This window comes from Salmo salar, chromosome 05 (genome assembly GCF_965601325.2).
Source record: "Salmo salar chromosome 05, fSalSal1, whole genome shotgun sequence".
In the NCBI taxonomy this organism is placed as follows: domain Eukaryota; kingdom Metazoa; phylum Chordata; class Actinopteri; order Salmoniformes; family Salmonidae; genus Salmo; species Salmo salar.
Window position 1 is genome coordinate 78,377,440 of NC_138295.1, and position 72,089 is coordinate 78,449,528.

General features: G+C 43.8%; 2 protein-coding genes across 4 annotated transcripts; one reads left to right on the forward strand and one right to left on the reverse strand.

Moving 5' to 3' along the window:
- The first annotated feature begins 225 nt into the window (after positions 1-225).
- LOC106605995 (nibrin) lies at positions 226-19,020 on the forward strand. Of its 3 annotated transcripts, XM_014202041.3 has the most exons (17): positions 226-420; positions 835-956; positions 1,356-1,483; positions 1,571-1,730; positions 1,836-1,939; positions 2,158-2,275; positions 13,419-13,609; positions 13,860-13,960; positions 14,089-14,227; positions 14,310-14,518; positions 14,645-14,822; positions 14,929-15,556; positions 15,846-15,926; positions 16,246-16,389; positions 16,485-16,598; positions 17,319-17,368; positions 18,701-19,020. In XM_014202041.3, exons 1-17 carry the CDS (start codon positions 390-392, stop codon positions 18,729-18,731), a joined length of 2,529 nt encoding a protein of 842 aa, XP_014057516.3. In that variant the 5' UTR covers positions 226-389; the 3' UTR covers positions 18,732-19,020. The 3 variants fall into 3 exon arrangements, with proteins under 3 accessions (XP_014057516.3, XP_014057517.3, XP_014057518.3); XM_014202042.3 differs by lacking the exon at positions 15,846-15,926; XM_014202043.3 differs by lacking the exons at positions 15,846-15,926; positions 16,246-16,389.
- Positions 19,021-19,065: 45 nt separating this feature from the next.
- Positions 19,066-29,616, reverse strand: LOC106575309 (oxidative stress-induced growth inhibitor 2). The gene is made up of 6 exons (XM_045718981.2): positions 29,187-29,616; positions 23,792-23,886; positions 23,491-23,627; positions 23,187-23,378; positions 22,872-22,966; positions 19,066-22,682 (listed from the first exon to the last, which is right to left on the reverse strand). Exons 2-6 carry the CDS (start codon positions 23,856-23,858, stop codon positions 21,503-21,505), a joined length of 1,671 nt encoding a protein of 556 aa, XP_045574937.1. The 5' UTR covers positions 23,859-23,886; positions 29,187-29,616; the 3' UTR covers positions 19,066-21,502.
- Between the last annotated feature and the right edge of the window lie 42,473 nt (positions 29,617-72,089).

The following is a 72,089-nucleotide window of genomic DNA, read 5'->3' on the forward strand; positions in this document are numbered from 1 at the left end:
ATTTTTGGGGGAAGCCTGGCTTCCCTTGGCATCCATGAATACATCCCACTGATATTGTCACTACATAAAGCACATTTGAAGCACAGTCAGGCATTGGCCTTTCTGTTTTGTCCACATATTCTCACGAACCATTGGCAGGCATCACTCTATGGGGGACTACATAGTACAAATTATACTAGATTCAGTAGCGGCATCAGGTCAATGCCCACAGTTGGGACTCTTATTTTGAAAGGAAGTTGATGTGGACTTTCGCGCTGACTGTACGTAACTCGGACTCGCGTGGCGCATTAGATATTCTGCTATTTGTAGATGTATACCTAGCTAGCTAGTTATTGACAGAGAAGAGCACACGTTCGGGGTTTGTTCCATAGCTCGTAGTGTATTATAGCATGTGGACACTGAACCCTTTAGAATCCGGAGGTAACTTTTGTTTTGCCCAGCTCTAGTTAGCTACAGTAACGTTAGCTATCTTAGCCATAGCGGATGACCAACCCACCAGCTAACAACATTAGCTAGCTAGATTTGACAGCTCGTTCTAGATGTTAGCTAGCTATGTTTCTCAGTGTATTTTGGAGTATCAGAATACGCGCTTAGAAGATGAGAATCAAACATGTTACAGTAACTATTAAAAATTGTTTGGATAGCTAGCCATCTAATTAGCTAGCTAGTATTATTCCCATGACACAATTCACTAGCAAGCTAACGTGCACTGTTGCAGTTCGTAATATTCTAACACATAACATATGATGATTAAGCCCTTAATCATCTTCCAGTTGTTTTGAATAAGAACATTACTTTTGTCATTATTCCATCTCATGACATATCCTGTCCCAGGTGTCACCCACTACCTCCTGCCAGGTAAGGAGTATGTGGTGGGGCGTAAGAACTGTGAGGTCATCCTGCCCAATGACCAGTCCATCAGCCGTGCTCATGCTCACCTCACTGCTACAGATCAGGTGAGAGAGAGGGAGGCAGGGATATTCTTTCTTAGTAATAACTGTATTTTTACTCACACACACAAACCCTACACACCCGCTTAACCAGAGTACTACCCTACAACTCCTAAATACTTCACTGAAAAATATATAGTCTGAATGTGAGCAGGCCTACATTCTGTCCCAAGTCCATCAAATGCTGTCATTTCTCCATTGCAGTAGAAGGTGCTCTTGCATTGTTCACCATCCTTACTAGCCAGCAATCTTGTCTTGTAGACAGAGCTGGGTTTTTTGCCTAATGTTGTGCATGTGTTACATAAGGAGACACTTGTTTTTAGGGATATCAAAATCCACGTCTTGTTTGGTTAAGAGAGTTTTTCATAAAGTAGATGTAACCAACAGACTGTTGTTGTGTGCCAGGCCCTGACCCTGAAGGACAGTTCTAAGTATGGCACGTTTGTTAACGAGGAGCGTCTGTCAGGAGACACCCCTCGCAGCCTGACGGCAGGGGACAGAGTGACATTTGGAGTCTTTCACAGCAAATTCAGGTGTGCACCCACATTTACGCAATGATAAGAATTTTGATGGAAACAAATTAGAAATCTATATTTTGAAATGTCTCTCTCTGTCTCCAGTGTGCAACAGGTAACTGTGGTGGTGTGCTCGTCCTGTGTTGATAATGAAGGGAAGGTCTCTCTGTCTCAGACCCTGCAGCTTCTGGGTGGCCGGCTGACCAACACCTGGACACAGGACTGCACTCACCTGGTCATGCCCACTGTTAAAGTCACCATCAAGGTCAGCACATGACCACAAAGTGTGTGTGTGTGTGTGTGTGTGTGTGTGTGTGTGTGTGTGTGTGTGTTCATCTGTACATACAGAATGTACTCTCTCCCCATGCAGACTATCTGTGCGTTGCTGTGCTGTCGGCCCATAGTCAAGCAGGAGTTTTTCACTGAGCTCACCAAAGCCCTGCAACAGAAACAACCACCTCCAAAAGCTGAGAGGTACTAAGAGACACCACACACAAGGCTGCTGCTCACCTCCACAAACCACACAATAATAGCTGCCACTTCATCCAGGCCTCATTTTATATACCTACAGTGCATTTCCACATTTTGTTATGTTACAGCCTTATTCTAAAATGTATGAAATTGTTTTTTTTTAATTGCCCAAATCTCTCACTATCCCTTCAACGTTAAGGACTGTTTGTGGGTGTTAATAGTTTCTTCCCAGAGATAGATGAGCCCAGTCTGAATAAGGATGAGGTGGACCTGACAGAGAGGCCAGAACGTAAAGAACTTTTCACTGGCAAGACCTTCCTCTTCCTCAATGCCAAACAGGTACTGGCCTGCCTCTCGCTCACACTGCAAACAGGTACTGGCCTGCCTCTCTCGCTCACACTGCAAACAAATCAACATTTCAAAGTCCATGCGCTGAATACAACATGTGTAGACCTTACCGTGAAATGCTTACTTACAAGCCCTTAACCAACAATTCAGTTCAAGAAATAGAGTTAAGAAAATATTTACTCAATAAACTAATGTGAGAGAAAAAGTTTTGAAAAAAAAAAAAATAACAGAAGAAAATTACATAACAATAACGAGGTGCCGAATCAATGTGCGGGGGTACAGATTAGTCGAAGTAATTTGTAAAGTGACTATGCATAGATAATAAACAGCGAGTTGCAGCAGTGTAAAAACAAAGGGGTGGGGGTCAATGTAAATAGTCTGGGTGGCCATTTGATGAATTGTTCAGCCGTCTTATTGCTTGGGGGTAGAAGCGGTTAAAGAGCCTTTTGGTCCTAGACTTGGTGCTCCGGTACCGCATGCTGTGCGGTAGCAGAGAGTGTTGTTGCCTGCATAGCAGATGTGTTGTTGCCTACCCTTACAACCTGGGGGCGGCCTGTCAGGAAGTCCAGGATCCGGTTGCAGAGGTGTTTAGTCCCAGGGTCCTTAGCTTAGTGATGAGCTTTGTGGGCACTATGGTGTTGAACGTGACTACAGCTCCAATGAACAGCATTCTCACATAGGTGTTCCTTTTGTCCAAGTTGGAAAGGGCAGTGTGGAGGGCGATTGAGATTGCGTCGTCTGTGGATCTATTATGGTGAAATGCGAATTGGAGTGGGTCTAGGGTTTCCGGCATGATGGTGTTGATGTGAGCCATGACCAGCCTTTCAAAGCACTTCATGGCTACCAACGTGCTACGGGGCGGTAATCATTTAGACAGGTTACCTTCGCTTTCTTGGGCACAGGGACTATGGTGTTCTGCTTGAAACATGTAGGTATTACAGACTCCTTCAGTGAGAGGTTGAAAATGTCAGTGAAGTCACTTGCCAGTTGGTCCGCGCATGCTTTGAGTACAAGTCCTGGTAATCCGTCTGGCCCCGCGGCTTTGTGAATGTTGACCTGTTTAAAGGTCTTGCTCACATCGGCTACGGTGAGCGTGAGCACACAGTCGTCCGGAACAGCTGGTGGCCTCATGCATGCTTCAGTGTTGCTGGCCTCGAAGCGAGCATAAAAGGCATTTAGCTCGTCTGGTAGGCTCGCGTCACTTGGCAGCTCGCGGCTGGATTTCCCTTTGTAGTCCGTAATATTTTTCAAGGCCTGCCACATCCGATGAGCATCTGAGCCGGTGTAGTAGACTTCAATCTTAGTCCTGTAGTTACCCTTTGCCTGTTTGATGGTTTGTCTGAGGGCATAGCGGGATTTCTTATTAGTGTCCCACTCCTCGAAAGTGGCAGCTCTAGCCTTTAGCTCGGTGCGGATGTTGCCTGTAATCCATGGCTTCTGGTTGGGAAATGTACGTACGGTCACTGTGGGGACGATGGCGTCAATGTACTTATTGATGAAGCCGATGACTGAGGTGGTATACTCTTCAATGCCATTGAATGAATCCCGGAACATATTCCAGTCAGTGCTTGTAAAACAGTCCTGTAACGTAGCATCCGCGTCATCTGACCACTTCCGTATTGAGTGAGTCACTGGTACTTCTTGCTTTAGTTTTTGCTTGTAAGCAGGAATCAGGAGGATAGAATTATGGTTAGATTTGCCAAATGGAGGGCGAGGGAGAGCTTTGTATGCGTCTCTGTGTGTGGAGTAAAGATGGTAGAGTTTTTTTCCCCCCCCCCCTGGTTGCACATGTGACATGCTGGTAGAAATTAGGTAAAACGGATTTAAGTTTGCCTACATTGAAGTCCCCGGCCACTAGGAGCACCGCTTCTGAAGGAGCATGTTCTTGTTTGCTTATGGCCTTATACAGCTCGTTGAGTGCGGTCTTAGTGCCAGCATCGGTTTGGGGTGGTAAATAGACGGCTACGAATAATATAGATGAGAACTGTCTTGGTAGATAGTGTGATCTAGAGCTTATCATGAGGTATTCTACCTCAGGCGAGAAATACCTTGAGGCTTCTTTAATATTAGACATTGTGCACCAGCAGTTATTGACCAATAGACACACACCCCCGCCTCTTGTCTTACCAGACGTAGCTGCTCTGTCCTGCCGATGCACGGAGAAGTCAGCCAGCTCTATATTATCCGTGTTGTCGTTCAGCTATGTCTCGGTGAAACATAGGATATTACAGTTTTTAATGTCCCGTTGGTAGGATAATCTTAATCGTAGATTGTCCAGTTTGTTTTCCAATGATTTCACCTTGGCCAATAATATGGAGGGTAGTGGTGGTTTACCACCTCGTTAACAAATTCTTAGAAGGCACCCCGCAGCCCTCCCTTTTCCTCCGTCTTTTCTTCACGCTGATGACAGGGATTTGGGCCTTGTCTTGACAAAGCAGTATATTCTTAGCGTCAGACTCATTAAAGAAAAAATCTTCATCCAGTTTGAGGTGAGTAATCGCTGTTCTGATGTCCAGAAGCTCTTTTCGGTCATAAGAGATGGTAGCAGCAACATTATGTACAAAATTAGTTACAAACAATGCAAAGAATAAATAAAAAATAGCACAGTTGGTTAGGAGCCCGTAAAAAAACAGGTACTGGCCTGTTTTGTTTTGGCCCCAAACAAACAATGGCAGACGGAAGGGAGGGTGGTGCGGCAGGTGCTGCTTCTCCTACAGATGCTGTTATTTTATCTAAAACATCAGGTGTACGCCGACCCCAGTTAAGTAACTCGTGAAAAGATTTAAAGCGCAATTATGTGTTTTATCTCCAGTACATTGCCATGATTGTCAGTTATGTAGCTGCTCTACTGAAATCTCAGTGCGTCCTTGCTGGGATGACACAATCAATCTACTGCTTGAGAATATCAACACCAAACACATTGGTTCACCGTTCCACGGGAGTGGACAGCTCACAGCATACCATAATGTTCTGAATAATGGCCAAGTCTACCTCGCTCCCTATTCTACTGAACCGCTTAGGCGTAACAAACACAAGTCCAACATTTATCGGAAACTACTTGTTCACTACCCTCCTGCTCTTCGGGGATGTGCAACTCAATCCTGGGCCTAACATCACCGAGCCGGCAATACTCACCGGAGTGGAAAGCAGTGGATGGCCTCGTCCACTGATCGTCGCCGCTGCAGAAGTGGGTGAGTGCTATGGTCCCATGGTTTCTCTCGACTCACCCGGCTCCAAGATGGAATTTGACTCTTCAAACATATCCAAGTCGCAATATGTGATCCCTGACTCTGCTTCTGGTACGCAAGCTGTTTTAATTAGTTCCCCGCATCCAGTGCAGGCGGGAGGGATAGTTAATTGCACTACCGAACTGCCCCTAATCAAAACTAAACAAAACGGCCTAAACCCAGCCGTCAGACAACACATGAAAATGTTACTTTTTTCAATGTGTCAATCACTCTCGAGTCATCTGGGACCCACGAGCTAAGCCCAAGGGACTACTAGGGGGCACTTGAACATTCATAGTGTCATTACAAAAAGTGATCAAATTCAACATCTTTTCACAGACTCCAACCTTGACTACCTCTGCTTTTCAGAGACATGGCTCCATAAAAACTCTCCATATGCTGCTTTGATTGTGCCTGGCTACAATGTTTTCAGGAGAGACAGGATTGAAGGAAGAGGAGAGGGTCTGGTGATTTACATTAAAGAACATATCCGATGTAAACAAATTGAGTGGTCATGTGATAATAAGCTAGAATGTATTGGCCTGAATGTTACACTGTCTCCCCAAATGTCTTTTACCCTTATTGGAATGTATAGACCACCTTCCACCAAAAGTGTGTTTTTTAATCAGTTTAATAACATGCTTAGGGAATGTGATTTTGGGAAAGAGGTCATCTTAATGGGGGGATTTTAACATTAATTATGAAGACATGTCTTGTTGGAAAACCCTGAAATGGATCACTAATACCTTTGACCTTACACAGCTAGTTAACGGGCCAACCAGGGTGACTTGTTGCTCTAAAACACAGATTGATTTGGTGTTCAATAATAAACCAGAGAGGGTGACTAAATCATTCAGTATGGTTACTGGGCTATCTGATCATAATCTGACACTTACAGCCAGAAAGCTTTCTAAGAGCAGGTTTAACCCCTCTACTGTTAGGTATTCTTAGTTGTTCCGGCTTTCTAAGAGTGAATAAAATTATTTTCAAAATGCAATTAAGGGAATTAACTGGAATGCTCTCTTGTCCTATACAGATGTGGAAGCTGATAGTCAGGTTTTCTATCCACAATCCAGACTACAATAAATGGTTTCCTAATGAAAATCAAACCCAAACCTGGCCAGAAAAGCATTCTTCCTTGGCTAAATGGAGAAATCTGGAAATTGATGAAAGAACGAGATTATGCTCTAACAGCACTGAAGTCCAAATTAGAGCATGACAGATGTAGGTTTACCATGTTGAGAAATAAGGTGATGAAAGAAATCGGACAGGCCAAGGCAAACCTTTTTATTAACATAACTGGTGAAGCAAAGGGAAATTCAACATTTATCTGGGAGAATCAAAAAAAGTTAACAGGGAAAGATCATAGTAACACCGCAAAAAGACTAGAAATCATGGTGAATAACAATCTAACACAGGATGCAGTCAAAATAGCAATAGCCTTCAATTCCTACTTTATTGACTCTGTCAGGGTACTGACACAGAACCCCTCCACTGGGTTTCTTGGGCTCAGTGTTGGTGAATGACGCTCAACCTGACTTCGTCATAAGGGAGGTTTCTGAGTCAGAGGGGAACAAGGTGATTAGCTCGCTAAAGAACTCTAAAGTCAAAGATGTGTTTTGGCTGGACTCTTACCTTTCTTAACTACAAAGAGTCACTCATTGGCCCCATTACTAAGGTCACCAACACATCTATTGGTCAGGGGATGTTTCCAAGGGTATGGAAGTCGGCCATAATAACGGCCATCTTTAAATCAGGTGACCCTGCTGACATGAGTAACTACAGGCCCATTAGTATACTACCTGTGGTGTCGAAGGTTGTTGAAAAGTGTGTAGCAGAGCAACTGATTGCCCACCTCAACAACAGGCCCTTAACATTACACTCCATGCAGTTTGGCTTCAGAGCAAAACACTCCACAGAAACGGCCAACTGCTTTCTTCTGGAAAATGTGAAGTCCAAGATGGACAAAGGGGGCGTTGTTTGGGCTGTGATTCTGGACTTAAGGAAGGCTTTTGATACTGTTAACCATGAGGTTCTCATCACAAAATTGCCCAAGTTCAACTTTTCCCCCGATGCCTTGAGATGGATGAAATCATACCTTGAACTCAGTGTGGCATCATTCCAACCTCTCTTTTTAAAAAGCAGGTGAAAAAGGTAATTCAAATAACCAAATTCAACCTAGCTAATTTCCGATTTATACGAAATTGTTTGACTACAGAGGTAGCAAAACTGTACTTCAAATCTATGATACTCCCCCACTTAACATACTGCTTGACTAGTTGGGCCCAAGCTTGCTGTACAACATTAAAACCCATTCAGTCTGTCTACAAACAGGCTCTCAAAGTGCTTGATAGGAAGCCCAATAGCCATCATCACTGTTACAGCCTCAGAAAGCATGAGATCCTGAGTTAGGAAAATCTTGTGCAATACACTGACGCATGTCTTGTATTCAAGATCCTAAATGGCCTGGCTCCCCCTCCACTCAGTACTTATGTTACACAGAAAACCCAAACATATGGCAGCAGATCCACAAGGTCTGCCATGAGAGGTGACTGTATAGTTCCCTTAAGGAAAAGCACCTTTAGTCAGTCTGCTTTCTCTGTGAGGGCTTCCCATGTCTGGAATACACTGCCATCAGACACACACAACTGCACCAACTGATCACACTTTCACAAAAAACATGAAGACATGGCTAAAGGTCAATCAGATTTGTGAACATAATCCCTAGCTGTGTATTGCCGCTTTCCATATAGTCTGTTGTCTTTAGCTTGTGAGGTGTGGAAACACTGTTGCTTTTATGGATTTTGTCTTGTTGTTTTTTGTGCTATGTCTTGCTTGTCCTATGTTGCTCAGTGTGTGCTCACTGTTCAATGATTGTCTGTATTGTAATTGTTTTTAATAACCTGCCCAGGGACTGCGGTTGAAAATTAGCCGGCTGGCTAAAATCGGCACTTTTACTGAAACGTTGATTAATGTGCACTGTCCCTGTAAAAATAAAATAATCTCAAACTCAAGCCTCTCTCTCACACTTCAAACAGGTACTGGCCTGTCTCTCTCACTCCAAACAGGTACTGGCCTGCCTCTCTCACTCCAAACAGGTACTGGCCTGCCTCTCTCACTCCAAACAGGTACTGGCCTGCCTCTCTCACTCCAAACAGGTACTGGCCTGCCTCTCTTACTCCAAACAGGTACTGGCCTGTCCCTCTCTCACTCCAAACAGGTACTGGCCTGTCCCTCTCTCACTCCAAACAGGTACTGGCCTGTCCCTCTCTCACTCCAAACAGGTACTGGCCTGTCCCTCTCTCACTCCAAACAGGTACTGGCCTGTCCCTCTCTCACTCCAAACAGGTACTGGCCTGTCCCTCTCTCACTCCAAACAGGTACTGGCCTGTCCCTCTCTCACTCCAAACAGGTACTGGCCTGCCCCTCTCTCACTCCAAACAGGTACTGGCCTGCCCCTCTCTCACTCCAAACAGGTACTGGCCTGCCCCTCTCTCACTCCAAACAGGTACTGGCCTGCCCCTCTCTCACTCCAAACAGGTACTGGCCTGCCTCTCTCACACTTCAAACAGGTACTGGCCTGTCTCACTCTCTCGCGCTCTCTCTCTCACTCCAAACAGGTACTGGCCTGCCTCTCTCACGCCCGGTCTGGCCTGCCTCTCACTCCAAACAGATACTGGCCTGCCCTCTCTCACTCCAAACAGGTACTGGCCTGCCCTCTCTTACTCCAAACAGGTACTGGCCTGTCCCTCTCTCACTCCAAACAGGTACTGGCCTGTCCCTCTCTCACTCCAAACAGGTACTGGCCTGTCCCTCTCTCACTCCAAACAGGTACTGGCCTGTCCCTCTCTCACTCCAAACAGGTACTGGCCTGCCCCTCTCTCACTCCAAACAGGTACTGGCCTGCCCCTCTCTCACTCCAAACAGGTACTGGCCTGCCCCTCTCTCACTCCAAACAGGTACTGGCCTGCCCCTCTCTCACTCCAAACAGGTACTGGCCTGCCCCTCTCTCACTCCAAACAGGTACTGGCCTGCCCCTCTCTCACTCCAAACAGGTACTGGCCTGCCTCTCTCACACTTTAAACAGGTACTGGCCTGTCTCACTCTCTCACGCTCTCTCTCTCACTCCAAACAGATACTGGCCTGCCTCTCTCACTCCAAACAGGTACTGGCCTGCTTCTCTCTCTATGCATAGCCGTTATACAATCCAACGTTCGCAGCGCATCTCGCATGGCTCCCCAATGTGAGAGTCTGAATAAATCAATTAAGGGCCTCCATTAGTCTTTATGGCCTGTTTATTGTCTCCTCTTCTCATCAGCTAGGAGACCAGGTAATGATGTTAGGTGGTTGGTTATGTGTGGTCACTCAGTTATGTATTCGGGGAAAGGGTTGTTAAAATCTGTGTGTTTATTTTATCTCTCAATACAGTCTCTCTTTTTCTGTCTCGCACTCTCTCCCTTTTTCTGGCTCTTTCTGTCGCTCTATCGCTCACCCGCTCTGTCGCCCTCCCGCTCTGTCGCCCTCCCCCTCCCGTTCGGTCGCGCTCTCTCCCCTTCCCGCTCTCTCTCTCTCTCCCCTTCCCGCTCTCTCTCTCTCTCCCCTTCCCGCTCTCTCTCTCCCCTTCCCGCTCTCTCTCTCTCCCCTTCCCGCTCTCTCTCTCTCCCCTTCCCGCTCTCTCTCTCTCCCCTTCCCGCTCTCTCTCTCCCCCCTTCCCGCTCTCTCTCTCTCTCTCTCTCTCTCTCCCCATCCCTCCCGCTCTCTCGCTCCCGCTCTGTCTCTGTCTTTAGAATCCAGGTGAAAGCTATGATCCCTTATTGATGTCACCTGTTAATTCCACTTCAATCAGTGTAGATGAAGGGGAGGAGACAGGTTAAAGAAGGATTTTTAAGCCTTGATATAATTGAGACATGGATTTTGTATGTGTGCCATTGAGTGTGCTTGGGCAAGACAAAATATAAGTGCCTTTAAACGGGGTATGGTAGTCAGTGCCAGGTGCACCGGTTTGAGTGTGTCAAGAACTGCAGCGCTGCTAGGTTTTTCATGCTCTACAGTTTCCTGTGTATCAAGAATGGTCCACCACCCAAAGGAAATCTAGCCAACTTGACACAACTGTGGGAAGCATTGGAGTCAACATGGGCCAGCATCCCTGTGGAATGCTTTCGACACCTTGTAGAGACCATGCCCTGATGAATTGAGGCTGTTCTGAGGGTGAAAGGAGGTGCAACTCAATATTAGGAAGGTGTTCATAATGTTTGGTATACTTGGTGTATATTATAATAAAATAATGAAGAATAATATAAAATGGTAGTAAATAATACAAATAAATAATAGAAATAACATCAATAAAATGGTAAGTCAATAGTAGAAAAATATAATAATATTAGGGACAATAAAAGTTTAAACATGGAAAAAAAATATGGATTTTTATTTAACCTTTTATTTAACTAGGCAAGTCAGTTAAGAGCAAATTCTTATTTACAATGACGGCCAAACCCGGACGATGCTGGGACTCGCCGCCCTATGGGACTCCCAATCAGGCCGGATGTGCCTCTGGCTCGAACCAGGGACTGTAGTGATGCCTCTTGCACTGAGATGCTGTGCCTTAGAACACTGCGCCACTCAGGAGGCCAAAATGAACACGCTACTATTATTACTACTAAAATGAATGCCGCCACCACCACTATTACAGTGCCTTGCGAAAGTATTCGGCCCCCTTGAACTTTTCGACCTTTTGCCACATTTCAGGCTTCAAACATAAAGATATAAAACTGTAATTTTTTGTGAAGAATCAACAACAAGTGGGACACAATCATGAAGTGGAACGAAATTTATTGGATATTTCAAACTTTTTTTAACAAATAAAAAACTGAAAAATTGGGCGTGCAAAATTATTCAGCCCCCTTAAGTTAATACTTTGTAGCGCCACCTTTTGCTGCGATTACAGCTGTAAGTCGCTTGGGGTATGTCTCTATCAGTTTTGCACATCGAGAGACTGAACTTTTTGCCCATTCCTCCTTGCAAAACAGCTCGAGCTCAGTGAGGTTGGATGGAGAGCGTTTGTGAACAGCAGTTTTCAGTTCTTTCCACAGATTCTCGATTGGATTCAGGTCTGGACTTTGACTTGGCCATTCTAACACCTGGATATGTTTATTTGTGAACCATTCCATTGTAGATTTTGCTTTATGTTTTGGATCATTGTCTTGTTGGAAGACAAATCTCCGTCCCAGTCTCAGGTCTTTTGCAGACTCCATCAGGTTTTCTTCCAGAATGGTCCTGTATTTGGCTCCATCCATCTTCCCGTCAATTTTAACCATCTTCCCTGCCCCTGCTGAAGAAAAGCAGGCCCAAACCATGATGCTGCCACCACCATGTTTGACAGTGGGGATGTTGTGTTCAGGGTGATGAGCTGTGTTGCTTTTACGCCAAACATAACGTTTTGCATTGTTGCCAAAAAGTTCGATTTTGGTTTCATCTGACCAGAGCACCTTCTTCCACATGTTTGGTGTGTCTCCCAGGTGGCTAGTGGCAAACTTTAAACAACACTTTTTATGGATATCTTTAAGAAATGGCTTTCTTCTTGCCACTCTTCCATAAAGGCCAGATTTGTGCAGTATATGACTGATTGTTGTCCTATGGACAGAGTCTCCCACCTCAGCTGTAGATCTTTGCAGTTCATCCAGAGTGATCATGGGCCTCTTGGCTGCATCTCTGATCAGTCTTCTCCTTGTATGAGCTGAAAGTTTAGAGGGACGGCCGGGTCTTCGTAGATTTGCAGTGGTCTGATACTCCTTCCATTTCAATATTATCGCTTGCACAGTGCTCCTTGGGATGTTTAAAGCTTGGGAAATCTTTTTGTATCCAAATCCGGCTTTAAACTTCTCCACAACAGTATCTCGGACCTGCCTGGTGTGTTCCTTGTTCTTCATGATGCTCTCTGCGCTTTAAACGGACCTCTGAGACTATCACAGAGCAGGTGCATTTATACGGAGACTTGATTACACACAGGTGGATTCTATTTATCATCATTAGTCATTTAGGTCAACATTGGATCATTCAGAGATCCTCACTGAACTTCTGGAGAGAGTTTGCTGCACTGAAAGTAAAGGGGCTGAATAATTTTTTTATTTGTTAAAAAAGTTTGAAATATCCAATAAATTTCGTTCCACTTCATGATTGTGTCCCACTTGTTGTTGATTCTTCACAAAAAATTACAGTTTTATATCTTTATGTTTGAAGCCTGAAATGTGGCAAAAGGTCGAATACTTTCGCAAGGCACTGTATTAACACTAATACAACAACTATCCCTACTACTACCACCATTACCACTAGTAGCACTTTTACCTCTAATATCTCTACTACTACCACCATTACCACTAGTAGCACTTTTACCTCTAATATCTCTACTACTACCATTACCACTAGTAGCACTTCTACCTCTAATATCTCTACTACTACCATTACCACTAGTAGCACTTCTACCTCTATCTCTACTACTACCATTACCACTAGTAGCACTTCTACCTCTCTCTACTACCACCATTACCACTAGTAGAACTTCTACCTCTCTCTACTACCACCATTACCACTAGTAGCACTTCTACCTCTCTCTACTACCACCATTACCACTAGTAGCACTTCTACCTCTATCTCTACCGACTACCTACTATAACTAACTTATCACTGTCATCACCATTACATCACAACTACCATCATCATTACTACTACCACCACCACTATCCCTACCATCATTAAACTACTATCGTTACCGTCACCCCTACTACCCGTACCGCTACTATTTGGAATAATAATCACAATAATACATTTACATTTACGTCATTTAGCAGACGCTCTTATCTAGAGCGACTTACAATAATAATAATAAATCTCTCTCACTCACTTCTCTCCAGCAAAAGCGTCTGAGTTTGGCAGTGAGTTGTGGAGGTGGGAGGAGCCAGCTCTTGGAGGAGGGGTCTGTCCCTGTGTCACTCCTGGAATCACCATTGAGCTGTGTGATCGGCATGACAACGGGAAACTCCCAAGCACTACTGCCCCCCTCCACTAAGAAGTGGGCAGACTCTGTGGGGAGGATTCTACAGAGGTATAAACATTGCAGTATCATAAAGACAGAGTGCAGTTTTTTAGGTATGGAACACACTCAAAGGGAGATTATTTTTTTGGGGGGGGTTGAACTACACAAACAATTGAGACATTCCCAAAGCTTTTGAGACTTGAGGCTTTCCCTATGTCAATTCACTGTTATGGTGGTACGCTTCTTCTCTGCAGCTCTGAAATGAGACTAACTGATTGTGTCAGCACAGTCTATATTTACCATCTCTCACGCTCTCCAGGAAAGGTCTTCGATTCATCACAGAGTCTGAGATCGGATTGGCTGCCATCTATGTCAGCTGTGACAAGTACTGCAATCCCTCCAATCAGATGGCTGACTCAGGTGGGTGGGGCTCTCATACGGTGAATCATAGTCTCAGTTTATTTGGAGTTCCTGATTTTATAATGATATGGACTTATATAGTGGAGTCAACACTTGTATCGTTGTTAATGTGTTTTTCCCCTGGTCAGAATCCATGAGAATGAAACCCACCATCCCTGGCGCCACGCTATCCCAGAATGCACCAGTGGACGAGACTGTAATGCCAGCGGCGTCTCAGAACATCACAGCCTATGCTGTAAACACAGAGCCGTCACAGGGCATCAGTGGGTAAGACACACAACCTGAACTCTAAACTCACAGTTCTATTTGAGTGCATCAGGCTGATCTGTGTTGTCTTATCCCCGAGTAGGGTTGATGTGGCTGGGGTGAGCGCAGTTGGAGAGACCCCTGAGAGGAACCAGAGCCGGACCACCTCTCATATTAACCGACCCAAACCCTCAGGCCGAGAGCTGGCCGGGACCTGCACAGTGGCAGAGACTATGATGTCATCATTCAGCGCCTCAGACAGCGCTGGTGGTGGCGGCTCGGACAGAAAAAAGGGAGAGCTACAACATCCAGGTAGAATAGTTTCTAATGACTTAGGCAGAGTGGGTGGGTGTCAGTTACAGTAGGAAAGTTCTGGCGTGGGCCATATAAACTGAAAACACGGGTCTGCTAAATGACATTGTATTATCATGATATTAGGTGGAGGGAAAGGTGATGCTATCACCAGATTCCTGGCCACAGCCCCTCGGACCAACGGAGGAGTGCAGACGATGTCCCCACAGAAGCGCTCCTCCCAGAAACAACAGGTCTCGCAGAAAGGTTCCCCCCAGAAACAGTCTGCCCTCACTAATTTCTTCCAGCCTGTCGGCAAGAAAAGGCAAGTGCAGCTCTCTGGAGATATCCATACAATACCACACAGTGGCTTATCAATCTTGAGTTAATGGTGATATTATATACAGACACCAATGTTTTCTCTCTCTCAGACCTCGGGAAGGCGAGGAGTCCCCTACTGTCCCATCAGAGGCCAAGCTATCCAGGAGGGAAGAAGACAAGGAGAAGACGAAGAGGACAGTACCACAGCACTCAGAGACCTCCAACCCCCCACACACCCCCACAGGCAGGTCCCAGGGCCAACACAGCTCAGGTGCACATCTGTTTCCAGGTCAGACTGAGGCTCTGTCAGAGGGGTTCTCCAACCCTACCCAGCAGGGGCTCCAATCCAGGAAGAGGAAGGAGATGGAGGAGGAGACTAAAGGGGGTGGGGCTTCAGAGATAGAGATGGACGAACTGGAGTCCATCATGTCTGAGGACATGGACGAATCGGATGAGCCCATGTCAGCCAGTCAAGGCCAGCGGTTGAAGCTGACGGAACAGAGTTCAACCAATCAAGGCCAGAGGTCTCAACTGACAGACAAGAGCTCAACCAATAAACAGCTCCTAGAGACAGTGGAACTTACCTCTGCCAGTAAGAAACAGCGGGTTTATCCAGTGGAACCAATTGCAGCCAATCATAGGTCAGGCTTGGAGTCAGAAGAGCGATCGTCAGCCAGCAGACGACAGCGAGCGGAGCCTGTAGCTGAGGTCAAAGGCGAAGAGGTGTCTTTTATTGAGGTGAGAGGAGCTGTCATTGTGTGTTTGTTATCATGTGTTTCTATCAGGGCTGGGGTCAATTCCAATAGAAGCCACTTGATTCAGGAAGTGATTTTAATTTAAAATATAAAAATTGATAGCTTCTACTTCTCAGTTTCATTGAAAATATCTGCCATTTTTAAAATCACTGAATTGTAATTTCTTTACTTCCTGAATTGACTGCCTTCCCCAGCCCTGGTTTCTATGAGGTGACTATTATTATGAACTATCCTCCATCTTCTGTTTCCCCCCCCCCCCCCCCCCCACCAAGTCAAAACCAGTTAATGGTGTGACCCCTGGTCATCTGGAAGAGCCAGAGCCCGATGCCAAACCTGTCAAACAGGAAGACTCAGTAAGTCCTGTCAGTAACTGGTCTGGAGTAGGGGCCAGTGGGGAAGAGTTAGGTCTGTCAGTAGCTGGTCTGGAGTAGGGAAGAGTTAGGTCTGTCAGTAGCTGGTCTGGAGTAGGGAAGAGTTAGGTCTGTCAGTAGCTGGTCTGGAGTAGGGGCCAGTGGGGAAGAGTTAGGTCTGTCAGTAACTGGTCTGGAGTAGGGAAGAGTTAGGTCTGTCAGTAGCTGGTCTGGAGTAGGGAAGAGTTAGGTCTGTCAGTAACTGGTCTGGAGTAGGGAAGAGTTAGGTCTGTCAGTAACTGGTCTGTGTGTTGTGATGTAGGGTTTAGGGGGTGAGAATCTCCCCAGCAGACTTATAGTGGTGGAGTTCAAATCCCTCACCGTGGCAACACCGGCAAGACCTAAACCACGCCCCACGGAGACGCACGGCAATGTCAACAGGAAAGACTTTAAACGTTTCTGCAAGGTAGACCCCAGAATGCACCTCACCACAATACAGGGTCATGGGACTCTGTTAACTTAGTGTCTCTGTTTCTGTGTAGTAATGTGTGTGTGTTTCAGGTCCCAGTTCCCGGTGCCCAGGGTTTGCCCAACATCATCGGAGGGTCAGACCTGTTGGCCCACAACCGAGGCAAGAACTCTGAGCTGGAGGAGTGGCTGAGAGACGCAGCAGAGGTACACAGTCCTACTTCAGCTGCTGTTTACTACAATACTTACTGTCTGTTTAGCAACCCCTGAGACACACAAACACTCCTAGAAGAGAAGTACATGGTATTTACCATGAAATGGTAGTAACAGGGGATGGAGGGGGCTGAGGCTGGGTAGAGAGGAGATGGAGGGGGCTGAGGCTGGGTAGAGAGGAGATGGAGGGGGCTGAGGCTGGCTAGAGAGGAGATGGAGGGGGCTGAGGCTGGGTAGAGAGGAGATGGAGGGGGCTGAGGCTGGGTAGAGAGGAGATGGAGGGGGCTGAGGCTGGGTAGAGAGGAGATGGAGGGGGCTGAGGCTGGGTAGAGAGGAGATGGAGGGGGTTGAGGCTGGGTAGAGAGGAGATGGAGGGGGTTGAGGCTGGGTAGAGAGGAGATGGAGGGGGCTGAGGCTGGGTAGAGAGGAGATGGAGGGGGCTGAGGCTGGGTGGAGAGGAGATGGAGGGGGTTGAGGCTGGGTGGAGAGGAGATGGAGGGGGTTGAGGCTGGGTGGAGAGGAGATGGAGGGGGTTGAGGCTGGGTGGAGAGGAGATGGAGGGGGCTGAGGCTGGGTGGAGAGGAGATGGAGGGGGCTGAGGCTGGGTGGAGAGGAGATGGAGGGGGCTGGGTGGAGAGGAGATGGAGGGGGCTGGGTGGAGAGGAGATGGAGGTTTGTGTGTCTGAGTCAAAGCCCTGTGTCTGTGTGTTTCAGGATGAGCGTCAGAACAAGAAAGAGGAGACTTTGGGAGATGACCTTTTCAGGTACAAGGACGAGGCTTGTCAGGCTGCAAACACCAAAACAATCAACCCAAACCAATTTGGGTCACATTATTTCAGGTGGAGGGCACCACAGTCTACAGTACAATGTAAACCAAGCTGTGGCCCGGCCTATGGTTTGGAAGAGGTTTGGAGCCAGGCTGGGAATGAATGGATGAATGTGGAGTGATGTTGATTATGTTGAACCCTCCAGCCCCCAAGGTAGAAAAAGTCAGCCACTCCGTCTGCAGTCTGCAGTGGAGCAGAAGGGTTGGAGCACCCAGCTTACACAAACATCACATTCCCAGGGGGCATTGCTCTGTGTTCAAGGACGTCACTACCAGACACAAGACAACAGTGCCCTACAGGCTGACGCACACACAGCTTCCTGCACACAGGATGACTGGGACTAGAGGCTGTCTGCTAAGCTCTTCACTACTCCACACTCATTCATTCATCTATTCATTCCCTTAACCCCAATTCAGAAACACAAGACAACATTAACTGCCCAGCAACTTAGCCTTGGTTGTAGCTGTAATCCAACCAGCATGGCTGATCTCAGGTTTTGATTCCAGCTAAACTATGATTCACATTCAATAGAGAAGTATTCTCACTCAAGGAGAAATTAGCTGGTCCCCTGCATACATACAATACACATCAACACCATTTTTGTAATCGCCTGTCAAATAGTCATCTGAAAAGGACCGTTTAGACTAAGACCCACAGAACAGAGAGAAACATTCCTGATGTGAGTGGGCGGATCTTCGTTTGGGACGGTTTTGGCTTGTTGCCACTGACCAATCAGCGCCCAGTGATTCCTGCGTCACACCTGGTTGTCTGGGTTATGCTGGTGATGTATGCACACGCTAAGGCTGCTGCATTTTCCCTGGCTAAGCAGAAAAGGGTGTGCGTGCCTGCCTGGAGCGAGACTGCTGTTTGATCATTGAGTCATGATGCCCACTCAGTCATGCATGGCCAGAGGACAGTGCCGGCTACTAAGAAAACAAGCCGCGGTTTTATGTTTTTGGGTCTGGCCCGAACCCGTCTCCCAGACTTAGTTTATTGGGAGGATGTTTGGTTTGGGTTCTTCAAACACGGCCAGAGGTTTACAGCGCTGGCTTAATTTGGGCTATTTTTAATATTTGTCCAAAATGCATCCAGGATTGATCTAGCAGGAATGTTAAAAGCCTGAGTGTTTAGGTGGGATGTCTGGATGGCCCTGCCCTGATTTAACGTGTGTGTGTGTGTGTGTGTGTGTGTGTGTGTGTGTGTGTGTGTGTGTGTGTGTGTGTGTGTGTGTGTGTGTGTGTGTGTGTGTGTGTGTGTGTGTGTGTGTAGGTACAACCCCAAACCCACCAAGAAAAGATGAGAGCACCTGGCTGCAACATGTGAAGCCCTGCAGACAAATGTTCATCTTAAGACACAGGAAGGGATGTCAACACCCCAGGGAATGTTTTGCGCTTCTAGAATTCTCAGTTTGATAGAACTGCCATCTCTGCTCCACTAATAATGTTCATGAATGGATCTTGTCAATAACAAATGTTTAAACTGTTTTTGTCAGTGATGTCTAACTTTCTATGTACTGTACTCTAATTATATACCTTGATTTAGTCACTGATGGTGATCAATGTAAACAAATAAATAGGTGTTATGTTTTACGTTTCAAGATTTTTATTTGTTCATAATAAAAAATACAGTATACAAAACATATTAAAAACTCATTTGAGTTGCACAAGAGAGGAGTCCAACTCTACCATGCACAAAGCAGCTTGTCTGTCTGTTGTGAACAGGAGAAGACCGTGGGATATATGTTGTAAGACAGTAGTAGAAAACCCTGGTTAGACCCCAGGGGTTGGGGAACCTGCTGTTTCCTTTTCTTATTAATCAACCCCTAGTTAACCCTTCTCATCAAGGCACCTACTGTGTAGATTGGACATGTAGGTGTAATTAGCCATAAGCTGATGGCCTATCTGGGGGCAAGGTTGAGTGACTACCACCACCTTACAATTACACCTATCCACTGATTCATCTTTTCCGATCTGGATGTAGTGCCTAAGGGCTTGTTAGTTTGGAATACAGCATATTGACCAGGAACTGTCCATACATTTTCAGTTTGCTGATCTTGTCAACAATCTATATTTTATCCTAATTCCACAATTTGTTTAGGTTTTTTTTCTGCAAGCAGCTTCAGTCTTGAGGATGACTGCACGCGGAAATTAACTGCATATGGAGACACACATTCTAAAGGCGACTGACTGATTCAATAAATGAATGAAACGCTACCCTCAGTCCTCACAGCTTTACATACAGTAACAGGTATTTGGCACAACAGACACATGAGGCGTATGATGGCTGTGTGAAAGTGACATGGTATGATAAATGTCACAGAGAATACTATACGGACCTGGAATCAGAGCAACAGGCATAATATTTACTCCATAATGGCAACCAGAAAATGTGGATTTAACATGGTCATTGACTTCAATAGGCGATAGTCAACTCCTGATAAATACAATGGACTAGCAGTTGTGTATTCAGACTGGTGGACGTCAATGAATGCACCTACAGTTTGCGTTTATCCAATGTACACTTATCAGGAGTCGTCGACTAGTAGTTTTTTATAGACCCCTTTCTGTGTTTGTTAACATTGCTGCAAATTGGTGGCAGCAAAAAAAGCCTATATTTAGATGTTACTTATGAGTGCATTTCACACTACTTTTGGATTATAATTGGATTTTAAGGCTCGTATGAATGTCCTGCTTAATATAATGTTTGTGTTATCGCAAATCAACTGCATTATACTTTAAAAAAACACTTCAACTTCAACCAGTAAAATCGATATTTGGCTAGCTTTTGCTACAGCCTATGTCAATGAGCGTTAGCATTCTAGCTAACAACTGCTGCATCCAAAAGTTATTTTTCAAAGAATCACCAAATATAATCTTAGCGACTGTTCCAGCTAGAATCAAAACATCACGGTAAGCGTATGAGACCCCAAAAAAGTTATTTTGTTAAGAGTAATATCGTAAATCTAGGCTATGTTGAATAGACGCATATGGCGACGGCTTTCTTACTGCAGCCAAGAGTCACGCGCATCTGCATGACTTCAGTGTCTAAAAAAACAGTATTTGGCATTTTGTTATTGTCTAACATCAATAGAGAACTCTTATGCCCCATTGGTTGAAATCAGGATGACATGTACAGTAAGGTGTACATTAAGTTAGCAATGTGTTATCTGATTCAGAATACATTCAGGTCAGGTGTGTGAGTGGAAGGGTTTGCATAGGAAAAGCGTTAAGAGGAGCGCTCCAACCATAGTGAGTTAGTTCTACTTAGTCTGATTTGGATGGTGATGGGGTTTTTGATTAATCTGTTACTTTAACGTTCCCATTACATCCTGGTCTGCCAGATACTGCTTGGGGTCTATAGCTTGGCACTGATTAGAAACTCAGAACTGAGATGATGGCAGAAACACTTTAGCAGCTATGGGACTATCTCTACAAAGTTCCATTTTCTTGAAGCTTTAAAGGGGAGTTGTAGTGGTTCACAGTCCATTGCATGGTGAAAGCCATCAGAGAAATACTAGAACAATTGTTTAAAGTAGATGAGAAATCAGAAAATGCACTTGCATGAAAGACAAGGTGAGCAAACAACAAAAACTCAAGACATTACAAAATGTCACAAATATTACTTAAAAAAACATTATCCAGAAATCCAATCTGCAGTGTGACAGAGGACATTAAACCCTGTGACAGCTTCCCAACAGAAACCAGAACAGTGGAGCCATAACAGGTGGTGGGCTGAACCTGGTCATGTACTGTAACTCTAGCCTGCCTCCACTTCCATTGTTTTCAGTTCTCTCAGAAGTGGTAAGAAAGCTTCAGAGTTCAAATAGGTATGTCCACTGCAAACAATAAAATATTAAAAAACATACTGTTTGGCTTTGCCCTTTTAACTCAAAACGCCATTGGTAATAGTAGCTATTTTTACTAAGATGAACCCCCTCCTCTTCCTCCTTCCTCTCCTCCCTTTCTCCACCTCCTTCCTCTCCTTTCTCCCTTCGCTTAAATAAAGATGCCTCTTCCTCCTCTCTCCCTCCCAACTCATTCACCACCTCGTTCCTCTCCATCCACACTTCACCTAGATAAACTCCCCTCCTCCTACTCCTCCCCCTTCTGCGATCAGCTTGCCTTTCTTCTTCAGTCTCTTGAGCAGGCAGGAGGCAATGCCTAGAGCACCGCCCTTTAAGAAGCGAACAAAGTTGTCTCCCACCAGCGGGCCCATGGCGAACAGTCCTGGGTCCTTGGTGCACTCGAAGGTGTAGGGGTGCACATCCACAGGGTTCTGCTTGCAGGAGATGGGTTTGGTGGGGTCCAGTCCCAGGTACTGGCCCTGGCCCTTGAGGAAGAACAGGTTGGGGTGGGTGCCGATCAACACCAGTGCCATGGAGATCTTAAAGGCCTTGAGGGAGTTGCTCCCCTGCAGGACACACTTCATGTCTGGCTGGAAGGACACCACGCAGTGCTCTGGGAAGCTGGTGTAGTCAGGGAACAGAACGGGACCACCACTGGCGGCCATGTTAGTTGTGGTGGGTTGGGGCTTGGAGCACATCTTGGAGCAGACTGAGGCGGCCATGCTGGGAAGGCCATTGGTAGTGGAGGTGGCAGCCATGTTTGGTGTTGCATGGGTCTGGGAGTGCATCATGTGGTAGACCTTGTGGTATTCTGGGTAGAGGGTCTTGGGTAGCTGTTTAAAGATGAGGCCTGGGTCGTCTACGTGTTTGCGGAACACATGCAGCACGGAAATGTTGTTGTTACAAGCGCACAAAACCGCATCCGCCGCGCTTAACCCCGCCCCCACGATCAGCACCGGATCAGAGTTTGGCCCAAGCTTCTTCCGGCTCACAGCCAATCCAAGGGCAGAGATGCTGTGGAACACAAAGGGAAGATCCTCCCCCTCCACACCCAGCTGAGCTGGCGAATCAGACGCGCCCGTGGCCAGAACTACATTCTCCGAAAACAGGCAGAAAGGAACGTGGGTGTCGCCCTGCACCCGCTGGTACCCCCTCACCTCCCACAGGCCCACACCTCCCCCTTCATCTACACCCTCACCCTCCCTCCCCTCGTACACCCCCTTTCCCCCCTCCCCCAACCCTCCATGACCATTCTCTAGACCCTCCCCCTCGTGTCCACGGAAAAGTTTCTGCACAGAGGTCACGTAGGTGTTGTCAACAAAGTTCTGCTTCAGGCCCATCAGCTTGACGTAGTTACGGTAGTAAGACGAGATCTCCTCTGGAGTGGCCCGGTCGTTGGTCACGCCCCTGGGGGAGGGGGGTGGGGGGGAGAAGAGCACTCGTTGTCAAACACAAGATCCTTTAGTAAACTCTGTTAGAGTATTAAGGAGATTTCAGCTGTCTCATTGTTTTGAATCTATTTAACTTCATTGCAGCCTCTATCTATCTCTCTCCATCCTTCCCTCCTTCCCTCTCTGCATTTGCCATTGTCAGTACCTGCATTTGCCATTGTTAGTCAGGTCTCGGTAGTTGATCCCTGGCAGTTCCATCCAGATGCCCAGACTGATGGTCAGCATGGAGCCCTCCATCACCTAGAAGAGAGAGAGAAAATAAAGAGGATTGGAGGTGAGGATTTTAAGAATGGAGTTTAGGTTTAGCATTGGAACATAGGGATGAGGAGATTTGGGGGTTGATGTTTAGGGGTGAAGTCTTTCCAGGTTTCCCAGGCATAGCTTTGCCCAGCACCATGGGTGAGGTGTAGGGATAAATGAATGGGGAAAGGAGGGTATAAGCTGTCTAGGAATAACTCACGTGCCAGGCCCCTCCAGGCGTAGCCCTGCCCAGCACCAGGTGAGGGAGGTGCTGCTGCTTGTCTCGTCTCCACTGTAGCACAGGGGGAAACTCGTAGCCAAAATCAGCATTGGGGTGCAGCAGGGTGTCAAACAGCACCGCTACAGGGTTTCCTGACCGCCCCTCCAGACCTTCACTCAGATACTCCAGATCCTGCATAGAGAGACCAGACTTTATCATGTTTCAATGATTATGTGTTTGTCAACTGTGATCTGTGTGTGTGTGTGTGCTGTATGTGTGTTTAATGCAATGCTTTGATGTTCACCTGTTCAGTGATGGGCAGGTGTCTGGTCTCCTGTAACTTCCTGTACAGAACAGGGTTTGGGTGAACAGCTGAAGGGTCCAGGTAGGGCTTGTAGCCACTCAGCAGGTAGGACAGGCAGATACCTGATGGCCCGTTACCTACAGAGACATACAGAGGAGATAATCAAATGTTTGCAATGTCAGAGGTTACCTGTGAATGATGACGGCGGGCGAGGTGGGATGGCGAAGGGGTGCTAGCGTCTCGGGGCAGAGTTAAAGGTTAGGGTTAGATGTTAGCGGTCAGAGGTTAGGGCTAAACATACCTATGATGACCACAGGCAGTGTGGGGGGATGCTCTCGAGGCACAGTGGTCTCTTCCAGAAGAGGCATGGCTGTAGCCAGGGCCAGAGCCGGCACACTGAGAGGAGAGAGAGAGAGAGAGAGAGGGAGAGGGAGAGAGAGAGAGAGAAAAGGGGTCACCATGGTGACAGGATGGATGGATACTCGTAAACAAAGTGAAGATGGTTGGTGGTTGCAGACAGTCTTTCATTCTCTCACCGGTTAAGTGAGTCAGGTACAGTAGAGTGAGTGTGGGACTGCCAAATCATACAGAGAAGAATGTCTGCTTGGCCAACAGTAGAGCTGTTGTCTGTTAGAGTGTGTTAGAGTTAGAGCCTTTTAGCTGAGAGAGAGGGTTGTGGTCTGTGAGTCTGCTTCTCAGTCTGGTGTGACAGGTTCAAACCGGACTGGATCGGCCGTCGACGGTTGTTGTTTTATGTGAGCGTAGATCCCATCCCTCGGTCTGTCTCTATCGGCGCTCAGCTGACTCTCCAGCACACACACATGGAATAAAACAACTCTATTCATCCTGCTATTGTGTCCGTCTCTCTGTCTGTCTGTCTGTCTGTCTGTCTGTCTGTCTGTCTGTCTGTCTGTCTGTCTGTCTGTCTGTCTGTCTGTCTGTCTGTCTGTCTGTCTGTCTGTCTGTCTGTCTGTCTCTCTGTACACACACACACACACACACTCACACACACACACACACACACACACAGTCATGTATATACACACACATCCAATCAGGACCACAACACCCCTCCCTCCCTCCCTCCCACCCCACACCACCCCTCCCCTGCCACCCCGCCACACCCCCTGCATCGTACACACAGCCCGTGGCTAGACGAACCTCCTCTTCCCAAACAAAAGACAGTATGTATCAAATCTATGGAGGCTCAGGTCTGTTGTGCCATGGTGCCATTGTGTGTGTGTGTATGCGTGTTTATGTTATGTGGCGGTGCCATTGTGTGCCCGGCGGGGTGGAAATCCCCCCTGATCACTTCCAGCAGGCTCTAATCCTGCCAGGCCTGTTTATATATTTACAGCCCTTTTCACTGGCGGTGCAGTGGGAATGTAGACCTGGCACGCTGACAGACTAGACAAGAGGGGAGCGCCTCCCTACCCCCATCCCCGTACACACCCACCCAAACATCTCCCCTCTAACCCTGCCTCATGCACACACCTCCTCCCGGTTCCCCTGCTTCCCACCACCTGCCACAGGTCATCCACACCCTCTCTCCTCCCACTTCCCTTCTGACATACACCCACCATCCCTCCCACCTCCCCTCTGACATGCACCCACCATCCCTCCCACCTCCCCTCTGACATGCACCCACCATCCCTCCCACCTCCCCTCTGACATGCACCCACCATCCCTCCCACCTCCCCTCTGACATGCACCCACCATCCCTCCCACCTCCCCTCTGACATGCACCCACCATCCCTCCCACCTCCCCTCTGACATGCACCCACCATCCCTCCCACCTCCCCTCTGACATGCACCCACCATCCCTCCCACCTCCCCTCTGACATGCACCCACCATCCATCCCACCTCCCCTCTGACATGCACCCACCATCCATCCCACCTCCCCTCTGACATGCACCCACCATCCCTCCCACCTCCCCTCTGACATGCACCCACCATCCCTCCCACCTCCCCTCTGACATGCACCCACCATCCCTCCCACCTCCCCTCTGACATGCACCCACCATCCCTCCCACCTCCCCTCTGACATGCACCCACCATCCCTCCCACCTCCCCTCTGACATGCACCCACCATCCCTCCCTCCCCCCCTCTGACATGCACCCACCATCCCTCCCCTCCCCCTTCTGACATGCACCCACCATCCCTCCCTCCCCCCTCTGACATGCACCCACCATCCCTCCCTCCCCCCTCTGACAAGCATCCACCATCCCTCCCTCCCCCCTCTGACATGCACCCACCATCCCTCCCTCCCCCCTCTGACAAGCATCCACCATCCCTCCCTCCCCCCCTCTGACATGCACCCACCATCCCTCCCTCCCCCTTCTGACATGCACCCACCATCCCTCCCTCCCCCCTCTGACATGCACCCACCATCCCTCCCTCCCCCCTCTGACAAGCATCCACCATCCCTCCCTCCCCCCTCTGACATGCACCCACCATCCCTCCCTCCCCCCTCTGACAAGCATCCACCATCCCTCCCTCCCCCCCTCTGACATGCACCCACCATCCCTCCCTCCCCCTTCTGACATGCACCCACCATCCCTCCCACCCTCCCCTCTGACATGCACCCACCATCCCTCCCACCTCCCCTCTGACATGCACCCACCATCCCTCCCTCCCCCCTCTGACATGCACCCACCATCCCTCCCTCCCCCTTCTGACATGCACCCACCATCCCTCCCTCCCCCCTCTGACATGCACCCACCATCCCTCCCTCCCCCCTCTGACAAGCATCCACCATCCCTCCCTCCCCCCCTCTGACATGCACCCACCATCCCTCCCTCCCCCTTCTGACATGCACCCACCATCCCTCCCTCCCCCCTCTGACATGCACCCACCATCCCTCCCTCCCCCCTCTGACATGCACCCACCATCCCTCCCTCCCCCCTCTGACAAGCATCCACCATCCCTCCCTCCCCCCCCTGACATGCACCCACCATCCCTCCCACCTCCCCTCTGACATGCATCCACCATCCCTCCCTCCCCCCCTCTGACATGCACCCAACATCCCTCCCTCCCCCCTCTGACATGCATCCACCATCCCTCCCTCCCCCCCTCTGACATGCATCCACCATCCCTCACTCCCCCCTCTGACATGCATCCACCATCCCTCACTCCCCTCCCGCATCTCCCCCTTTCCACCTCCCACTCCCCTGCCCAGCCCTGGGTGAGAGAGCACTGCAGGCTGTTTTTCACCCAGTGGCAGGATTCCATACACTGGCCGTGCTCTGTTTGGGCGGGAGTACCAGAGAAAGTTATGGAGGGAGCAGGCAGTGGGTAATGGAGAGCCGTGCCCCCTGTTTGGCAGGCTAAATCTGGCATTTCCACACCACTGACCAATTTAACACTGTCACCCACATTCAGCCAGCTTACTCACATGGAGGGGGGGGATATATACTCAAAACTTGTAGAACTTCTACCTGGGTTACTGTAAAGCACTTTTTTTTTTTTTAAAGCACATATACATATATACATACACACATATATATATATATATATATTAGTGCTTTTAACCAAAAAAATGTCACAAATATAAAAACGGATTAATACATTGATTTGTTATGCGTGGCTTGAATGGGTTAGGTTCAGTGCCAGGGTTGAATGGGTTAGGTGGCAGTGCCAGGGTTGAATGGGTTAGGTGGCAGTGCCAGGGTTGAATGGGTTAGGTTCAGTGCCAGGGTTGAATGGGTTAGGTGGCAGTGCCAGGGTTGAATGGGTTAAGGTGGCAGTGCCAGGGTTGAATGGGTTAGGTGTCAGTGCCAGGGTTGAATGGGTTAGGTTCAGTGCCAGGGTTGAATGGGTTAGGTGGCAGTGCCAGGGTTGAATGGGTTAGGTGGCAGTGCCAGGGTTGAATGGGTTAGGTGGCAGTGTCAGGGTTGAATGGGTTAGGTGGCAGTGCCAGGGTTGAATGGGTTAGGTGGCAGTGCCAGAGTTGAATGGGTTAGGTGGCAGTGCCAGGGTTGAATGGGTTAGGTGGCAGTGCCAGGGTTGAATGGGTTAGGTGGCAGTGCCAGGGTTGAATGGGTTAGGTGGCAGTGCCAGGGTTGAATGGGTTAGGTGGCAGTGCCAGGGTTGAATGGGTTAGGTGGCAGTGCCAGGGTTGAATGGGTTAGGTGGCAGTGCCAGGGTTGAATGGGTTAGGTGGCAGTGCCAGGGTTGGGGTCAATTCCCTACCAACTTAACAAGCCAGGGGACACTTGTTAGATCAGATTTAAAAAATAATTACGCTCAGGGCAAAACTCACTCAGTATCTGCACCTTCACAAAGTCTGTACCTTTTAAGTTTAAACAAGAATAAAGAATAAAATGTTAAACAGGAAGAAAAACTTTACATATTTTACATATTTTCGCTGTTAAAAATAACAAGAGCAAAATTTGTACAGGTGCCACGAACTTTGTACTGTGTCGGAATATCAATGGTGCGATATTCAATATTCTATCATTACCTTTTGCTATTCTCTCTCTCAGCATCTGCACAGTTCTTCCAGTAAATGTGTTTTTGTTAAGTTTGCTGTGTAAATTGTTCAAAGTAGTCTATTTGCATAGAGTTCTATGGTTTGTTAAACTTTGAAATCAATAGTTTTTGTTTGGCATACATTTTAAAGTAAAAAATCTGAGTAAAAGCATCATTCCGTTACCGTGGAGATTCCCAGCTTCAGTAATCCCTGCATGTAAAAGTGCTGATATAAAGCCAGCTGCATAAGGCTGGCATTCTGAGCTGGAATGTTTGAAATAAATAGGCCTAATAGGTATTTTATCTGTTTTAGCTGTAATTGTGTTTTATGTTCTTGTACTGTAAAGCCTCGTTTACACCATGCACTAACGTGAGTTTGGGGATCTGATCAATATGATCCAATCACTATCTGATTATGGTTTGTTTAATTTACAGATTGTATTAAAATGTGTCTCTTATCCATCCACTGTGTCCGCATTGTAGCCAGATTAGCTGTTATTTGACAGATAATCTGGCCAGACAGATAATAATAATATGTATTTAAAGACATTTACTGATTACATAAATCAATGGTGCTGCTACCTGACAATGAGTTTAGAGGCAGGTATATTGATGATTTAAATGGTTTGGCTTGTGTGCCTGACTGCCTCCGAAGGTGGTCAGGAAGATCGGATCACAATGTGGCTGTTAATCGTCTATACCTGTCTACAAATGTGGGCACAATCAGAATGAGGACAAAGTGTGCATGTTAGCACCAGGTATAAACAGGGCTTAATTCAACCCTCCATTTGGCTAACTATGCCTATACCACAATAAGAATTGAGCAAATTTGTCATATTTCTGAGACAAAAAATGTATGATTGTTACTGTAATCAATGTTATATTCTCTACAAATAGGCTTGTGGATTGCACAATTACCGCCCATCACAGGACTTGTCTAGTCTAAAAGGCACTGCGATTTTGACCCGTTACACAATCTATACAGCATCCTATATTAGGCTGCTATAGGGTATGCTACTCAGTCTCTCCCCTCCGTGATCTTGAGAGTGATTCCATCGTGCGCGGGCGCACATGCGAAGAGCGACAATTTCATCATCCTTGTAGGGTACCTCCTATAATTTAGGTCAGACACTCCCGGCCATCCTCTAGCTCTCCGCATCCCTCCAAGAGAAAGCAGCAACACCATCCCTCAGCTCTGAGGCGGCAGCTCTGTAGGCTACTTACCTCGGTACGATGTATCTCTATATCTCCCAATCGCTCCTCTGTACGGCCGCGCCGCTCTCACTGTATATATACAGTCGCCGGTGGGAGGCTCTATCGAGATCATGAGATGACACACCACCTCCCTCACTCACTCTCACTTTCGCTCTCTCTCTGCCATGAACAGACACTGTCTGATGAGATGTGTTTTAACCATTAATGAGAGCATCCAATCCCGAATATGCAACGAATGTCACCCGATACTTTTATCTATCCACCTCAAGGACAGATGTCATTATTTCAGGAGAGAGAAACCGGTTTCTATGTTTGACCAAAGACTATGGATATACTGACAAGATACACGTCTCTCCGCCCTGCAATTGGAATCGTTGTCCACAAAGCAACACCGCGGTCTGTCTAGCTGCCGCCTATCCTTCTTCTTCTTCTTCTTCTTCTTCTTCTTCTTCTTCTTCTTCTATGGTATTATGACGGTCCGCAAACAAGCGTTAGAGGTGCATGCCGACACCTACTGTAGGGTGGTAAGGGTGGAAAAAAAGCCATTGTACAAAATAAAAAGACATCATACAAAATTGTCCTACTTAAATTAGTACACTCGTAAGAACTTAAGCATTACGAAACTTAAATTCGATCAAATAAACCTTACGTAGCAAATTTGCTATTAATTTAGTTGACCAAATCTGACACACTCATTGACCGCCATACAAAAACGTATTGCTTTGTAGGCGAAACAAGGAAAAATCGCCAGCTGGTGAGGGTGACAGATTTTCCACCGAGTTGGGCATCTCTCTTCCTCTTCCTCTCTGGCTTGACTTCAGCGTCACATCGAAACTTGTTCCGTTCAGTCGCGCTGCACCGGTAGGGCAGGTATAGGGCGCGAGCACAGATTCGTAGTCTCGGCAAAGAGCGCGCGCTCAGACCATCGCGCGGCTTCTTCTGGTTCAAGAACCTGACGAGGAAACAAAAATTGATCAATTTGATGACGCTATATTGTAGTTAACGTCCATATTGGAACGCGGCAGGAAATCCATATATGGCCCCAGACACCCATATTGGGGCGGCAGGTAGCATAGTGGTTAGAGTGTTGGACTAGTAACTGAAAGGTTGCAATATCGAATCCCTGAGCTGACAAGGTAAAAATCTGTCGTTCTGCCCCAGAACAAGGCTGTTAACCCACTGTTCCTAGGCCGTCATTGAAAATAAGAATTTGTTCTTAACCAACTTGCCTAGTTAAATAAAGGTAAAATAAATCAAATTAATTGGAACGCACGGGCTACTAGCGAGGAACTCCTTAAATGGTCATAGAGTGTGACCATAATAATTTGCTCACCTACATCCAATCTTCATTAGCTACAAGTCAATCTCAATAATCAACCACCCTCATAGTATTTAAACAGCATCCTTCTTCACGCCTTTGTACATCTGTCTTACAAACAGTCTGTACGACAAGTGCATGCTGTTGCTTGACGCTAACCAGCCTATTGGCACCCTGCGTTAAGGCGGGCCAGCTCAACCCTGATCCATGACCGGCTACACTCGGGGGTTAGCGCTGCCAGCAGGCTCAGCACAACCTTAACTCCTCAGGCTTCTTGCACAATGGCAGCAGCCAGCTCAACCTCGGTTCACTTCTGGGAGGTGCCAGCACAACCACGGCCTACGGCTGGAGGTTGGCCCTGCCAGCAGGCTCAGCACAACCACTTGTTCATGAATGGAGGCTGATCCAGTCTCGAGGACAGCTACCAACCCCAATCCATGACTGGGGACTGGCCTCCCCGACCATCAACCATAATGCCGAACTATATCAATGCTACCCCTTCCAACGTGTTCGTCAGATGGTGAGAAGCCAAACTTGTGAAATTTGTCACAATCATCTAGGCCCCATTGGTCCCCAAGAGCACAAAATGTTTCTTTGACATACCAATAGACCCAATAAAATCTAGACTGAACAAAAGTATAAACGCAACATGCAATCATTTTAACGATTTTACTGAGTTACAGTTCATATAAGAAAATCTGTCAAAATTTAAATTAATTAGGCCCCTAATCTTTGGATTTCACATGACTGGGCAGGGGTGCAGTCATGGGTGGGCATAGGCCCACCCACTTGGAGCCAGGCCCAGCCAATCAGAATGAGTTTTTCCCCACAAAAGGGTGACTGGTCTCAGACGATCCCGCAGGTGAAGAAGCCTGTTGTGGAGGTCCTGGGCTGGTGTGGTTACACATGGTCTGCAGTTGTGAGGCCAGTTGGACATACTGCTAAATTCTCTAAATGACATTGGAGGTGGCTTATGGTAGAGAAACTAACATTCCTGCAGTTAGCATGCCAATTGCACGCTCCCTCAAAACTTGACACATCTGTGGCATTGTGATGTGTGACAAAACTGCATATTTTAGAGTGGCCTTTTATTGTCCCCAGCACAAGGTGTACTTGTGTAATGCTGTTTAATCAGCTTCTTGATATGCCACACCTGTCAGGTGGGTGGATTATCTTGGCAAAGGAGAAATGCTCACTAACAGGAATGTAAACAAATTTGTGCTCAAAATTTGAGAGAAATAAGCTTTTTGTGCGCATGGAAAATGAATGAGATCTTTTATTTCAGCTCTTGAGTAAGGGGACCAACACTTTACATGTTGCATTTATTTTTGTTGTTTGTAACACATTAGCTTGAAAATCAAAATGGAACAAAATCGTTAAATTATACTGAACAAAAATATAAATGCAACATGTAAAGTGTTGGTCTCTGTAGAGTGATGTCATTCTCCCTAACCCCTCCACTCTGGCCCTGAGCCCATGTCCCAGACAGACAGAACAACAACACCAGCAGAGCTCCAGCACCCCTCATTCTGAAACAATACCTCTTCAGAACTAATGTAGTCTACTGGGCTCAGTCCTCTTCTTTATACACACTGGTCTTGGTAACCTGATGCATGAGAAATCAACACATGTTGCAACTCAGTGGAACGTTAAAATATCACCAAGGACAAGTAAAGTCATGGGTAAAAAGTACACACATTTTATTTATTTTATTTCACCTTTATTAACCAGGTAGGCTAGTTGAGAACAAGTTCTCATTTACAATTGCGACCTGGCCAAGATAAAGCAAAGCAGTTGGACACATACAACAACAGAGTTACACATGGAGTAAAACAAACATACAGTCAATAATATAGTATAAAAATAAGTCTATATACAAAGTGAGCAAATGAGGTGAGATAAGGGAGGTAAATGCAAAAAAGGCCATGGTGGCGAGGTAAATACAATATAGCAAGTAAAACACTGGAATGGTAGATTTGCAGTGGAAGAAAGTGCAAAGTAGAAATAGAAATAATGGGGTGCAAAGGAGCAAAATAAATAAATAAATAAAGTAGGGGAAGAGGTAGTTGTTTGGGCTAAATTATAGATGGGCTATGTACAGGTGCAGTAATCTGTGACCTGCTCTGACAGCTGGTGCTTAAAGCTAGTGAGGGAGATAAGTGTTTCCAGTTTTAGAGATTTTTGTAGTTCGTTCCAGTCATTGGCAGCAGAGAACTGGAAGGAGAGGCGGCCGAAGGAGGAATTGGCTTTGGGGGTGACCAGAGAGATATACCTGCTGGAGCGCGTGCTACAGGTGGGTGCTGCTATGGTGACCAGCGAGCTGAGATAAGGGGGAACTTTACCTTGCAAGGTCTTGTAGATAACCTGGAGCCAGTGGGTTTGGCGACGAGTATGAAGCGAGGGCCAGCCAACGAGAGCGTACAGGTCGCAGTGGTGGGTAGTATATGGGGCTTTGGTGACAAAACGGATGGCACTGTGATAGACTACATCCAATTTATTGAGTAGGGTATTGGAGGCTATTTTGTAAATGGCATCGCCGAAGTCGAGGATCGGTAGGATGGTCAGTTTTACGAGGGTATGTTTGGCAGCATGAGTGAAAGATGCTTTGTTGCCAAATAGGAAGCCAATTCTAGATTTAACTTTGGATTGGAGATGTTTGATGTGAGTCTGGAAGGAGAGTTTACAGTCTAACCAGACACCTAGGTATTTGTAGTTGTCCACATATTCTAAGTCAGAACCATCCAGAGTAGTGATGCTGGGCAGGTGCAGGCAGCAATCGGTTGAAGAGTATGCATTTAATTTTACTTGTATTTTAAGAGCAGTTGGAGGCCACGGAAGGAGAGTTGTATGGCATTGAAGCTTGTCTGGAGGGTAGTTAACACAGTGTCCAAAGAAGGGCCAGAAGTATACAGAATGGCGTCTGTGTAGAGGTGGATCAGAGACTCACCAGCAGCCCGAGAATTGAACCCTGTGGCACCCCCATAGAGACTGCCAGAGGTCCGGACAACAGGCCCTCTGATTTGACACACTGAACTCTATCAGAGAAGTAGTTGGTACACCAGGCGGGGCAATCATTTGAGAGACCAAGGCTGTCGAGTCTGCCAATAAGAATGTGGTGATTGACAGAGTCGAAAGCCTTGGCCAGGTCGATGAATACGGCTGCAGAGTAATGTCTCTTATCGATGGCAGTTATGTCGTTTAGGACCTTGAGCGTGGCTGAGGTGCACCCATGACCAGCTCTGAAACCTGATTGCATAGCGGAGAAGGTACGGTGCGATTCGAAATGGTCGGTAATCTGTTTAACTTGGCTTTCGAAGACCTTAGAAAGACAGGGTAGGATAGATATAGGTCTGTAGCAGTTTGGGTCTAGAGTGTCATCCCCCTTTGAAGAGGGGGATGACCGCGGCAGCTTTCCAATCTTTGGGAATCTCAGACGATATGAAAGAGAGGTTGAACAGGCTAGTAATAAGGGTTGCAACAATTTTGGCAGATCATTTTAGAAAGAGATGGTCCAGATTGTCTAGCCTGGCTGATTTGTAGGGGTCCAAATTTTGAAGCTCTTTCAGAACATCAGCAAACTGGATATGGGTAAGGGGAAATGGTGGGGGCTTTGGCGGGTTGCTGTGGAGGGTGCCGGGCAGCTGACCGGGGTTGGGGTAGCCAGGTGGAAAGCATAGCCAGCTGTAGAGAAATGCTTATTGAAATTCTCAATTATAGTGGATTTATCGGTGGTAACAGTGTTTCCTAGCCTCAGAGCAGTGGGCAGCTGGGAGGAGGTGCTCTTATTCTCCATGGACTTTAGTGTCCCAAAACTTTTTTTACTACAGGATGCACATTTCTGTTTAAAAAAGCTAGCCTTAGCTTTCCTAACTGCCTGTGTATATTTGTTCCTAACTTCCCTGAAAAGTTGCATATCATGGGGGCTATTCGATGCTAATGCAGAACGCCATAGGATGTTTTGGTGCTGGTTAAGGGCAGACAGGTCTGGAGTGAACCAAGGACTATATCTATTCCTAGTGCTACATTTTTTTAATGGGGCATTCTTATTTAAGATGGTGAGGAAGGCACTTTTAAAGAATAACCAGGCATCCTCTACTGACGAGATGAGGTCAATGTCATTCCAGGATAGCCCGGCCAGGTCGATTAGAAAGGCCTGCTCGCAGAAGTGTTTTAGGGAGCGTTTGACAGTGATGAGGGGTGGTCGTTTGGTCGCAGACCCATTACGGATGCAGGCAATGAGGCAGTGATCGCTGAGATCTTGATTGAAAACAGCAGAGGTGTATTTGGAGGGCGAGTTAGTTAGCATGATATCTATGAGGGTGCCCGTGTTTATGGATTTGGGGTTGTACCTGGTAGGTTCATTGATCATTTGTATGAGATTGAGGGCATCAAGCTTAGATTGTAGGATGGCCGGGGTGTTAAGCATGTCGCAGTTTAGGTCACCTAGTAGCACGAGCTCAGAAGATAGATGGGGGGCAATCAATTCACATATGGTGTCGAGGGCACAGCTGGGGGCAGAGGGTCGTCTATAGCAAGCGGCAACAGTGGGAGACTTGTTTCTGGAAAGGTGAATTTTTAGAAGTAGAAGCTCGAATTGTTTGGGTACAGACCTGGATAGTAAGACAGAACTCTGCAGGCTATCTTTGCAGTAGATTGCAACACCGCCCCATTGACAGCTAGTGAGAGCCAGGTGGAGGAACTGAAGAGAGACAATGCAGGTAATGAGGATTTTTATTGTATTAAATAAATCATATGATTTTACATGTAGGTCCATTGGCAGGTTAGCATTTTATTGTCATGAATCTTGTTCTGGAGGCAGCTCTGCAGAGTGGTCACTAGCTGGCACAGCCACAAAGTCATGAAATCTGATTTTAAGCTTAACATTAAATCTAAAATGAACCACACTGCTAACACTAATGTCTAACCTTAAATTAATACCAAAAAGTAAGATTTTTGTTTTCATGGATTTTTACAAAATCGACACTTTTGACTTTGGAGCTGGCCCATCTAGCGGAAATTGCTCAGTTATGCTTCCAGGGAAAGATTCATGCCAATGAACGTCAACCTGCGGCCCATTCACTCTAGTATAACAGCAACGCTACTCTGGGAGACTTGTTCGATTGCCTTAATTAAATCATTATAATTTCTGAATACATTGTCATGTTATTTCAGCCTTGGAGACCAGACTGAGTGTCAGTGAGAGGCTGGGAGAGGAGCTGAAGAGAGACAATGCAGGTATGCGGATATGATCATACGCAATCAGTAGGGAATTATTACTATTGATACAATTTAGTAGCAATCAACAATAGCTTGAAGATGACATGCTTGAACATATTTTTTTATTTATTTGATTCTACAACTCCAGCACAAGCAGCAGCACTGTGCTGGGGGCAAGAGTGACAGCCAGGAAGAGGTGCTGAAGACAGACAACGCAGGTAATATGAATATATGGCTTACAGATAAGTTTAGGTAACTATTTGATGTGTTGTCTTTATGTCAGCGGAACTGTCAGCCTTGGGGAGCCAGGCGGAGAAGCTGTAGAGACAGAATACAGGTACACAGACAAAACTTTCTCAAGTTTGCTCTGATAAAAACATTAGTGCTAAAATGCGTCAGCCACCACTTTATCATTTATTTTCAAAGTTTAAATTGTTGCCTTTCTTCTTGTCTGCTGACTAAGATATTTCCAAAGACATCTTGCATTGTTAATGTTTACTTGTTTCTCCATTATCATTATGTATGTGTCCTGTGTACTCCCCTGTGCTCACATATAGACCCAAGCTGGCCTTCTCTGCTGGTTTGACTAACTCAGGAAAGTAGGACCTTTCAATACTGAGACCCAACTGATCTACACCAAAGTCTTCACCAACATCGGCAACACCTACAACCCACATACAGGTAGGTACTGCTGCTACGTATATGACATTAGTTACAGACACCTACAACCATCATACAGGTACTGCTGCTACGTATATGACATTAGTTACAGACAACGACAACCATCATACAGGTACTGCTGCTACGTATATGACATTAGTTACAGACACCTACAACCATCATACAGGTACTGCTGCTACCTATATGACATTAGTTACAGACACCTACAACCATCATGCAGGTACTGCTGCTACGTATATGACATTAGTTACAGACACCTACAACCATCATACAGGTAGGTACTGCTGCTACGTATATGACATTAGTTACAGACACCTACAACCATCATACAGGTAGGTACTGCTGCTACGTATATGACATTAGTTACAGACACCTACAACCATCATACAGGTAGGTACTGCTGCTACGTATATGACATTAGTTACTGACACCTACAACCATCATACAGGTACTGCTGCTACGTATATGACATTAGTTACAGACACCTACAACCATCATACAGGTACTGCTGCTACATATATGACATTAGTTACAGACACCTACAACCATCATACAGGTAGGTACTGCTGCTACGTATATGACATTAGTTACAGACACCTACAACCATCATACAGGTAGGTACTGCTGCTACGTATATGACATTAGTTACAGACACCTACAACCATCATACAGGTAGGTACTGCTGCTACGTATATGACATTAGTTACTGACACCTACAACCATCATACAGGTACTGCTGCTACGTATATGACATTAGTTACAGACACCTACAACCATCATACAGGTAGGTACTGCTGCTACGTATATGACATTAGTTACAGACACCTACAACCATCATACAGGTACTGCTGCTACGTATATGACATTAGTTACAGACACCTACAACCATCATACAGGTACTGCTGCTACGTATATGACATTAGTTACAGACACCTACAACCATCATACAGGTACTGCTGCTACGTATATGACATTAGTTACAGACACCTACAACCATCATACAGGTACTGCTGCTACGTATATGACATTAGTTACAGACACCTACAACCATCATACAGGTAGGTACTGCTGCTACGTATATGACATTAGTTACAGACACCTACAACCATCATACAGGTACTGCTGCTACGTATATGACATTAGTTACAGACACCTACAACCATCATACAGGTACTGCTGCTACGTATATGACATTAGTTACAGACACCTACAACCATCATACAGGTACTGCTGCTACGTATATGACATTAGTTACAGACACCTACAACCATCATACAGGTACTGCTACTACGTATATGACATTAGTTACAGACACCTACAACCATCATACAGGTACTGCTGCTACGTATATGACATTAGTTACAGACACCTACAACCATCATACTGGTAGGTACTGCTGCTACATATATGACATTAGTTACAGACACCTACAACCATCATACAGGTAGGTACTGCTGCTACGTATATGACATTAGTTACTGACACCTACAACCATCATACAGGTACTGCTGCTACGTATATGACATTAGTTACAGACACCTACAACCATCATACAGGTAGGTACTGCTGCTACGTATATGACATTAGTTACAGACACCTACAACCATCATACAGGTACTGCTGCTACGTATATGACATTAGTTACAGACACCTACAACCATCATACAGGTAGGTACTGCTGCTACGTATATGACATTAGTTACAGACAACTACAACCATCATACAGGTAGGTACTGCTGCTACGTATATGACATTAGTTACAGACACCTACAACCATCATACAGGTAGGTACTGCTGCTACGTATATGACATTAGTTACTGACACCTACAACCATCATACAGGTACTGCTGCTACGTATATGACATTAGTTACAGACACCTACAACCATCATACAGGTACTGCTGCTACGTATATGACATTAGTTACAGACACCTACAACCATCATACAGGTAGGTACTGCTGCTACGTATATGACATTAGTTACAGACACCTACAACCATCATACAGGTAGGTACTGCTGCTACGTATATGACATTAGTTACAGACACCTACAACCATCATACAGGTAGGTACTGCTGCTACGTATATGACATTAGTTACTGACACCTACAACCATCATACAGGTACTGCTGCTACGTATATGACATTAGTTACAGACACCTACAACCATCATACAGGTAGGTACTGCTGCTACGTATATGACATTAGTTACAGACACCTACAACCATCATACAGGTACTGCTGCTACGTATATGACATTAGTTACAGACACCTACAACCATCATACAGGTACTGCTGCTACGTATATGACATTAGTTACAGACACCTACAACCATCATACAGGTACTGCTGCTACGTATATGACATTAGTTACAGACACCTACAACCATCATACAGGTACTGCTACTACGTATATGACATTAGTTACAGACACCTACAACCATCATACAGGTACTGCTGCTACGTATATGACATTAGTTACAGACACCTACAACCATCATACTGGTAGGTACTGCTGCTACATATATGACATTAGTTACAGACACCTACAACCATCATACAGGTAGGTACTGCTGCTACGTATATGACATTAGTTACTGACACCTACAACCATCATACAGGTACTGCTGCTACGTATATGACATTAGTTACAGACACCTACAACCATCATACAGGTAGGTACTGCTGCTACGTATATGACATTAGTTACAGACACCTACAACCATCATACAGGTACTGCTGCTACGTATATGACATTAGTTACAGACACCTACAACCATCATACAGGTAGGTACTGCTGCTACGTATATGACATTAGTTACAGACAACTACAACCATCATACAGGTAGGTACTGCTGCTACGTATATGACATTAGTTACAGACACCTACAACCATCATACAGGTAGGTACTGCTGCTACGTATATGACATTAGTTACTGACACCTACAACCATCATACAGGTACTGCTGCTACGTATATGACATTAGTTACAGACACCTACAACCATCATACAGGTACTGCTGCTACGTATATGACATTAGTTACAGACACCTACAACCATCATACAGGTAGGTACTGCTGCTACGTATATGACATTAGTTACAGACACCTACAACCATCATACAGGTAGGTACTGCTGCTACGTATATGACATTAGTTACAGACACCTACAACCATCATACAGGTAGGTACTGCTGCTACGTATATGACATTAGTTACTGACACCTACAACCATCATACAGGTACTGCTGCTACGTATATGACATTAGTTACAGACACCTACAACCATCATACAGGTAGGTACTGCTGCTACGTATATGACATTAGTTACAGACACCTACAACCATCATACAGGTACTGCTGCTACGTATATGACATTAGTTACAGACACCTACAACCATCATACAGGTACTGCTGCTACGTATATGACATTAGTTACAGACACCTACAACCATCATACAGGTACTGCTGCTACGTATATGACATTAGTTACAGACACCTACAACCATCATACAGGTAGGTACTGCTGCTACGTATATGACATTAGTTACAGACACCTACAACCATCATACAGGTACTGCTGCTACGTATATGACATTAGTTACAGACACCTACAACCATCATACAGGTACTGCTGCTACGTATATGACATTAGTTACAGACACCTACAACCATCATACAGGTACTGCTGCTACGTATATGACATTAGTTACAGACACCTACAACCATCATACAGGTACTGCTACTACGTATATGACATTAGTTACAGACACCTACAACCATCATACAGGTAGGTACTGCTGCTACGTATATGATATTAGATACAGACACCTACAACCATCATACAGGTACTGCTGCTACGTATATGACATTAGTTACAGACACCTACAACCATCATACAGGTACTGCTGCTACGTATATGACATTAGTTACAGACACCTACAACCATCATACAGGTACTGCTGCTACGTATATGACATTAGTTACAGACACCTACAACCATCATACAGGTACTGCTGCTACGTATATGACATTAGTTACAGACACCTACAACCATCATACAGGTACTGCTGCTACGTATATGACATTAGTTACAGACACCTACAACCATCATACAGGTAGGTACTGCTGCTATGTATATAACATTAGTTACAGACACCTACAACCATCATACAGGTACTGCTGCTACGTATATGACATTAGTTACAGACACCTACAACCATCATACAGATACTGCTGCCACGTATATGACATTAGTTACAGACACCTACAACCATCATACAGGTAGGTACTGCTGCTATGTATATGACATTAGTTACAGACACCTACAACCATCATACAGGTACTGCTACTACGTATATGACATTAGTTACAGACACCTACAACCATCATACAGGTAGGTACTGCTGCTACGTATATGATATTAGATACAGACACCTACAACCATCATACAGGTACTGCTGCTACGTATATGACATTAGTTACAGACACCTACAACCATCATACAGGTACTGCTGCTACGTATATGACATTAGTTACAGACACCTACAACCATCATACAGGTACTGCTGCTACGTATATGACATTAGTTACAGACACCTACAACCATCATACAGGTACTGCTGCTACGTATATGACATTAGTTACAGACACCTACAACCATCATACAGGTACTGCTGCTACGTATATGACATTAGTTACAGACACCTACAACCATCATACAGGTAGGTACTGCTGCTATGTATATAACATTAGTTACAGACACCTACAACCATCATACAGGTACTGCTGCTACGTATATGACATTAGTTACAGACACCTACAACCATCATACAGATACTGCTGCTACGTATATGACATTAGTTACAGACACCTACAACCATCATACAGGTAGGTACTGCTGCTATGTATATGACATTAGTTACAGACACCTACAACCATCATACAGGTACTGCTGCTACGTATATGACATTAGTTACAGACACCTACAACCATCATACAGGTACTGCTGCTACGTATATGACATTAGTTACAGACACCTACAACCATCATACAGGTACTGCTGCTACGTATATGACATTAGTTACAGACTCCTACAACCATCATACAGGTACTACTGCTACGTATATGACATTAGTTACAGACACCTACAACCATCATACAGGTAGGTACTGCTGCTACGTATATGACATTAGTTAGAGACACCTACAACCATCATACAGGTACTGCTGCTACGTATATGACATTAGTTACAGACACCTACAACCATCATACAGGTACTGCTGCTACCTATATGACATTAGTTACAGACACCTACAACCATCATACAGGTACTGCTGCTACGTATATGACATTAGTTACAGACACCTACAACCATCATACAGATAGGTACTGCTGCTACGTATATGACATTAGTTACAGACACCTACAACCATCATACAGGTAGGTACTGCTGCTACGTATATGACGTTAGTTACAGACACCTACAACCATCATACAGGTAGGTACTGCTGCTACGTATATGACATTAGTTACTGACACCTACAACCATCATACAGGTACTGCTGCTACGTATATGACATTAGTTACAGACACCTACAACCATCATACAGGTACTGCTGCTACGTATATGACATTAGTTACAGACACCTACAACCATCATACAGGTACTGCTGCTACGTATATGACATTAGTTACAGACACCTACAACCATCATACAGGTACTGCTGCTACGTATATGACATTAGTTACAGACACCTACAACCATCATACAGGTACTGCTGCTACGTATATGACATTAGTTACAGACACCTACAACCATCATACAGGTAGGTACTGCTGCTACGTATATGACATTAGTTAGAGACACCTACAACCATCATACAGGTACTGCTGCTACGTATATGACATTAGTTACAGACACCTACAACCATCATACAGGTACTGCTGCTACCTATATGACATTAGTTACAGACACCTACAACCATCATACAGGTACTGCTGCTACGTATATGACATTAGTTACAGACACCTACAACCATCATACAGATAGGTACTGCTGCTACGTATATGACATTAGTTACAGACACCTACAACCATCATACAGGTAGGTACTGCTGCTACGTATATGACGTTAGTTACAGACACCTACAACCATCATACAGGTAGGTACTGCTGCTACGTATATGATATTAGTTACTGACACCTACAACCATCATACAGGTACTGCTGCTACGTATATGACATTAGTTACAGACACCTACAACCATCATACAGGTACTGCTGCTACGTATATGACATTAGTTACAGACACCTACAACCATCATACAGGTACTGCTGCTACGTATATGACATTAGTTACAGACACCTACAACCATCATACAGGTAGGTACTGCTTCTACGTATATGACATTAGTTACAGACACCTACAACCATCATACAGGTAGGTACTGCTGCTACGTATATGACATTAGTTACAGACACCTACAACCATCATACAGGTAGGTACTGCTGCTACGTATATGACATTAGTTACTGACACCTACAACCATCATACAGGTACTGCTGCTACGTATATGACATTAGTTACAGACACCTACAACCATCATACAGGTAGGTACTGCTGCTACGTATATGACATTAGTTACAGACACCTACAACCATCATACAGGTACTGCTGCTACGTATATGACATTAGTTACAGACACCTACAACCATCATTTAGGTACTGCTGCTACGTATATGACATTCGTTACAGACACCTACAACCATCATACAGGTACTGCTGCTACGTATATGACATTAGTTACAGACACCTACAACCATCATACAGGTACTGCTGCTACGTATATGACATTAGTTACAGACACCTACAACCATCATACAGGTAGGTACTGCTGCTACGTATATGACATTAGTTACAGACACCTACAACCATCATACAGGTACTGCTGCTACGTATATGACATTAGTTACAGACACCTACAACCATCATACAGGTACTGCTACTACGTATATGACATTAGTTACAGACACCTACAACCATCATACAGGTAGGTACTGCTGCTACGTATATGATATTAGTTACAGACACCTACAACCATCATACAGGTACTGCTGCTACGTATATGACATTAGTTACAGACACCTACAACCATCATACAGGTACTGCTGCTATGTATATGACATTAGTTACAGACACCTACAACCATCATACAGGTACTGCTGCTACGTATATGACATTAGTTACAGACACCTACAACCATCATACAGGTACTGCTGCTACGTATATGACATTAGTTACAGACACCTACAACCATCATACAGGTACTGCTGCTACGTATATGACATTAGTTACAGACACCTACAACCATCATACAGGTAGGTACTGCTGCTATGTATATGACATTAGTTACAGACACCTACAACCATCATACAGGTACTGCTGCTACGTATATGACATTAGTTACAGACACCTACAACCATCATACAGATACTGCTGCTACGTATATGACATTAGTTACAGACACCTACAACCATCATACAGGTAGGTACTGCTGCTATGTATATGACATTAGTTACAGACACCTACAACCATCATACAGGTACTGCTGCTACGTATATGATATTAGTTACAGACACCTACAACCATCATACAGGTACTGCTGCTACGTATATGATATTAGTTACAGACACCTACAACCATCATACAAGTAGGTACTGCTGCTACGTATATGACATTAGTTACAGACACCTACAACCATCATACAGGTACTGCTGCTACGTATATGACATTAGTTACAGACACCTACAACCATCATACAGGTACTGCTGCTACGTATATGACATTAGTTACAGACACCTACAACCATCATACAGGTACTGCTGCTACGTATATGACATTAGTTACAGACACCTACAACCATCTTACAGGTAGGTACTGCTGCTACGTATATGACATTAGTTACTGACACCTACAACCATCATACAGGTACTGCTGCTACGTATATGACATTAGTTACAGACACCTACAACCATCATACAGGTACTGCTGCTACCTATATGACATTAGTTACAGACACCTACAACCATCATACAGGTAGGTACTGCTGCTACGTATATGACATTAGTTACAGACACCTACAACCATCATACAGGTAGGTACTGCTGCTACGTATATGACATTAGTTACAGACACCTACAACCATCATACAGGTAGGTACTGCTGCTACGTATATGACATTAGTTACTGACACCTACAACCATCATACAGGTACTGCTGCTACGTATATGACATTAGTTACAGACACCTACAACCATCATACAGGTAGGTACTGCTGCTACGTATATGACATTAGTTACAGACACCTACAACCATCATACAGGTACTGCTGCTACGTATATGACATTAGTTACAGACACCTACAACCATCATACAGGTACTGCTGCTACGTATATGACATTAGTTACAGACACCTACAACCATCATACAGGTACTGCTGCTACGTATATGACATTAGTTACAGACACCTACAACCATCATACAGGTAGGTACTGCTGCTACGTATATGACATTAGTTACAGACACCTACAACCATCATACAGGTACTGCTGCTACGTATATGACATTAGTTACAGACACCTACAACCATCATACAGGTAGGTACTGCTGCTATGTATATAACATTAGTTACAGACACCTACAACCATCATACAGGTACTGCTGCTACGTATATGACATTAGTTACAGACACCTACAACCATCATACAGATACTGCTGCCACGTATATGACATTAGTTACAGACACTTACAACCATCATACAGGTAGGTACTGCTGCTATGTATATGACATTAGTTACAGACACCTACAACCATCATACAGGTACTGCTACTACGTATATGACATTAGTTACAGACACCTACAACCATCATACAGGTAGGTACTGCTGCTACGTATATGATATTAGATACAGACACCTACAACCATCATACAGGTACTGCTGCTACGTATATGACATTAGTTACAGACACCTACAACCATCATACAGGTACTGCTGCTACGTATATGACATTAGTTACAGACACCTACAACCATCATACAGGTACTGCTGCTACGTATATGACATTAGTTACAGACACCTACAACCATCATACAGGTACTGCTGCTACGTATATGACATTAGTTACAGACACCTACAACCATCATACAGGTACTGCTGCTACGTATATGACATTAGTTACAGACACCTACAACCATCATACAGGTAGGTACTGCTGCTATGTATATAACATTAGTTACAGACACCTACAACCATCATACAGGTACTGCTGCTACGTATATGACATTAGTTACAGACACCTACAACCATCATACAGATACTGCTGCTACGTATATGACATTAGTTACAGACACCTACAACCATCATACAGGTAGGTACTGCTGCTATGTATATGACATTAGTTACAGACACCTACAACCATCATACAGGTACTGCTGCTACGTATATGATATTAGTTACAGACACCTACAACCATCATACAGGTACTGCTGCTACGTATATGATATTAGTTACAGACACCTACAACCATCATACAAGTAGGTACTGCTGCTACGTATATGACATTAGTTACAGACACCTACAACCATCATACAGGTACTACTGCTACGTATATGACATTAGTTACAGACACCTACAACCATCATACAGGTACTGCTGCTACGTATATGACATTAGTTACAGACACCTACAACCATCATACAGGTACTGCTGCTACGTATATGACATTAGTTACAGACACCTACAACCATCATACAGGTACTGCTGCTACGTATATGACATTAGTTACAGACACCTACAACCATCATACAGGTACTGCTGCTACGTATATGACATTAGTTACAGACACCTACAACCATCATACAGGTAGGTACTGCTGCTACGTATATGACATTAGTTAGAGACACCTACAACCATCATACAGGTACTGCTGCTACGTATATGACATTAGTTACAGACACCTACAACCATCATACAGGTACTGCTGCTACCTATATGACATTAGTTACAGACACCTACAACCATCATACAGGTACTGCTGCTACGTATATGACATTAGTTACAGACACCTACAACCATCATACAGATAGGTACTGCTGCTACGTATATGACATTAGTTACAGACACCTACAACCATCATACAGGTACTGCTGCTACGTATATGACATTAGTTACAGACACCTACAACCATCATACAGGTACTGCTGCTACGTATATGACATTAGTTACAGACACCTACAACCATCATACAGGTACTGCTGCTACGTATATGACATTAGTTACAGACTCCTACAACCATCATACAGGTACTGCTGCTACGTATATGACATTAGTTACAGACACCTACAACCATCATACAGGTAGGTACTGCTGCTACGTATATGACATTAGTTAGAGACATCTACAACCATCATACAGGTACTGCTGCTACGTATATGACATTAGTTACAGACACCTACAACCATCATACAGGTACTGCTGCTACCTATATGACATTAGTTACAGACACCTACAACCATCATACAGGTACTGCTGCTACGTATATGACATTAGTTACAGACACCTACAACCATCATACAGATAGGTACTGCTGCTACGTATATGACATTAGTTACAGACACCTACAACCATCATACAGGTAGGTACTGCTGCTACGTATATGACGTTAGTTACAGACACCTACAACCATCATACAGGTAGGTACTGCTGCTACGTATATGATATTAGTTACTGACACCTACAACCATCATACAGGTACTGCTGCTACGTATATGACATTAGTTACAGACACCTACAACCATCATACAGGTACTGCTGCTACGTATATGACATTAGTTACAGACACCTACAACCATCATACAGGTACTGCTGCTACGTATATGACATTAGTTACAGACACCTACAACCATCATACAGGTAGGTACTGCTTCTACGTATATGACATTAGTTACAGACACCTACAACCATCATACAGGTAGGTACTGCTGCTACGTATATGACATTAGTTACAGACACCTACAACCATCATACAGGTAGGTACTGCTGCTACGTATATGACATTAGTTACTGACACCTACAACCATCATACAGGTACTGCTGCTACGTATATGACATTAGTTACAGACACCTACAACCATCATACAGGTAGGTACTGCTGCTACGTATATGACATTAGTTACAGACACCTACAACCATCATACAGGTACTGCTGCTACGTATATGACATTAGTTACAGACACCTACAACCATCATTTAGGTACTGCTGCTACGTATATGACATTCGTTACAGACACCTACAACCATCATACAGGTACTGCTGCTACGTATATGACATTAGTTACAGACACCTACAACCATCATACAGGTACTGCTGCTACGTATATGACATTAGTTACAGACACCTACAACCATCATACAGGTAGGTACTGCTGCTACGTATATGACATTAGTTACAGACACCTACAACCATCATACAGGTACTGCTGCTACGTATATGACATTAGTTACAGACACCTACAACCATCATACAGGTACTGCTACTACGTATATGACATTAGTTACAGACACCTACAACCATCATACAGGTAGGTACTGCTGCTACGTATATGATATTAGTTACAGACACCTACAACCATCATACAGGTACTGCTGCTACGTATATGACATTAGTTACAGACACCTACAACCATCATACAGGTACTGCTGCTATGTATATGACATTAGTTACAGACACCTACAACCATCATACAGGTACTGCTGCTACGTATATGACATTAGTTACAGACACCTACAACCATCATACAGGTACTGCTGCTACGTATATGACATTAGTTACAGACACCTACAACCATCATACAGGTACTGCTGCTACGTATATGACATTAGTTACAGACACCTACAACCATCATACAGGTAGGTACTGCTGCTATGTATATGACATTAGTTACAGACACCTACAACCATCATACAGGTACTGCTGCTACGTATATGACATTAGTTACAGACACCTACAACCATCATACAGATACTGCTGCTACGTATATGACATTAGTTACAGACACCTACAACCATCATACAGGTAGGTACTGCTGCTATGTATATGACATTAGTTACAGACACCTACAACCATCATACAGGTACTGCTGCTACGTATATGATATTAGTTACAGACACCTACAACCATCATACAGGTACTGCTGCTACGTATATGATATTAGTTACAGACACCTACAACCATCATACAAGTAGGTACTGCTGCTACGTATATGACATTAGTTACAGACACCTACAACCATCATACAGGTACTGCTGCTACGTATATGACATTAGTTACAGACACCTACAACCATCATACAGGTACTGCTGCTACGTATATGACATTAGTTACAGACACCTACAACCATCATACAGGTACTGCTGCTACGTATATGACATTAGTTACAGACACCTACAACCATCTTACAGGTAGGTACTGCTGCTACGTATATGACATTAGTTACTGACACCTACAACCATCATACAGGTACTGCTGCTACGTATATGACATTAGTTACAGACACCTACAACCATCATACAGGTACTGCTGCTACCTATATGACATTAGTTACAGACACCTACAACCATCATACAGGTAGGTACTGCTGCTACGTATATGACATTAGTTACAGACACCTACAACCATCATACAGGTAGGTACTGCTGCTACGTATATGACATTAGTTACAGACACCTACAACCATCATACAGGTAGGTACTGCTGCTACGTATATGACATTAGTTACTGACACCTACAACCATCATACAGGTACTGCTGCTACGTATATGACATTAGTTACAGACACCTACAACCATCATACAGGTAGGTACTGCTGCTACGTATATGACATTAGTTACAGACACCTACAACCATCATACAGGTACTGCTGCTACGTATATGACATTAGTTACAGACACCTACAACCATCATACAGGTACTGCTGCTACGTATATGACATTAGTTACAGACACCTACAACCATCATACAGGTACTGCTGCTACGTATATGACATTAGTTACAGACACCTACAACCATCATACAGGTAGGTACTGCTGCTACGTATATGACATTAGTTACAGACACCTACAACCATCATACAGGTACTGCTGCTACGTATATGACATTAGTTACAGACACCTACAACCATCATACAGGTAGGTACTGCTGCTATGTATATAACATTAGTTACAGACACCTACAACCATCATACAGGTACTGCTGCTACGTATATGACATTAGTTACAGACACCTACAACCATCATACAGATACTGCTGCCACGTATATGACATTAGTTACAGACACTTACAACCATCATACAGGTAGGTACTGCTGCTATGTATATGACATTAGTTACAGACACCTACAACCATCATACAGGTACTGCTACTACGTATATGACATTAGTTACAGACACCTACAACCATCATACAGGTAGGTACTGCTGCTACGTATATGATATTAGATACAGACACCTACAACCATCATACAGGTACTGCTGCTACGTATATGACATTAGTTACAGACACCTACAACCATCATACAGGTACTGCTGCTACGTATATGACATTAGTTACAGACACCTACAACCATCATACAGGTACTGCTGCTACGTATATGACATTAGTTACAGACACCTACAACCATCATACAGGTACTGCTGCTACGTATATGACATTAGTTACAGACACCTACAACCATCATACAGGTACTGCTGCTACGTATATGACATTAGTTACAGACACCTACAACCATCATACAGGTAGGTACTGCTGCTATGTATATAACATTAGTTACAGACACCTACAACCATCATACAGGTACTGCTGCTACGTATATGACATTAGTTACAGACACCTACAACCATCATACAGATACTGCTGCTACGTATATGACATTAGTTACAGACACCTACAACCATCATACAGGTAGGTACTGCTGCTATGTATATGACATTAGTTACAGACACCTACAACCATCATACAGGTACTGCTGCTACGTATATGATATTAGTTACAGACACCTACAACCATCATACAGGTACTGCTGCTACGTATATGATATTAGTTACAGACACCTACAACCATCATACAAGTAGGTACTGCTGCTACGTATATGACATTAGTTACAGACACCTACAACCATCATACAGGTACTGCTGCTACGTATATGACATTAGTTACAGACACCTACAACCATCATACAGGTACTGCTGCTACGTATATGACATTAGTTACAGACACCTACAACCATCATACAGGTACTGCTGCTACGTATATGACATTAGTTACAGACACCTACAACCATCATACAGGTACTGCTGCTACGTATATGACATTAGTTACAGACACCTACAACCATCATACAGGTAGGTACTGCTGCTACGTATATGACATTAGTTAGAGACACCTACAACCATCATACAGGTACTGCTGCTACGTATATGACATTAGTTACAGACACCTACAACCATCATACAGGTACTGCTGCTACCTATATGACATTAGTTACAGACACCTACAACCATCATACAGGTACTGCTGCTACGTATATGACATTAGTTACAGACACCTACAACCATCATACAGATAGGTACTGCTGCTACGTATATGACATTAGTTACAGACACCTACAACCATCATACAGGTAGGTACTGCTGCTACGTATATGACGTTAGTTACAGACACCTACAACCATCATACAGGTAGGTACTGCTGCTACGTATATGACATTAGTTACTGACACCTACAACCATCATACAGGTACTGCTGCTACGTATATGACATTAGTTACAGACACCTACAACCATCATACAGGTACTGCTGCTACGTATATGACATTAGTTACAGACACCTACAACCATCATACAGGTACTGCTGCTACGTATATGACATTAGTTACAGACACCTACAACCATCATACAGGTACTGCTGCTACGTATATGACATTAGTTACAGACTCCTACAACCATCATACAGGTACTGCTGCTACGTATATGACATTAGTTACAGACACCTACAACCATCATACAGGTAGGTACTGCTGCTACGTATATGACATTAGTTAGAGACACCTACAACCATCATACAGGTACTGCTGCTACGTATATGACATTAGTTACAGACACCTACAACCATCATACAGGTACTGCTGCTACCTATATGACATTAGTTACAGACACCTACAACCATCATACAGGTACTGCTGCTACGTATATGACATTAGTTACAGACAACTACAACCATCATACAGATAGGTACTGCTGCTACGTATATGACATTAGTTACAGACACCTACAACCATCATACAGGTAGGTACTGCTGCTACGTATATGACGTTAGTTACAGACACCTACAACCATCATACAGGTAGGTACTGCTGCTACGTATATGATATTAGTTACTGACACCTACAACCATCATACAGGTACTGCTGCTACGTATATGACATTAGTTACAGACACCTACAACCATCATACAGGTACTGCTGCTACGTATATGACATTAGTTACAGACACCTACAACCATCATACAGGTACTGCTGCTACGTATATGACATTAGTTACAGACACCTACAACCATCATACAGGTAGGTACTGCTTCTACGTATATGACATTAGTTACAGACACCTACAACCATCATACAGGTAGGTACTGCTGCTACGTATATGACATTAGTTACAGACACCTACAACCATCATACAGGTAGGTACTGCTGCTACGTATATGACATTAGTTACTGACACCTACAACCATCATACAGGTACTGCTGCTACGTATATGACATTAGTTACAGACACCTACAACCATCATACAGGTAGGTACTGCTGCTACGTATATGACATTAGTTACAGACACCTACAACCATCATACAGGTACTGCTGCTACGTATATGACATTAGTTACAGACACCTACAACCATCATTTAGGTACTGCTGCTACGTATATGACATTCGTTACAGACACCTACAACCATCATACAGGTACTGCTGCTACGTATATGACATTAGTTACAGACACCTACAACCATCATACAGGTACTGCTGCTACGTATATGACATTAGTTACAGACACCTACAACCATCATACAGGTAGGTACTGCTGCTACGTATATGACATTAGTTACAGACACCTACAACCATCATACAGGTACTGCTGCTACGTATATGACATTAGTTACAGACACCTACAACCATCATACAGGTACTGCTACTACGTATATGACATTAGTTACAGACACCTACAACCATCATACAGGTAGGTACTGCTGCTACGTATATGATATTAGTTACAGACACCTACAACCATCATACAGGTACTGCTGCTACGTATATGACATTAGTTACAGACACCTACAACCATCATACAGGTACTGCTGCTACGTATATGACATTAGTTACAGACACCTACAACTATCATACAGGTACTGCTGCTACGTATATGACATTAGTTAAAGACACCTACAACCATCATACAGGTACTGCTGCTACGTATATGACATTAGTTACAGACACCTACAACCATCATACAGGTACTGCTGCTACGTATATGACATTAGTTACAGACACCTACAACCATCATACAGGTACTGCTGCTACGTATATGACATTAGTTACAGACAACGACAACCATCATACAGGTACTGCTGCTACGTATATGACATTAGTTACAGACACCTACAACCATCATACAGGTACTGCTGCTACGTATATGACATTAGTTACAGACACCTACAACCATCATACAGGTAGGTACTGCTGCTACGTATATGACATTAGTTACAGACACCTACAACCATCATACAGGTACTGCTGCTACGTATATGACATTAGTTACAGACACCTACAACCATCATACAGGTACTGCTGCTACGTATATGACATTAGTTACAGACACCTACAACCATCATACAGGTACTGCTGCTACGTATATGACATTAGTTACAGACAACGACAACCATCATACAGGTACTGCTGCTACGTATATGACATTAGTTACAGACACCTACAACCATCATACAGGTACTGCTGCTACGTATATGACATTAGTTACAGACACCTACAACCATCATACAGGTACTGCTGCTACGTATATGACATTAGTTACAGACACCTACAACCATCATACAGGTACTGCTGCTACGTATATGACATTAGTTACAGACACCTACAACCATCATACAGGTAGGTACTGCTGCTACGTATATGATATTAGATACAGACACCTACAACCATCATACAGGTACTGCTGCTACGTATATGACATTAGTTACAGACACCTACAACCATCATACAGGTAGGTACTGCTGCTACGTATTTGACGTTAGTTACAGACACCTACAACCATCATACAGGTAGGTACTGCTGCTACGTATATGATATTAGTTACTGACACCTACAACCATCATACAGGTACTGCTGCTACGTATATGACATTAGTTACAGACACCTACAACCATCATACAGGTACTGCTGCTACGTATATGACATTAGTTACAGACACCTACAACCATCATACAGGTACTGCTGCTACGTATATGACATTAGTTACAGACACCTACAACCATCATACAGGTAGGTACTGCTTCTACGTATATGACATTAGTTACAGACACCTACAACCATCATACAGGTAGGTACTGCTGCTACGTATATGACATTAGTTACAGACACCTACAACCATCATACAGGTAGGTACTGCTGCTACGTATATGACATTAGTTACTGACACCTACAACCATCATACAGGTACTGCTGCTACGTATATGACATTAGTTACAGACACCTACAACCATCATACAGGTAGGTACTGCTGCTACGTATATGACATTAGTTACAGACACCTACAACCATCATACAGGTACTGCTGCTACGTATATGACATTAGTTACAGACACCTACAACCATCATTTAGGTACTGCTGCTACGTATATGACATTCGTTACAGACACCTACAACCATCATACAGGTACTGCTGCTACGTATATGACATTAGTTACAGACACCTACAACCATCATACAGGTACTGCTGCTACGTATATGACATTAGTTACAGACACCTACAACCATCATACAGGTAGGTACTGCTGCTACGTATATGACATTAGTTACAGACACCTACAACCATCATACAGGTACTGCTGCTACGTATATGACATTAGTTACAGACACCTACAACCATCATACAGGTACTGCTACTACGTATATGACATTAGTTACAGACACCTACAACCATCATACAGGTAGGTACTGCTGCTACGTATATGATATTAGTTACAGACACCTACAACCATCATACAGGTACTGCTGCTACGTATATGACATTAGTTACAGACACCTACAACCATCATACAGGTACTGCTGCTATGTATATGACATTAGTTACAGACACCTACAACCATCATACAGGTACTGCTGCTACGTATATGACATTAGTTACAGACACCTACAACCATCATACAGGTACTGCTGCTACGTATATGACATTAGTTACAGACACCTACAACCATCATACAGGTACTGCTGCTACGTATATGACATTAGTTACAGACACCTACAACCATCATACAGGTAGGTACTGCTGCTATGTATATGACATTAGTTACAGACACCTACAACCATCATACAGGTACTGCTGCTACGTATATGACATTAGTTACAGACACCTACAACCATCATACAGATACTGCTGCTACGTATATGACATTAGTTACAGACACCTACAACCATCAAACAGGTAGGTACTGCTGCTATGTATATGACATTAGTTACAGACACCTACAACCATCATACAGGTACTGCTGCTACGTATATGATATTAGTTACAGACACCTACAACCATCATACAGGTACTGCTGCTACGTATATGATATTAGTTACAGACACCTACAACCATCATACAAGTAGGTACTGCTGCTACGTATATGACATTAGTTACAGACACCTACAACCATCATACAGGTACTGCTGCTACGTATATGACATTAGTTACAGACACCTACAACCATCATACAGGTACTGCTGCTACGTATATGACATTAGTTACAGACACCTACAACCATCATACAGGTACTGCTGCTACGTATATGACATTAGTTACAGACACCTACAACCATCTTACAGGTAGGTACTGCTGCTACGTATATGACATTAGTTAAAGACACCTACAACCATCATACAGGTACTGCTGCTACGTATATGACATTAGTTACAGACACCTACAACTATCATACAGGTACTGCTGCTACGTATATGACATTAGTTAAAGACACCTACAACCATCATACAGGTACTGCTGCTACGTATATGACATTAGTTACAGACACCTACAACCATCATACAGGTACTGCTGCTACGTATATGACATTAGTTACAGACACCTACAACCATCATACAGGTACTGCTGCTACGTATATGACATTAGTTACAGACAACGACAACCATCATACAGGTACTGCTGCTACGTATATGACATTAGTTACAGACACCTACAACCATCATACAGGTACTGCTGCTACGTATATGACATTAGTTACAGACACCTACAACCATCATACAGGTAGGTACTGCTGCTACGTATATGACATTAGTTACAGACACCTACAACCATCATACAGGTACTGCTGCTACGTATATGACATTAGTTACAGACACCTACAACCATCATTTAGGTACTGCTGCTACGTATATGACATTCGTTACAGACACCTACAACCATCATACAGGTACTGCTGCTACGTATATGACATTAGTTACAGACACCTACAACCATCATACAGGTACTGCTGCTACGTATATGACATTAGTTACAGACACCTACAACCATCATACAGGTAGGTACTGCTGCTACGTATATGACATTAGTTACAGACACCTACAACCATCATACAGGTACTGCTGCTACGTATATGACATTAGTTACAGACACCTACAACCATCATACAGGTACTGCTGCTACGTATATGACATTAGTTACAGACACCTACAACCATCATACAGGTAGGTACTGCTGCTACGTATATGATATTAGTTACAGACACCTACAACCATCATACAGGTACTGCTGCTACGTATATGACATTAGTTACAGACACCTACAACCATCATACAGGTACTGCTGCTACGTATATGACATTAGTTACAGACACCTACAACCATCATACAGGTACTGCTGCTACGTATATGACATTAGTTACAGACACCTACAACCATCATACAGGTACTGCTGCTACGTATATGACATTAGTTACAGACACCTACAACCATCATACAGGTACTGCTGCTACGTATATGACATTAGTTACAGACACCTACAACCATCATACAGGTAGGTACTGCTGCTATGTATATGACATTAGTTACAGACACCTACAACCATCATACAGGTACTGCTGCTACGTATATGACATTAGTTACAGACACCTACAACCATCATACAGATACTGCTGCTACGTATATGACATTAGTTACAGACACCTACAACCATCATACAGGTAGGTACTGCTGCTATGTATATGACATTAGTTACAGACACCTACAACCATCATACAGGTACTGCTGCTACGTATATGATATTAGTTACAGACACCTACAACCATCATACAGGTACTGCTGCTACGTATATGACATTAGTTACAGACACCTACAACCATCATACAGGTACTGCTGCTACGTATATGACATTAGTTACAGACACCTACAACCATCATACAGGTACTGCTGCTACGTATATGACATTAGTTACAGACACCTACAACCATCATACAGGTAGGTACTGCTGCTACGTATATGATATTAGATACAGACACCTACAACCATCATACAGGTACTGCTGCTACGTATATGACATTAGTTACAGACACCTACAACCATCATACAGGTAGGTACTGCTGCTACGTATATGACGTTAGTTACAGACACCTACAACCATCATACAGGTAGGTACTGCTGCTACGTATATGATATTAGTTACTGACACCTACAACCATCATACAGGTACTGCTGCTACGTATATGACATTAGTTACAGACACCTACAACCATCATACAGGTACTGCTGCTACGTATATGACATTAGTTACAGACACCTACAACCATCATACAGGTACTGCTGCTACGTATATGACATTAGTTACAGACACCTACAACCATCATACAGGTAGGTACTGCTGCTACGTATATGACATTAGTTACAGACACCTACAACCATCATACAGGTAGGTACTGCTGCTACGTATATGACATTAGTTACAGACACCTACAACCATCATACAGGTAGGTACTGCTGCTACGTATATGACATTAGTTACAGACACCTACAACCATCATACAGGTACTGCTGCTACGTATATGACATTAGTTACAGACACCTACAACCATCATACAGGTACTGCTGCTACGTATATGACATTAGTTACAGACACCTACAACCATCATACAGGTACTGCTGCTACGTATATGACATTAGTTACAGACAACGACAACCATCATACAGGTACTGCTGCTACGTATATGACATTAGTTACAGACACCTACAACCATCATACAGGTACTGCTGCTACGTATATGACATTAGTTACAGACACCTACAACCATCATACAGGTACTGCTGCTACGTATATGACATTAGTTACAGACACCTACAACCATCATACAGGTACTGCTGCTACGTATATGACATTAGTTACAGACACCTACAACCATCATACAGGTAGGTACTGCTGCTACGTATATGATATTAGATACAGACACCTACAACCATCATACAGGTACTGCTGCTACGTATATGACATTAGTTACAGACACCTACAACCATCATACAGGTAGGTACTGCTGCTACGTATATGACGTCAGTTACAGACACCTACAACCATCATACAGGTAGGTACTGCTGCTACGTATATGATATTAGTTACTGACACCTACAACCATCATACAGGTACTGCTGCTACGTATATGACATTAGTTACAGACACCTACAACCATCATACAGGTACTGCTGCTACGTATATGACATTAGTTACAGACACCTACAACCATCATACAGGTACTGCTGCTACGTATATGACATTAGTTACAGACACCTACAACCATCATACAGGTAGGTACTGCTTCTACGTATATGACATTAGTTACAGACACCTACAACCATCATACAGGTAGGTACTGCTGCTACGTATATGACATTAGTTACAGACACCTACAACCATCATACAGGTAGGTACTGCTGCTACGTATATGACATTAGTTACTGACACCTACAACCATCATACAGGTACTGCTGCTACGTATATGACATTAGTTACAGACACCTACAACCATCATACAGGTAGGTACTGCTGCTACGTATATGACATTAGTTACAGACACCTACAACCATCATACAGGTACTGCTGCTACGTATATGACATTAGTTACAGACACCTACAACCATCATTTAGGTACTGCTGCTACGTATATGACATTCGTTACAGACACCTACAACCATCATACAGGTACTGCTGCTACGTATATGACATTAGTTACAGACACCTACAACCATCATACAGGTACTGCTGCTACGTATATGACATTAGTTACAGACACCTACAACCATCATACAGGTAGGTACTGCTGCTACGTATATGACATTAGTTACAGACACCTACAACCATCATACAGGTACTGCTGCTACGTATATGACATTAGTTACAGACACCTACAACCATCATACAGGTACTGCTACTACGTATATGACATTAGTTACAGACACCTACAACCATCATACAGGTAGGTACTGCTGCTACGTATATGATATTAGTTACAGACACCTACAACCATCATACAGGTACTGCTGCTACGTATATGACATTAGTTACAGACACCTACAACCATCATACAGGTACTGCTGCTACGTATATGACATTAGTTACAGACACCTACAACCATCATACAGGTACTGCTGCTACGTATATGACATTAGTTACAGACACCTACAACCATCATACAGGTAGGTACTGCTGCTACGTATATGATATTAGATACAGACACCTACAACCATCATACAGGTACTGCTGCTACGTATATGACATTAGTTACAGACACCTACAACCATCATACAGGTAGGTACTGCTGCTACGTATATGACGTTAGTTACAGACACCTACAACCATCATACAGGTAGGTACTGCTGCTACGTATATGATATTAGTTACTGACACCTACAACCATCATACAGGTACTGCTGCTACGTATATGACATTAGTTACAGACACCTACAACCATCATACAGGTACTGCTGCTACGTATATGACATTAGTTACAGACACCTACAACCATCATACAGGTACTGCTGCTACGTATATGACATTAGTTACAGACACCTACAACCATCATACAGGTAGGTACTGCTTCTACGTATATGACATTAGTTACAGACACCTACAACCATCATACAGGTAGGTACTGCTGCTACGTATATGACATTAGTTACAGACACCTACAACCATCATACAGGTAGGTACTGCTGCTACGTATATGACATTAGTTACAGACACCTACAACCATCATACAGGTACTGCTGCTACGTATATGACATTAGTTACAGACACCTACAACCATCATACAGGTACTGCTGCTACGTATATGACATTAGTTACAGACACCTACAACCATCATACAGGTAGGTACTGCTGCTACGTATATGATATTAGATACAGACACCTACAACCATCATACAGGTACTGCTGCTACGTATATGACATTAGTTACAGACACCTACAACCATCATACAGGTAGGTACTGCTGCTACGTATATGACGTCAGTTACAGACACCTACAACCATCATACAGGTAGGTACTGCTGCTACGTATATGATATTAGTTACTGACACCTACAACCATCATACAGGTACTGCTGCTACGTATATGACATTAGTTACAGACACCTACAACCATCATACAGGTACTGCTGCTACGTATATGACATTAGTTACAGACACCTACAACCATCATACAGGTACTGCTGCTACGTATATGACATTAGTTACAGACACCTACAACCATCATACAGGTAGGTACTGCTTCTACGTATATGACATTAGTTACAGACACCTACAACCATCATACAGGTAGGTACTGCTGCTACGTATATGACATTAGTTACAGACACCTACAACCATCATACAGGTAGGTACTGCTGCTACGTATATGACATTAGTTACTGACACCTACAACCATCATACAGGTACTGCTGCTACGTATATGACATTAGTTACAGACACCTACAACCATCATACAGGTAGGTACTGCTGCTACGTATATGACATTAGTTACAGACACCTACAACCATCATACAGGTACTGCTGCTACGTATATGACATTAGTTACAGACACCTACAACCATCATTTAGGTACTGCTGCTACGTATATGACATTCGTTACAGACACCTACAACCATCATACAGGTACTGCTGCTACGTATATGACATTAGTTACAGACACCTACAACCATCATACAGGTACTGCTGCTACGTATATGACATTAGTTACAGACACCTACAACCATCATACAGGTAGGTACTGCTGCTACGTATATGACATTAGTTACAGACACCTACAACCATCATACAGGTACTGCTGCTACGTATATGACATTAGTTACAGACACCTACAACCATCATACAGGTACTGCTACTACGTATATGACATTAGTTACAGACACCTACAACCATCATACAGGTAGGTACTGCTGCTACGTATATGATATTAGTTACAGACACCTACAACCATCATACAGGTACTGCTGCTACGTATATGACATTAGTTACAGACACCTACAACCATCATACAGGTACTGCTGCTACGTATATGACATTAGTTACAGACACCTACAACCATCATACAGGTACTGCTGCTACGTATATGACATTAGTTACAGACACCTACAACCATCATACAGGTAGGTACTGCTGCTACGTATATGATATTAGATACAGACACCTACAACCATCATACAGGTACTGCTGCTACGTATATGACATTAGTTACAGACACCTACAACCATCATACAGGTAGGTACTGCTGCTACGTATATGACGTTAGTTACAGACACCTACAACCATCATACAGGTAGGTACTGCTGCTACGTATATGATATTAGTTACTGACACCTACAACCATCATACAGGTACTGCTGCTACGTATATGACATTAGTTACAGACACCTACAACCATCATACAGGTACTGCTGCTACGTATATGACATTAGTTACAGACACCTACAACCATCATACAGGTACTGCTGCTACGTATATGACATTAGTTACAGACACCTACAACCATCATACAGGTAGGTACTGCTTCTACGTATATGACATTAGTTACAGACACCTACAACCATCATACAGGTAGGTACTGCTGCTACGTATATGACATTAGTTACAGACACCTACAACCATCATACAGGTAGGTACTGCTGCTACGTATATGACATTAGTTACAGACACCTACAACCATCATACAGGTACTGCTGCTACGTATATGACATTAGTTACAGACACCTACAACCATCATACAGGTACTGCTGCTACGTATATGACATTAGTTACAGACACCTACAACCATCATACAGGTACTGCTGCTACGTATATGACATTAGTTACAGACAACGACAACCATCATACAGGTACTGCTGCTACGTATATGACATTAGTTACAGACACCTACAACCATCATACAGGTACTGCTGCTACGTATATGACATTAGTTACAGACACCTACAACCATCATACAGGTACTGCTGCTACGTATATGACATTAGTTACAGACACCTACAACCATCATACAGGTACTGCTGCTACGTATATGACATTAGTTACAGACACCTACAACCATCATACAGGTAGGTACTGCTGCTACGTATATGATATTAGATACAGACACCTACAACCATCATACAGGTACTGCTGCTACGTATATGACATTAGTTACAGACACCTACAACCATCATACAGGTAGGTACTGCTGCTACGTATATGACGTCAGTTACAGACACCTACAACCATCATACAGGTAGGTACTGCTGCTACGTATATGATATTAGTTACTGACACCTACAACCATCATACAGGTACTGCTGCTACGTATATGACATTAGTTACAGACACCTACAACCATCATACAGGTAGGTACTGCTGCTACGTATATGACATTAGTTACAGACACCTACAACCATCATACAGGTACTGCTGCTACGTATATGACATTAGTTACAGACACCTACAACCATCATACAGGTACTGCTGCTACGTATATGACATTAGTTACAGACACCTACAACCATCATACAGGTAGGTACTGCTGCTACGTATATGACATTAGTTACAGACACCTACAACCATCATACAGGTACTGCTGCTACGTATATGACATTAGTTACAGACACCTACAACCATCATACAGGTACTGCTGCTACGTATATGACATTAGTTACAGACACCTACAACCATCATACAGGTACTGCTGCTACGTATATGACATTAGTTACAGACACCTACAACCATCATACAGGTACTGCTGCTACGTATATGACATTAGTTACAGACACCTACAACCATCATACAGGTACTGCTGCTACGTATATGACATTAGTTACAGACACCTACAACCATCATACAGGTAGGTACTGCTGCTACGTATATGACATTAGTTACAGACACCTACAACCATCATACAGGTACTGCTGCTACGTATATGACATTAGTTACAGACACCTACAACCATCATACAGATACTGCTGCTACGTATATGACATTAGTTACAGACACCTACAACCATCAAACAGGTAGGTACTGCTGCTATGTATATGACATTAGTTACAGACACCTACAACCATCATACAGGTACTGCTGCTACGTATATGACATTAGTTACAGACACCTACAACCATCATACAGGTACTGCTGCTACGTATATGACATTAGTTACAGACACCTACAACCATCATACAGTAGGTACTGCTGCTACGTATATGACATTAGTTACAGACACCTACAACCATCATACAGGTACTGCTGCTACGTATATGACATTAGTTACAGACACCTACAACCATCATACAGGTACTGCTGCTACGTATATGACATTAGTTACAGACACCTACAACCATCATACAGGTACTGCTGCTACGTATATGACATTAGTTACAGACACCTACAACCATCATACAGGTAGGTACTGCTGCTACGTATATGACATTAGTTACAGACACCTACAACCATCATACAGGTACTGCTGCTACGTATATGACATTAGTTACAGACACCTACAACCATCATACAGGTACTGCTGCTACGTATATGACATTAGTTACAGACACCTACAACCATCATACAGGTACTGCTGCTACGTATATGACATTAGTTACAGACACCTACAACCATCATACAGGTACTGCTGCTACGTATATGACATTAGTTACAGACACCTACAACCATCATACAGGTACTGCTGCTACGTATATGACATTAGTTACAGACACCTACAACCATCATACAGGTACTGCTGCTACGTATATGACATTAGTTACAGACACCTACAACCATCATACAGGTACTGCTGCTACGTATATGACATTAGTTACAGACACCTACAACCATCATACAGGTAGGTACTGCTGCTACGTATATGACATTAGTTACAGACACCTACAACCATCATACAGGTACTGCTGCTACGTATATGACATTAGTTACAGACACCTACAACCATCATACTAGGTACTGCTGCTACGTATATGACATTAGTTACAGACACCTACAACCATCATACAGGTACTGCTGCTACGTATATGACATTAGTTACAGACACCTACAACCATCATACAGGTACTGCTGCTACGTATATGACATTAGTTACAGACACCTACAACCATCATACAGGTAGGTACTGCTGCTACGTATATGACATTAGTTACAGACACCTACAACCATCATACAGGTACTGCTGCTACGTATATGACATTAGTTACAGACACCTACAACCATCATACAGGTACTGCTGCTACGTATATGACATTAGTTACAGACACCTACAACCATCATACAGGTAGGTACTGCTGCTACGTATATGACATTAGTTACAGACACCTACAACCATCATACAGGTACTGCTGCTACGTATATGACATTAGTTACAGACACCTACAACCATCATACAGGTACTGCTGCTACGTATATGACATTAGTTACAGACACCTACAACCATCATACAGGTACTGCTGCTACGTATATGACATTAGTTACAGACACCTACAACCATCATACAGGTACTGCTGCTACGTATATGACATTAGTTACAGACACCTACAACCATCATACAGGTACTGCTGCTACGTATATGACATTAGTTACAGACACCTACAACCATCATACAGGTAGGTACTGCTGCTACGTATATGACATTAGTTACAGACACCTACAACCATCATACAGGTACTGCTGCTACGTATATGACATTAGTTACAGACACCTACAACCATCATACAGGATACTGCTGCTACGTATATGACATTAGTTACAGACACCTACAACCATCATACAGGTAGGTACTGCTGCTACGTATATGACATTAGTTACAGACACCTACAACCATCATACAGGTACTGCTGCTACGTATATGACATTAGTTACAGACACCTACAACCATCATACAGGTACTGCTGCTACGTATATGACATTAGTTACAGACACCTACAACCATCATACAAGTAGGTACTGCTGCTACGTATATGACATTAGTTACAGACACCTACAACCATCATACAGGTACTGCTGCTACGTATATGACATTAGTTACAGACACCTACAACCATCATACAGGTACTGCTGCTACGTATATGACATTAGTTACAGACACCTACAACCATCATACAGGTACTGCTGCTACGTATATGACATTAGTTACAGACACCTACAACCATCATACAGGTAGGTACTGCTGCTACGTATATGACATTAGTTACAGACACCTACAACCATCATACAGGTACTGCTGCTACGTATATGACATTAGTTACAGACACCTACAACCATCATACAGGTACTGCTGCTACGTATATGACATTAGTTACAGACACCTACAACCATCATACAGGTACTGCTGCTACGTATATGACATTAGTTACAGACACCTACAACCATCATACAGGTACTGCTGCTACGTATATGACATTAGTTACAGACACCTACAACCATCATACAGGTACTGCTGCTACGTATATGACATTAGTTACAGACACCTACAACCATCATACAGGTACTGCTGCTACGTATATGACATTAGTTACAGACACCTACAACCATCATACAGGTACTGCTGCTACGTATATGACATTAGTTACAGACACCTACAACCATCATACAGAGTACTGCTGCTACGTATATGACATTAGTTACAGACACCTACAACCATCATACAGGTACTGCTGCTACGTATATGACATTAGTTACAGACACCTACAACCATCATACAGGTACTGCTGCTACGTATATGACATTAGTTACAGACACCTACAACCATCATACAGGTACTGCTGCTACGTATATGACATTAGTTACAGACACCTACAACCATCATACAGGTACTGCTGCTACGTATATGACATTAGTTACAGACACCTACAACCATCATACAGGTAGGTACTGCTGCTACGTATATGACATTAGTTACAGACACCTACAACCATCATACAGGTACTGCTGCTACGTATATGACATTAGTTACAGACACCTACAACCATCATACAGGTACTGCTGCTACGTATATGACATTAGTTACAGACACCTACAACCATCATACAGGTACTGCTGCTACGTATATGACATTAGTTACAGACACCTACAACCATCATACAGGTACTGCTGCTACGTATATGACATTAGTTACAGACACCTACAACCATCATACAGGTACTGCTGCTACGTATATGACATTAGTTACAGACACCTACAACCATCATACAGGTACTGCTGCTACGTATATGACATTAGTTACAGACACCTACAACCATCATACAGGTAGGTACTGCTGCTACGTATATGACATTAGTTACAGACACCTACAACCATCATACAGGTACTGCTGCTACGTATATGACATTAGTTACAGACACCTACAACCATCATACAGGTACTGCTGCTACGTATATGACATTAGTTACAGACACCTACAACCATCATACAGGTACTGCTGCTACGTATATGACATTAGTTACAGACACCTACAACCATCATACAGGTACTGCTGCTACGTATATGACATTAGTTACAGACACCTACAACCATCATACAGGTACTGCTGCTACGTATATGACATTAGTTACAGACACCTACAACCATCATACAGGTACTGCTGCTACGTATATGACATTAGTTACAGACACCTACAACCATCATACAGGTACTGCTGCTACGTATATGACATTAGTTACAGACACCTACAACCATCATACAGGTAGGTACTGCTGCTACGTATATGACATTAGTTACAGACACCTACAACCATCATACAGGTACTGCTGCTACGTATATGACATTAGTTACAGACACCTACAACCATCATACAGGTACTGCTGCTACGTATATGACATTAGTTACAGACACCTACAACCATCATACAGGTACTGCTGCTACGTATATGACATTAGTTACAGACACCTACAACCATCATACAGGTACTGCTGCTACGTATATGACATTAGTTACAGACACCTACAACCATCATACAGGTACTGCTGCTACGTATATGACATTAGTTACAGACACCTACAACCATCATACAGGTAGGTACTGCTGCTACGTATATGACATTAGTTACAGACACCTACAACCATCATACAGGTACTGCTGCTACGTATATGACATTAGTTACAGACACCTACAACCATCATACAGGTACTGCTGCTACGTATATGACATTAGTTACAGACACCTACAACCATCATACAGGTAGGTACTGCTGCTACGTATATGACATTAGTTACAGACACCTACAACCATCATACAGGTACTGCTGCTACGTATATGACATTAGTTACAGACACCTACAACCATCATACAGGTACTGCTGCTACGTATATGACATTAGTTACAGACACCTACAACCATCATACAGTAGGTACTGCTGCTACGTATATGACATTAGTTACAGACACCTACAACCATCATACAGGTACTGCTGCTACGTATATGACATTAGTTACAGACACCTACAACCATCATACAGGTACTGCTGCTACGTATATGACATTAGTTACAGACACCTACAACCATCATACAGGTACTGCTGCTACGTATATGACATTAGTTACAGACACCTACAACCATCATACAGGTAGGTACTGCTGCTACGTATATGACATTAGTTACAGACACCTACAACCATCATACAGGTACTGCTGCTACGTATATGACATTAGTTACAGACACCTACAACCATCATACAGGTACTGCTGCTACGTATATGACATTAGTTACAGACACCTACAACCATCATACAGGTACTGCTGCTACGTATATGACATTAGTTACAGACACCTACAACCATCATACAGGTAGGTACTGCTGCTACGTATATGACATTAGTTACAGACACCTACAACCATCATACAGGTACTGCTGCTACGTATATGACATTAGTTACAGACACCTACAACCATCATACAGGTACTGCTGCTACGTATATGACATTAGTTACAGACACCTACAACCATCATACAGGTACTGCTGCTACGTATATGACATTAGTTACAGACACCTACAACCATCATACAGGTACTGCTGCTACGTATATGACATTAGTTACAGACACCTACAACCATCATACAGGTACTGCTGCTACGTATATGACATTAGTTACAGACACCTACAACCATCATACAGGTACTGCTGCTACGTATATGACATTAGTTACAGACACCTACAACCATCATACAGGTAGGTACTGCTGCTACGTATATGATATTAGTTACAGACACCTACAACCATCATACAGGTACTGCTGCTACGTATATGACATTAGTTACAGACACCTACAACCATCATACAGGTACTGCTGCTACGTATATGACATTAGTTACAGACACCTACAACCATCATACAGGTACTGCTGCTACGTATATGACATTAGTTACAGACACCTACAACCATCATACAGGTACTGCTGCTACGTATATGACATTAGTTACAGACACCTACAACCATCATACAGGTACTGCTGCTACGTATATGACATTAGTTACAGACACCTACAACCATCATACAGGTAGGTACTGCTGCTATGTATATAACATTAGTTACAGACACCTACAACCATCATACAGGTACTGCTGCTACGTATATGACATTAGTTACAGACACCTACAACCATCATACAGATACTGCTGCTACGTATATGACATTAGTTACAGACACCTACAACCATCATACAGGTAGGTACTGCTGCTATGTATATGACATTAGTTACAGACACCTACAACCATCATACAGGTACTGCTGCTACGTATATGATATTAGTTACAGACACCTACAACCATCATACAGGTACTGCTGCTACGTATATGATATTAGTTACAGACACCTACAACCATCATACAAGTAGGTACTGCTGCTACGTATATGACATTAGTTACAGACACCTACAACCATCATACAGGTACTGCTGCTACGTATATGACATTAGTTACAGACACCTACAACCATCATACAGGTACTGCTGCTACGTATATGACATTAGTTACAGACACCTACAACCATCATACAGGTACTGCTGCTACGTATATGACATTAGTTACAGACTCCTACAACCATCATACAGGTACTGCTGCTACGTATATGACATTAGTTACAGACACCTACAACCATCATACAGGTAGGTACTGCTGCTACGTATATGACATTAGTTAGAGACACCTACAACCATCATACAGGTACTGCTGCTACGTATATGACATTAGTTACAGACACCTACAACCATCATACAGGTACTGCTGCTACCTATATGACATTAGTTACAGACACCTACAACCATCATACAGGTACTGCTGCTACGTATATGACATTAGTTACAGACACCTACAACCATCATACAGGTAGGTACTGCTGCTACGTATATGACATTAGTTACAGACACCTACAACCATCATACAGGTAGGTACTGCTGCTACGTATATGACGTTAGTTACAGACACCTACAACCATCATACAGGTAGGTACTGCTGCTACGTATATGACATTAGTTACTGACACCTACAACCATCATACAGGTACTGCTGCTACGTATATGACATTAGTTACAGACACCTACAACCATCATACAGGTACTGCTGCTACGTATATGACATTAGTTACAGACACCTACAACCATCATACAGGTACTGCTGCTACGTATATGACATTAGTTACAGACACCTACAACCATCATACAGGTAGGTACTGCTGCTACGTATATGACATTAGTTACAGACACCTACAACCATCATACAGGTAGGTACTGCTGCTACGTATATGACATTAGTTACAGACACCTACAACCATCATACAGGTACTGCTGCTACGTATATGACATTAGTTACAGACACCTACAACCATCATACAGGTAGGTACTGCTGCTACGTATATGACATTAGTTACAGACACCTACAACCATCATACAGGTACTGCTGCTACGTATATGACATTAGTTACAGACACCTACAACCATCATACAGGTACTGCTGCTACGTATATGACATTAGTTACAGACACCTACAACCATCATACAGGTACTGCTGCTACGTATATGACATTAGTTACAGACACCTACAACCATCATACAGGTACTGCTGCTACGTATATGACATTAGTTACAGACACCTACAACCATCATACAGGTAGGTACTGCTGCTACGTATATGACATTAGTTACAGACACCTACAACCATCATACAGGTAGGTACTGCTGCTACGTATATGACGTTAGTTACAGACACCTACAACCATCATACAGGTAGGTACTGCTGCTACGTATATGACATTAGTTACTGACACCTACAACCATCATACAGGTACTGCTGCTACGTATATGACATTAGTTACAGACACCTACAACCATCATACAGGTACTGCTGCTACGTATATGACATTAGTTACAGACACCTACAACCATCATACAGGTACTGCTGCTACGTATATGACATTAGTTACAGACACCTACAACCATCATACAGGTAGGTACTGCTGCTACGTATATGACATTAGTTACAGACACCTACAACCATCATACAGGTAGGTACTGCTGCTACGTATATGACATTAGTTACAGACACCTACAACCATCATACAGGTAGGTACTGCTGCTACGTATATGACATTAGTTACTGACACCTACAACCATCATACAGGTACTGCTGCTACGTATATGACATTAGTTACAGACACCTACAACCATCATACAGGTAGGTACTGCTGCTACGTATATGACATTAGTTACAGACACCTACAACCATCATACAGGTACTGCTGCTACGTATATGACATTAGTTACAGACACCTACAACCATCATTTAGGTACTGCTGCTACGTATATGACATTCGTTACAGACACCTACAACCATCATACAGGTACTGCTGCTACGTATATGACATTAGTTACAGACACCTACAACCATCATACAGGTACTGCTGCTACGTATATGACATTAGTTACAGACACCTACAACCATCATACAGGTAGGTACTGCTGCTACGTATATGACATTAGTTACAGACACCTACAACCATCATACAGGTACTGCTGCTACGTATATGACATTAGTTACAGACACCTACAACCATCATACAGGTACTGCTGCTACGTATATGACATTAGTTACAGACACCTACAACCATCATACAGGTACTGCTGCTACGTATATGACATTAGTTACAGACACCTACAACCATCATACAGGTACTGCTACTACGTATATGACATTAGTTACAGACACCTACAACCATCATACAGGTAGGTACTGCTGCTACGTATATGATATTAGTTACAGACACCTACAACCATCATACAGGTACTGCTGCTACGTATATGACATTAGTTACAGACACCTACAACCATCATACAGGTACTGCTGCTACGTATATGACATTAGTTACAGACACCTACAACCATCATACAGGTACTGCTGCTACGTATATGACATTAGTTACAGACACCTACAACCATCATACAGGTACTGCTGCTACGTATATGACATTAGTTACAGACACCTACAACCATCATACAGGTACTGCTGCTACGTATATGACATTAGTTACAGACACCTACAACCATCATACAGGTAGGTACTGCTGCTATGTATATGACATTAGTTACAGACACCTACAACCATCATACAGGTACTGCTGCTACGTATATGATATTAGTTACAGACACCTACAACCATCATACAGGTACTGCTGCTACGTATATGATATTAGTTACAGACACCTACAACCATCATACAGTAGGTACTGCTGCTACGTATATGACATTAGTTACAGACACCTACAACCATCATACAGGTACTGCTGCTACGTATATGACATTAGTTACAGACACC

Coding starts and splice junctions, on each gene's coding strand:
- LOC106575309 (XM_045718981.2), bottom strand. CDS start 23,858: ATGCCTCTTCTGGAAGAGACCACTGTGCCTCGAGAGCATCCCCCCACA. Junction 23,379..23,490: donor ACCTGCCCATCACTGAACAG/GTGAACATCAAA, acceptor CTCTCTATGCAG/GATCTGGAGTATCTGAGTGA. Junction 22,967..23,186: donor CGCCTGGAGGGGCCTGGCAC/GTGAGTTATTCC, acceptor TCTCTCTTCTAG/GTGATGGAGGGCTCCATGCT.
- LOC106605995 (XM_014202041.3), top strand. CDS start 390: ATGTGGACACTGAACCCTTTAGAATCCGGAG. Junction 13,961..14,088: donor CAATCAGATGGCTGACTCAG/GTGGGTGGGGCT, acceptor TCCCCTGGTCAG/AATCCATGAGAATGAAACCC. Junction 16,390..16,484: donor ACTTTAAACGTTTCTGCAAG/GTAGACCCCAGA, acceptor TGTGTGTTTCAG/GTCCCAGTTCCCGGTGCCCA.